The sequence below is a fragment of the Blastomyces gilchristii genome, assembly GCF_000003855.2.
Source record: "Blastomyces gilchristii SLH14081 genomic scaffold supercont1.1, whole genome shotgun sequence".
NCBI lineage: Eukaryota > Fungi > Ascomycota > Eurotiomycetes > Onygenales > Ajellomycetaceae > Blastomyces > Blastomyces gilchristii.
This window is the reverse complement of record NW_003101682.1, coordinates 1,438,116-1,504,602: the sequence shown is the minus strand read 5'-3', so window position 1 is coordinate 1,504,602 and position 66,487 is coordinate 1,438,116. Positions and strand designations below refer to the sequence as shown.

At 43.5% G+C, this 66,487-nt stretch overlaps 13 protein-coding genes and 1 non-coding gene across 16 annotated transcripts in view; 6 read left to right on the top strand and 8 right to left on the bottom strand.

Annotated features, from left to right (window-relative positions):
• Positions 1–3,401, bottom strand: part of BDBG_00237 (Ca2+-transporting ATPase) — a 6,947-nt gene extending 3,546 nt beyond the window's left edge. The window contains exons 1-2 of the mRNA XM_002628945.2: positions 3,017–3,401; positions 1–2,816 (exon numbers count right to left, since the gene is read on the bottom strand). The exon at positions 1–2,816 is cut by the window's left edge and continues 435 nt beyond it. Of these exons, the coding sequence (XP_002628991.1) occupies positions 1–2,586 (2,586 nt within the window). The 5' untranslated portion in view covers positions 2,587–2,816; positions 3,017–3,401. The remainder of the gene's footprint in view (positions 2,817–3,016) is intronic.
• A 14,378-nt stretch (positions 3,402–17,779) lies between these two features.
• Positions 17,780–18,549, bottom strand: BDBG_16071 (uncharacterized protein; the record flags this gene model as incomplete). The annotated part of the gene is made up of 2 exons (XM_031724097.1): positions 18,407–18,549; positions 17,780–18,187 (listed from the first exon to the last, which is right to left on the bottom strand). The coding sequence occupies exons 1-2, from the start codon at positions 18,542–18,544 to the stop codon at positions 17,780–17,782; spliced, it is 546 nt and encodes a 181-aa protein (XP_031575691.1). The 5' UTR covers positions 18,545–18,549.
• Positions 18,550–23,491: 4,942 nt separating this feature from the next.
• BDBG_00235 (nuclear pore complex protein Nup107) lies at positions 23,492–29,944 on the bottom strand. Its single transcript, XM_002628943.2, has 6 exons — positions 29,762–29,944; positions 29,455–29,701; positions 27,309–29,375; positions 26,899–27,223; positions 26,705–26,820; positions 23,492–26,609 (listed from the first exon to the last, which is right to left on the bottom strand). The coding sequence occupies exons 1-6, from the start codon at positions 29,819–29,821 to the stop codon at positions 26,278–26,280; spliced, it is 3,147 nt and encodes a 1,048-aa protein (XP_002628989.1). The 5' UTR covers positions 29,822–29,944; the 3' UTR covers positions 23,492–26,277.
• A 1,502-nt stretch (positions 29,945–31,446) lies between these two features.
• On the top strand, positions 31,447–31,844 carry BDBG_00234 (SMT3 protein; the record flags this gene model as incomplete). The annotated part of the gene is made up of 2 exons (XM_031719802.1): positions 31,447–31,674; positions 31,788–31,844. The coding sequence occupies 2 exons, from the start codon at positions 31,447–31,449 to the stop codon at positions 31,842–31,844; spliced, it is 285 nt and encodes a 94-aa protein (XP_031575690.1).
• Positions 31,845–32,931: 1,087 nt separating this feature from the next.
• Positions 32,932–34,342, bottom strand: BDBG_00233 (uncharacterized protein). The gene is made up of 2 exons (XM_031719801.1): positions 34,083–34,342; positions 32,932–33,987 (listed from the first exon to the last, which is right to left on the bottom strand). The coding sequence occupies exons 1-2, from the start codon at positions 34,102–34,104 to the stop codon at positions 33,359–33,361; spliced, it is 651 nt and encodes a 216-aa protein (XP_031575689.1). The 5' UTR covers positions 34,105–34,342; the 3' UTR covers positions 32,932–33,358.
• On the top strand, positions 34,308–38,680 carry BDBG_00232 (succinyl-CoA synthetase alpha subunit). Its single transcript, XM_002628940.2, has 10 exons — positions 34,308–35,598; positions 35,722–35,729; positions 35,790–35,903; positions 35,973–36,116; positions 36,177–36,559; positions 36,624–36,834; positions 36,900–37,513; positions 37,578–37,609; positions 37,708–38,000; positions 38,115–38,680. Exons 1-10 carry the CDS (start codon positions 35,415–35,417, stop codon positions 38,193–38,195), a joined length of 2,064 nt encoding a protein of 687 aa, XP_002628986.1. The 5' UTR covers positions 34,308–35,414; the 3' UTR covers positions 38,196–38,680.
• Positions 38,681–38,790: 110 nt separating this feature from the next.
• On the top strand, positions 38,791–38,913 carry BDBG_16070. Its single transcript has one exon. It is a non-coding gene; the product is annotated as a tRNA-Arg (tRNA).
• Positions 38,914–38,956: 43 nt separating this feature from the next.
• BDBG_00231 (thioesterase) lies at positions 38,957–41,434 on the top strand. The gene is made up of 5 exons (XM_002628939.2): positions 38,957–39,253; positions 39,302–39,760; positions 39,816–40,164; positions 40,309–41,063; positions 41,188–41,434. The coding sequence occupies exons 3-5, from the start codon at positions 39,969–39,971 to the stop codon at positions 41,215–41,217; spliced, it is 981 nt and encodes a 326-aa protein (XP_002628985.2). The 5' UTR covers positions 38,957–39,253; positions 39,302–39,760; positions 39,816–39,968; the 3' UTR covers positions 41,218–41,434.
• Positions 41,435–41,851: 417 nt separating this feature from the next.
• On the top strand, positions 41,852–43,801 carry BDBG_00230 (V-type H+-transporting ATPase subunit C). Its single transcript, XM_002628938.2, has 5 exons — positions 41,852–42,303; positions 42,408–42,502; positions 42,582–42,673; positions 42,749–43,241; positions 43,519–43,801. The coding sequence occupies exons 1-5, from the start codon at positions 42,003–42,005 to the stop codon at positions 43,717–43,719; spliced, it is 1,182 nt and encodes a 393-aa protein (XP_002628984.1). The 5' UTR covers positions 41,852–42,002; the 3' UTR covers positions 43,720–43,801.
• Positions 43,802–44,401: 600 nt separating this feature from the next.
• BDBG_00229 (adenylyl-sulfate kinase) lies at positions 44,402–45,570 on the bottom strand. The gene is made up of 2 exons (XM_002628937.2): positions 45,210–45,570; positions 44,402–45,120 (listed from the first exon to the last, which is right to left on the bottom strand). The coding sequence occupies exons 1-2, from the start codon at positions 45,215–45,217 to the stop codon at positions 44,472–44,474; spliced, it is 657 nt and encodes a 218-aa protein (XP_002628983.1). The 5' UTR covers positions 45,218–45,570; the 3' UTR covers positions 44,402–44,471.
• Positions 45,571–46,440: 870 nt separating this feature from the next.
• BDBG_00228 (uncharacterized protein) lies at positions 46,441–49,468 on the top strand. Its single transcript, XM_031719800.1, has 4 exons — positions 46,441–46,862; positions 46,932–47,225; positions 47,292–47,318; positions 47,391–49,468. Exons 1-4 carry the CDS (start codon positions 46,766–46,768, stop codon positions 49,205–49,207), a joined length of 2,235 nt encoding a protein of 744 aa, XP_031575688.1. The 5' UTR covers positions 46,441–46,765; the 3' UTR covers positions 49,208–49,468.
• A 1,597-nt stretch (positions 49,469–51,065) lies between these two features.
• On the bottom strand, positions 51,066–59,231 carry BDBG_00227 (myosin class II heavy chain). The gene is made up of 2 exons (XM_031719799.1): positions 59,031–59,231; positions 51,066–58,776 (listed from the first exon to the last, which is right to left on the bottom strand). Exon 2 carries the CDS (start codon positions 57,746–57,748, stop codon positions 51,233–51,235), a length of 6,516 nt encoding a protein of 2,171 aa, XP_031575687.1. The 5' UTR covers positions 57,749–58,776; positions 59,031–59,231; the 3' UTR covers positions 51,066–51,232.
• A 1,548-nt stretch (positions 59,232–60,779) lies between these two features.
• Positions 60,780–63,336, bottom strand: BDBG_00226. 2 transcript variants are annotated; one of them, XM_031719798.1, is made up of 5 exons: positions 62,775–63,336; positions 61,984–62,715; positions 61,625–61,882; positions 61,353–61,513; positions 60,780–61,247 (listed from the first exon to the last, which is right to left on the bottom strand). In XM_031719798.1, exons 2-5 carry the CDS (start codon positions 62,241–62,243, stop codon positions 61,018–61,020), a joined length of 909 nt encoding a protein of 302 aa, XP_031575686.1. In that variant the 5' UTR covers positions 62,244–62,715; positions 62,775–63,336; the 3' UTR covers positions 60,780–61,017. The 2 variants fall into 2 exon arrangements, with proteins under 2 accessions (XP_031575686.1, XP_002628980.1); XM_002628934.2 differs by having other exon boundaries at positions 61,984–63,336.
• A 1,487-nt stretch (positions 63,337–64,823) lies between these two features.
• BDBG_00225 overlaps positions 64,824–66,487 on the bottom strand; it is a 2,119-nt gene continuing 455 nt past the window's right edge. Inside the window, exons 1-3 of one of the 2 annotated variants that reach the window (XM_002628933.2) lie at positions 65,972–66,487; positions 65,217–65,891; positions 64,824–65,054 (exon numbers count right to left, since the gene is read on the bottom strand). The exon at positions 65,972–66,487 is cut by the window's right edge and continues 455 nt beyond it. In XM_002628933.2, coding sequence (XP_002628979.1) covers positions 64,842–65,054; positions 65,217–65,891; positions 65,972–66,076 — 993 coding nt within the window. In that variant the 5' untranslated portion in view covers positions 66,077–66,487 and the 3' untranslated portion in view covers positions 64,824–64,841. Of the gene's footprint in view, positions 65,892–65,971 lie in introns of both variants that reach the window. The other variant, XM_031719797.1, reaches the window with a different exon arrangement.

Below are 66,487 nucleotides of genomic sequence, written 5' to 3'. Positions count from 1 at the left end.
ACACTGAATGACAGACTCCGTAACACCCGGGCGTAGAGGATCTTGAATACCCACTACACCTAGGAAGACCATATCTTTGAAAATTGGTTCGAAAACAGCCATGCTGCGATCGTCCTCTTGTGTAGGGGAGCCGCGAGGGGGCCACTGATCATAATCTCGGTAGACCATACCAATTGTGCGTAGCGACCTTGATGCGTAACTCTCTACAATATCCTCAAGAGTAGTTCTGTTGATGTTCGTAAGGGGCGTTTCTGCTAAATCACCAGCAGGATCGAGAACGATTTTTGCGCATTTAGCAATGAGAATCTCGGAAGCGCCCTTAACAAACATCCTGAATTTCCCATTTGGCAGCTTCATGACGACACCCATGCATTTTCGACCAGAATCGAACGGTATAAGTTGAACGATTGTTGCATTAGATCTTTCTTCGCTAAGCGAACCCAAGGCAAGATAATCTCGAGCAAAGCTGAGGAGTGCTGTTTCGGTTTTCGACCCGATAAATGTTGTAACGCCATCTTCATCACCCTCGAAAGCCGTTGAGTTTAGCACAATGGATTGTTTTAAAAGATCCTTCACCGAAGATGATAATGTGGCGATGCATTCCGTCGGGGTGACGTCGTTTACCTCTGCAGCAGGAGAATTTTGATTACTGCCATTTTGGCCAGAGATTCCCTGGCTAGCTTTGTCGCCAAATCGAGAAGCGGTTCCAATTGTGCCGGCGATAACAGTCATTTTATTCTGGGTCAGTGTACCCGTCTTATCCGAGCAAATTGTGGTCGCATTACCCATGGTCTCGCAAGCTCTTAATAGACGCACCAAGTTGTTGTCCTTTAACATCCTGCTTGTGGCGAACGACAGTGCTAGTGTTACAGCGAGCGGTAATCCTTCTGGGACTGCAACAACAATGATGGTAACGGCGACGATGAAGATCTGAAGGAAATTTTGCCCTCTGGCAGTAGGGCCCGCAATACTTTGCAAACTCGCTAAAAATTTGATGAACAAGACCACGAAGAGCAATAGACCCGCTGCAAGACCGAGTTTCGCAATGTATGTAGCGAGAATGTTAAGCTTCGTCTGTAAAGGCGTTGTCTCTCCCTCATCTTGGAGCGACATCATAGTTTTCCCGTAGCTGGAATTAACACCGGTGGAAGTGACAAGGAACGTGCCAACACCCTCAGAAACTTTAGCTCCTGACAAGATAAACGGGTCTATTTTTGCAAGGCTTTCATGGTTTTCAATGGCTCGATATGCATCCGCCCCGGAGACTTTCCGCAACAGATCAGATTCGCCGGTAGCGGAGGATTCATCACATTTCACGTTGTGCCCTTGAATAAACACGCCATCAACGGGAACCATGTCACCTGGTTCTAGGTGCATCACATCCCCAGCCAGAATATCATAAACAGATATTTCCACGGATTTTCCAGACCGTATAACCTTGACTGACCGGTCCTCCTTTTTCTTGTTGAGCTTCACAAACTGCCGTTCCTTCTGCCAGTCATTGGCAGCACCGACAGCAACCACAACAACAATAGCAACGATGATAGCCACTCCTTCCACCCACTGTATCCTGGGTTCGCCCTCTGCGGCTGTGATGGACTGGTATATTCCGAGGGCAAGAGATATAGCGGCCGCCACCGAGAGTAGTATCAGTACTTTGTCGTTGTAGGCGATCCAGGCGAGTTCCCATATAGATTTAGCCTTCTTTGCTGGCAGTCGATTATCGCTGAAGACACGTTTCCGGTCGATAAATTGGCGCTCCTTGGCATGGTGGTGATGGGTGTCCGCTTTCATGCTCATCACGCGGGGGGGCATCTTCATATCCAGCACGGTAACCCGACTCCTCTGCTTTGTCGCCTCCTCAAAGCTAACCGTCCCTTCCCAAGTTGTTTCATCGAGACTGAGACCTGTCTGGCAATTTGATCGTAGTCCCTTTTCAAGCCCTGCGAGTCCACCGAGAGCGTAGAAGGCGGATAGACTTTTGGGATTCAGCATTTTGTTCAAATGACCCGGGGTAAATGCGAATTTATTATCTTTGACCACAAAATCATCCTCCGTGCCAGGATCCGGCTTCAGCGCATCTGGGTCACTTATAATGTCGTGTACATCACGGTCAACATCTCGTGACCGGCGATCTTGACCTGAAGGCGCGGACGCAACATAGGTGTCACTCTCAACAGAACCAGGAGAATTGCCTGCCTCCTCGGAATCCACAGAGTTTACCCGCGATCGAGTTCCAGGAACGGCTAAGAAGTTCTGGGATTGGCTTTCGGGCCATTTTGTAGTCGGTGATGAAACGTTATGGGGCGAGGTTGGGCGGCTTCCCTTATCCCTTCCCTCAAAGGACTGAACAGAGCGCAGCTCAGTAGGGGATGGGGGTTCGCCGGAGCGTCTGGAGCCTGCATCTGAATCTTCGGGTGGAATCCGCGGGGTGGGTTGTGTTCCATCTAGGGGATCTTGGGGTTGGGATAGCTCGCCGCCTGCGCTCACAGCGGACGTATCTATTGTAATGGTAGGTGCACGCTCGCGCCGTAGAGGAGGGCCCGCAGGAGGAAGGGAGTCATCGTCCCGTGGTGGTTGTGACATGATTGCGATGTGAAACTTTGTGACAGAGTGAAGAGTTTGGCGTAAAAAGGTCTCGTAGAAAAGGTCACGGACATCCAGCCATGAAAATGTTGATTAGATCACCACGAGTGTAGCATGGTCAAGTTGAATGGAGCTCGAGCAAAGTCCAACGCGTGAAAAAAAAAAAAAAAAAAAAAAAAAAAAACCCCAACAGATACACAGGCGGCAAAGAACTTCGAAAACAGTTTCCGCTAGCAAAAAGGAATTATGGTTAGCATTTGCAATTGATAAGGGCTGGGGAGATGGGATGGGGTAAAGGAGCGCGCAGCGGAGCTCTCTCATTTATTGCGGGGAGCGAGTTTTGCAACGGGAATTGGCTCAATATCAAGAAGAACAGGAGAACCAAAAATGGATAAACGTCAGGATATAATGTCATAATTCAATGACCTACAGGAAATTGCCTATCGATAGGCCCAAGTCCGCCTTTGGGGGGGGGGGGGGGAGGAGAGTACTCAAGGCGGTCGTCCACAAGCTATCAATGCGGTGGAAGCCAATAGGTTGGAAGAAAGCAGTGTTGAATATCTGGCCATCAAGCGGTGCTAATCGAATCGAAGATAGATAGATAGGTCAGGGAACCGGCCGGAAAGCAAGAGAGCAGCGCGTGCACAGCGAGGGAAGAAGAAATGGAGCTTCAAATTGAAGCCGGAGGAAGAATGGGCCGGACGTTGAAGTGAGGTGAGGTGAGGAAGTTTGGGGGAAGAAGACCAGGCCAGGAGGAGGAGGCTTCAGTTCAACGAGAGGACTGGCTGGGGCAAAAAAAAAAAAAAAAAAAAAAAAAAACCCGCTTTTACACAACAGAACAGCGCATTCATTATTATTATTATTCATTCTCTGGCCCCTTGGGACGATCTACGGCGAATTGCCAAGTTCAATGGCTCCGTCAACTTCTACGCGTGCGGCTTCTTCCACCACACCACAGACATATCCTGAGACGAGAGACCTTGGTCCTTGGGAAGCTGATAGTTGGCGACCGTCAGACGTGTCAGTCAGTCTTTAGCTCTACAAGTACGGAGGTACTACTAGTTACTCTGTACAATGACCAGCAGGTTGGTCGCATGCATTTAAATACGCCCTAATTGCACTTCGCGCATCCGGAATTTCTCATTTGCGTTATGTTATCTATCATTCTACAGTACGGAGCAAAAACCTGCATGGTTTTATATTCTCGGTCTGACGATCCCTATTATTACGCTGTAGGGAGTAGTAATAATAAGTAATTCTTCCATATCAAAGGATCTTTGCCATCCGCGAGGAAATCATATCATAGGTTGTTTTGTGCTTTTGGTGGGTGTTGCAAGGTTTGAGAAGAAGAAGAAGAATAATCATATAAATAATGGAAGAAGGCGCAGCATGGGTTGAACCTTGGTTTGGGCGGTTGTTGGCCAGGGTCAAAGTTAAGCAAGCAAGCAAGCAAGCAACCCAACCACCACCACCGATCCGATCCGGCTAGCAAATCAGCGGAACAAGCCTAGCCAGGTTTGACTCTGCACTGCCTCACTGTTAGTCCGTACTCCGTAGTTAGTTAAGTCATTTAATAATTGGCCGGAGAAAATGGTGCTGCCCAAGAAACGAGGCCAGTCCTAGGCGGGACAGCCCTTTCCTTGTCCGGGAGAAATATCCAGGCCTGGGGGTTTCAGCAATCGTTGACTTTTTGAACCTACCACTCTACTAACTAAATGCAGTTGCACGTACGTCATGGCAAAATAAAATAAAAATGAAAAAATGAAAAAATGAAAGAAAGTCGCAAAAGCCTGTTTGGGTGCTAGCTAACTAACTAGGGTAGAGAAGCCGCAAGGCAGGGCAGGTATCGATGACTTCACAATGCGAGGTTGGTTTCAGAAGCCAGACTTCGTTGGAGCGGTGCGGTGGGGGGCGCCTGCGCAGGAACGGACATACGCTGTAACATCTGATTTAATATTTTTAAAAAATTATTATTACGTTTGAAACGTCAACTGTCTTGTCTGTCTGTCTGTGGCTCCTCTTCCAAGAAGATGGATGAAGTTTCGTCCAATCAAACAGCCGGATTTGTCAGGTGGCTTCAATTTCGTCTAAAACGGCAAAGACTAACTTAACTACTTACTACGTAACCAGCTACTGCTTGGTTGGTCGCCGCCCCAGCCGCCACCCACGAATAGAAGCCCAGAACCCTGGCAGCTTTCAACCACCGCCTTGATTGAAAACTTTTTTTTTTTTATCATGATGACAGACAGACATCCTGGGAATATTCTGGAACAACCTTCAACACAACAACCCTGATTTTCTCAATTTCTCTCATCATGGTTGTGTCATTTTCATTCCATAGATTTGAAAGAAAGGGGAACAATTTGCGGCTATGGTTTTGGCTCGCATGTTTTCCTTTGATAGCTTGTTGGGCTTCCAGGCGGTGAGCTGCGCTGGTTAATGTACAAGTACATGTTCTCCGTACTCCGTACATGTACATGTATGTACATACATTGATTTCTTATATCCCCAAGGCCCGTATCCAACAAGGCATTCTTATCAAAATCCACATACCCCGAGCCAGCTACTCCGATCTAAACAGCAGCTACGGATGTACGGAGTAGTTACAAGGTCTTTGGCGGCACCAACTATTGGAAAACAATCCTCCCCCACCTGGTCATACACAGCCAAGATATCCAACATTCGAAGTCCTCGCGTTCACTTGCTTGCTGCTTGCTTCAAACTTAACCCAATTAAATGGAATGGATTTTGCAAAGATTTGCAGGCAGCTAGCTCTATTTTTCTTTGGCCGCTGATGCTGGTTATATCCATAGATTTGGATATTGTCATCTTCGCCCTATACTGTAGGCTACTGGGGCAAAAGAGCTCAATCACCACCAGCGCCTGCTGGTAGAAGGGCCGACCAACCATGGGACCCCCAACACCCCCCCTCAGACCAGCTATCACAGAGTATAGTACTTCCTCTCAGTGACTCTCTTCAGTGATCTCCCCACAATGGCTTCTTTTTAATAATGAACTGAATTACTCAGTTCTAGAACTCATAGAACTTCTAGAGTATACTTCTGAAATATCTCTTAACACTATTAAAATATTCAGAGTATTTATTAGAAATTTTTAAGTTCATTCTGAGATTAAATTTATATATATATTGATCACAGCAGAACTCACACTTAACAGTCTTATAATCTGTAGACTACTGAGATAAAAGAGCTTAATTATTATCAGTGTCTACTGATAGAAGAGCTGATTAACTATAGAACTCTTAACACTCTCTCTCAGATTAACTATTACAGAGTATAGTACTTTCTCTTAGTAACTCTCTTCAGTAATCTTCTTATAATAATTTCTTTTTAATAATGAACTGAATTACTTAGTTTTAGAACTCATAGAACTTCTAGAGTATACTTCTAAGATATCTCTTAATACTGTTAAAATATACAGAGTATTTATTAGAAATTTTTAAGTTCATTCTAAGATTAAACTTATATATGTTAATTATAGTAGAACTTATACTTAACAGTCTTATAATCTGTAAACTACTGAGATAAAAGAGCTTAATTATTATCAGTATCTACTAATAGAAGAGTTAATTAACTACAGAATTTTTAACACTCTCTCTCAGATTAATTATTACAGAGTACAGTACTTTCTCTTAGTAACTCTCTTTAATAATCTTCTTATAATAACTTCTTTTTAATAATAAACTGAATTACTCAGTTCTAGAACTTACAGAACTTTTTGTAAGAAATCCCGCTTCTTGCGAATTCTTTACCTCTATTTCTATCTCTCATATAATTAATAGGGCTAGCAGCTCTTGACTACACACAACTATATAGACTGAAGTTTATAAATACTATTCATAACTCAGCTTAAATGCTATTATACATTTAATCTCTACATTTTATCTTTCTACTGTGAATACTTCTAGTAGTTAACAGTATATATTATATCAAGCTGTAAATATCTGAATAATCACCTGTAAGCACTTATTCTTACATTTCAAGCTCAGTCAGTCAGTAACTGTCTGTTATAACTGAAAGAACTAGAAACTTATATACTTCAATCTCTGCAAACTCTACTACAGACACTCAGAAGCAGTTATCTGAATTATGAATAACTCTTATAAAAGAAGTCTCAGAGAACTTATTAATTACTTATAGAATGTTATTTTCTATATCTGTGACAGAGAAACTCTCTGAATTCTTAAATAAATCAATCTCAATGAAGAACATTCTTGAGCATCTCTTATAAAATCAAGCTATTTTTCTATAAGAAATGCTTACTATCTGTAAACACTCTTGAACTGAGTCTCTAAACATGATCTTCAGAGACACTTACAAACTGAAAAGAAACTTTCTTAAGCTGTAATTACTTAAGATTACTTATTAAATCACAATCTATAAAAACTTTTATAAGTTTATATTTGAAATTGACTCACAAGCTCAGCTGTGTGATATAAAAGATGAAGAAGCTGTTATCTATATAATAACAGATCTCTATTACACTGAAGCTAAGAACTGACTGAATTATTTAAAGAATAATTATGAGAGATCTCACTGATCTATTCTTAAGATCTATTTAGAGAATAAGTTGAGAGACTCTGTAAGCTGAACAGAGAACATCTGAGCTGTAATTAATAATATTAGAAAAAGAGATGAGAAATCTGATAAAGACTACTCACAGTACTTTATAAAATTATGATATAAATTAAGATCTGTGAAAACAGAGCTCTGAAATAAGACCTGAATAATAATATTTATAAAGAGACTGAATAAAGATATATAGAATAAGCTCATTGAGTAAGACTCTAAGTTCTTGACTCTGAAGAAACTAATAACTCTCATTCATCACTTACAGATCACTGTAAGAGTCATAGACTTATAGAGAGCAGATTATTAATCAACTCTGCAAGAGCTAAAATAATAGAGAACAGATTTATTAGAAAAAGATAATAAGATATAGAGAAATTCATATCTGACTGCTGAGTAGAGAGAGAGAGCTTTATAAGCTTCTGTGAACAGAGTGTATAATAGAGAGATTAAGAAAAAGAAACTCTGCTTTATCTATTCTAAATTAGAACATCTCTGTATAAACTGTCTGAACAAACTAAAATAGAAATTTAAGAAGTTGTAGACAGAGTCAGCAACAGTCTTCTTAAGAGTCTTAAAGCTGATATCTGAATCTATTACTCTCTTAATAAAAATACTTACTTACAGAGAGAGACTGTACTGCAGTACTGCTACTCTGTAAGTATGAAAAGTATTAGTGAACTCAGAATCTCAGATCACTGTAGTGTCTCTAAAGCTTATAAAGTGAATGAGCTGAAAGATGAAAACTGAAAATCTGCTCTTATAATAAGCAGAATATGAGAACTCAGATCTGAGAGCTGAGAGATTTATAAGAGTTATCTTTAAATTACAAGATCTCTCTGAAATTTGAAGAAGATTTATAGAAACTATAATTATCACAGATATCACAGATGATATGTACTTAAGACTTGTATAACTTTAAAGACATAATTCACACATAGCTGTCTGTGAGTCAGGTTTATACTTCTAATCAGTGTTGACAGACTCACTTATGAAGATAGAATCAGTTAATACTACAAAGTTAATTAGAGAAGATAAGCTCATCTATATAATAATCTTATGAGTGTCTGAGAATCTCACAGTCATGAAAACTGAGCTTCAGATATCAGAGAAATACTGAGATCTTATAGAGATATTCAGCTTAGCAAAGATAGCTGAGCTTCTCTCTCACTATGAGAAGAATCTGATAATAGATTTAATAGAAGAGTAGAAACTCTTCTGAGAATTAATCTATAAGCTCTCTTATTATAAGACAGAGGTTTTATAAGTCTATGTAAAGAAGAATCTGAAGAATAACTTTATTCAATCTTTACAGGTCTCTGTGAGAGTCTCTGTGATATTTGTGAAGAAGAAGAATAAAGATCTCAGATTATGTATAGACTACTGTAATCTGAACTTTAAGATAATAAAGAGTCACTACTTTCTATCTCTGATTAAGAATGTGATCAACTGTCTTATAGAAGCTGTTATATTCATACAACTGAATATAATTAATATATATACACAGCTGTGAATACAGTCTGAGAATAAATGAAAGACTGTCTTTAAAACTGCACTGAGATTATTTGAATATCTAGTGATGTCTTTTAATCTGATTAATATCTCTGTAACATTTCAGTTCTTCATCAATAAAACACTTTATATATATCTGAATGTCTTTGTGATAATATATCTGAATAATGTGATAATGTACTTTATAAAGAAGAAAGAACACACTGAGTATATATGAAGTATATTGAAGATCTTAGATAAGATAGAACTGTATATTAAGCTTACAAAGTGTAACTTCAGTGTCTATCAGATTAATTTTCTAGAATATATAATTATCACAGATAATATTCAGATGAAATCTTCACAGATTGAGATTATTTTATTATAATCAGAGTTAACTAGTATTCATAAGATTTAAATCTTTCTGAGCTTTGTGAATTTCTATAGATGATTTATCTTTGTATTTATAAGAATCTTCTTGACTCTTATAGATATACTGAAGAGTGAAAATAAGAAGAAGTCATTCTATAAATAAAGAATGAAAAGATTATTAAGAAGAGAGAACTGTGAGAACTTTCTTATCTCAGAAGCTTATGAGATCTTTATAAGATTGAAACAGATATTTATAAATACAGTGATACTGTTCTACTTTAATCTCTTGCTCTTAACTAGATTGAAGATAGATATCTTCTTCTTTACAATTTCAGAAATAGTCTTATAACTACAGTTAAATGAGAACTGAGTTTCAGTGATCTTTTTCTCACAGAAGATGTAATCTGTGAAGATTAACTATAGTATTTATAATTAGAAGCTTCTTATAATAGTAAAATTCTTCTGTTACTGATATCACTACTTTGAGAATCTTATAACAGTGATTACTGTTAGAACTGATCATGACAGCTTATAATAGTTTACTTTAATTAAGAAACTCTCACAGTAGTAGATTTACTGAGCTCAGAGACTGAGTGAGTTCTAATTCAAGATAGAATATATCAAGAGAACTAAGAACTCAGTGAATGAACTCTCTCACAGATTAGACTATATTAAGAAGATCAGAGTGATAGACACAGAGAGACTAGAGAAGATAGAAAAGCTTTACAGAATACTCAGACTGAGTGTTATAAAGAGATTGACTGAAGAGTCTCTCAATTTCTTATAAGAGAAGAAAAGAGAGAGAGAGAAGAAGTCTGTACAACTACTTAGACTGGCCGCTGGGACTATGAATTTCATGTTTGATCCCATTTAGTCTGGTCCCATACATTTCTTGGCGTGAATCCCGCTGGGACTGGCTATCAAAAAAACATGTAAAGTGACTATATATCAGATCTTAAAATGGAACCATGACTTGAAAAAAATGAGAAAGTGGTCCCATTTGGTCCCATTTAGTCCCATTCTTGGCATAAAGTTACTATTTTTAGACATTTTAAGGTTTTTTTTAGACTATTTTTAATTTTTTAAAAAGTAACGCTTTTTGGTAACACTCAAATGAGATTTAAAGTCATTTAAAGCAATAAAAATAATTTAAATTGAGAAGTGGAAATCATGGTCCCATTTGGAAAATGTGACAAGAGTAGACAGTAAGTCCCACTGGGACAGTATGAGACTACTATCTAATGTTAAAACCGTGTAATGGGATCAGTCGAATTGGTAATGGGACTATCAAAAAATCTGGTCCTGGTCCCAGACATGGTCACACGGTCAGTCTACAACTACTCTCTATAATATTAAGAGTTAACACTCTGAGAATCTCTGTGAGAATTCTTGAAGAGAGTATCTATAATCTGAAGAGTTTGCAGGCTTTGAGAAGTACTGTAGAAGATCTGATATAAGAAGAAACAGAGTATAAGTCTTTACAAGATCTTCTATTCAGATTGTCTGAACTGTAACTGAAGAATGAATATACTCAGTATATTTAAAAACTACTTATAACAGAAATCAATTCTGCAGAAATAAAGAATTGAAGAGACTTAAATAATCTCTTGTAAAGAGAGAGTCAGATTTATATGCCTGTGAATGAGTTTCTATGTGTAGAACTTATTAAAAGATATCATAACTCTTCTCTAACAGATCATTTTACAGACACTAGAACTTATAAGTTACTTATAAGAAAATACTTCTGACTGAAGATGTGAGAACTTGTGAAGAAGATAGTGAATTCTTATACTGTTTATCAGAGTTCACAGATAGTGTGATTCAGATTATATAAAGAACTTACTTCTCTACTCATTCTGTGAGAATCTTGAGAATAGCTAGAAATGAATGCTCTTATAAGTCTCTCTGAAAGCAAGAACATATATAATACCTGTTTTGACAGTGTACTGATGATAGTGAATTACTTTATTAAGATAACATACTTTATATTCATCTGTAAGAACTTAAAGTCAAAGAATTTAACTCATATTTTTATTTATAATGTGATTCAGTTATATGAATTATCTATGAATATTATCTCAGATAGAGAATTAATCTTTGTAGAAGAGTTCTGATCTGATCTGATAACTATACTGAAGATCTTATAAGATCTAAGTATGACTTTTTATTAACAGATAGATGATTAGATAGAACATTTGATGAGTATATTAAAATAGTATCTGCAGTGCTTTATTAATTATAATCAGAATAACTGAGTGTATTGATTATTACTTATGAAGTTTATATACAATAACTTAAAACATGTCAGCACAGATAAAACCCTCTTTGAGATGCTCACTGAGACTTATTCACAGATAATCTTGATAAATCTGTAAGAGTACACTATAGAGTGTGATAATATCTGTGAACAAGTTGAGAGAATTCAGAAGATTCAGAAGAAAGCTTACAAATTCTTGAGAAAGACTTAAGAGTATCAGAAGAGATACTATGACTTTAAGTATATTATAAAGAGTTTTAAGAAAGATGATAGAGTCTGACTGAGTCTAGAAAATATTATCACACAGAGATCTAGTAAGAAGCTGAATCTCTTATAAACAGAGTCTTATAAGATTATAAAGAAAGTTAGCTTGTAATTCTACAGATTAAAACTGCTATCTAAGTTACAGATATATAATATTTTTCATGTCTTCTTACTCTGTGAATATAAGAAATTCTTAGAAGAGAACTCTGTGACTTATCACTCTGTTCATAAAGTACTAGAGAGTGAAAGAGAATATCAGATTAAAGAAATTATTAACTCAGAGAAGTAAGATTATAAGCTCTGATTCAAGATTCAGTGATAAGAGTATTCTGACAAGATAAATGAGTTCACTTGAGAATTATTCAAGTAGATAAGATATCTGCAGAAGCTGAGACATGACTTTCATACTGTAAATTCTGATAAGTCAGAATGATGCAGTCTTCACTAAGAACCTGATTATAATAAAGATATTAATACTATTATTTATAAATTCTAGTCTATAAGATAATGAGTTTCTACTGAGATAAACAGTCTGCAGTGTATATAAGAGAAGAAGAAATCATATTCTTATTAAAGCTAAAAAATAAGAAAATAAACAGAACTGTGAACACAATTTAGAGATTAATAAAGAAAAAATAAAGAAAACTCATACTTATATTCTCAACATTCTTAATATCTGTAACACTCAACTCTCTTATAACTACTAATTTCTCTCTTTAAAGAAGCAGAAAGCATTATATCTGCAGTACAGACAATTATTATATTTGATATAAAGACTGTCAGAAATGCACAGACTTTAGAGAAGCTGAATATCAGAGTATATACAGTTGTAACAGAGTCTTAAGAGCTGACTATCTGTGTATATAATCAGATATCTCTTATAAAGCTGTGTCTGCTTTCTCAGTTATACTGAAGTATTCAGCTCAGAAATAATTAAGACACAGAGAGAGAACTCATCTATTCAGATCAACTCTTATCATGAATTCATGATATTTATATTATCTTATTATTATTATTATTATTCTTCAATTATAGATGTATACAGTCAGAGACTATGACATCTACCTGAGAACTTTAGTTCTCAGGGTTTTTTCTATGTCTGTAAAGTTAACTATTATACATTCATCAATTTCAGATATGCAAAATCAGAAAATTCCAGCCCAGAATACAAAAACTGTTTACAAATTGCAGTGTTTTAACATCTTTTGATACTTTGAAACCATTTGACAATATCATGACAAAAGAAAAGAGAAAAAGAACACAGTCTCAAAGATAGACACATTAAACAGATAGATAGAAAGAAATTGAAAGAAAAAGATAAAGAAAAAGATAAAGTAAAGAGAGACTATAACAAAACAAATTATTAAAAGAGAGTGTATAGCTGTTTTAACAGACTATATCTGATTGATTTCCTCCTCTTCATATTCAGATAATTCTGAATTTAGCCATTTTCTTGTAGCTGCTTGAGTTTCTGATAGAAAGTCTATTAAGTATTTAATTCCTGTCTCAGTTGAGAATAAGAATCTCATATTTAATTGATTTAGATCATACTTCTCTTTCAATCTGGCTCTGAGACTATTGTATAATGCACAGTGCATTACAATATACTCAGGATTCTCATTTGTATTGCAGAATGAGCATTCTATTGAGTCAAATCTATCATCAAATCTTTGTATATAAGATTTGAAATAGCCATGTCCTAGTTTCAGCTGTATTATAGATGAGAATATTTTCTTTTTACATTTAATTGAACAAGATTTCCACTTGGGTTTTGTTTCAAATCTTGAATAATGTATACTCTTCTTTTGTTTCTGCCAGCTTTCATTCCACTTGTCTAAACAAGATTCTTTTATTTTTCTTCTTATAAAAGACCAGGACACAATTTTTTGAATAGATCTGCTTAATTCTGCACTCTTTTTTGCAGCTGAATCAGCCAATTCATTGCCATGAATATTCATATGAGCAGGAACCCAGTGCAGATGAATTATCAGCTTTGATGTTCTTCTCTTTTGAATTTTCAAAACAGAGTTTAAGATCAGTTCAAGATTCATTTGATCATTATAAATCTGACTATTTCTAAGTCTTTTTAAAGCAGCTTGACTATCAGAGAATATTCATGCCTCTTTCAAATAATTTCCTCTTTTATAAGATTTTATTTCAATGAGTTTGAAAGCTTTCACTATTGTAAATAGTTCAGCATCAAAGACTTCACATTCAGAGCCTAGATTTCAGAAATCTGAGATAAAATTAATATTATCTTCAGTATAAGCAATGCCTGCGCCTAATCTATTCAAGTTCTCATTTTTTGAGCCATCTGAATAAATCAGAATAGAGTCTTTTATATTGATTGTAGAAATTCTCTTCAAATGCTGTTCATATTCTTTCTCTTTTGATAGTTCACTTATTTGTAAGTCTATAAGAGATTCAAGCTTTTCTCTCCAGAGAGATAACTTCTCATGATCAACTTTTTCAACATTTAAAGAGAAAAATTGATTTTTAATCAGAGAGCATAGTCTGTACAGTTGAGAAGACATTTTCTTTGAAGAATTATTTTCATTTCAATCAAGAAATCTATTCCAATCCAGTTCATTTCCAGAGTTAATTAATGGAAATGAAGAAGAGACTCTTTCTCTGATTATATGATTTGAGCTCATCTTTACAACTCTCAGAGCATAGTTCATACAGGCCTTTTCAAATCTAATAGCAGAAGGAGGAATTGAAGCTTCAATTTTCATTGCTTTAATAGAAGATGATTTGAATGCTCTCAGAATTCTTCTCAAGGCTCTGTTTTGCAGACTTTGAAAGAGTTCAGTGAAATTCCCTTGATTATTTCATCAAACTTGAACTCCATAATCAGCTACTGATGTAATACAGGCTATATATAACTGTCTCATAGTCTGGAAGAATAGACCTCTCTCTGTATTTGATAGTCTGATTATGTTGTTCAATAGTCTTTCTGCCTTGACAGTTCTTTGTTGAATGTGATATTTAAAATTCAACTTGGAGTTTAATCATACTCCTAATCATTTGACATTTACACTGGGTTTAATCTCTCTATTCAAAAGAGTTAGAGATAGTTCTTTCTCATTGAATCTAGAAAAGAAATGAATTAACTCAGTTTTATTCATATTAAATTAAATTTGATTGATATCTGCTCTAACAAAGATTTCCTTTGCAGCTTCTTTAATTACTTTCAAATTCTCTTTGATAGTTTTTGAGCTGTAGACTAGATCAATATCATTCACATAACTCAGAGATCACACTATTCTCATATTTCTATTTTTGAATAGATATGCAGTGTATATTGCAAATAAAATGGGTAAGATTGAAGATCTCTGTGATACTTCTATTTTTATCTCAGTCTTGTCTTGTTTCATTCCATCAAAGAAGAGTTGTATAATTCTTTTAGATATAAAACAGTTAACTCATTTTATTAGAGAAAGTGACAGTTTTAATATCTTCAATGTCTGAATTAACTTTGACTTTGAAACATGATCAAATGCTTCTTTTATATCAATAAAAACTGCAGTTGAGACCAGACTCTCATGCTTTGCTATTTGAATATTATAAACAACTGAGAGAACAGTGTCAATTGCAGAACACTGTTTTCTATCTCTCATTTGTTCACTGAATAAAAGAGAATCACCTATAGAGCTTATAAAAGATAGTTGAGTAGCTATTATCTTTTCTAAAACCTTTTCTAGACAGTTCAAAAGAGATATTACTCTATATGACTTAGAAATTGAAGTTTTTCTATTAGGTTTTGTAAGAATCACTCCAGTGACTTCTCTCCAGCATTCAGAATGATATCCATTTTTCAAGAGATTGAAAAAGAGCTCAAAATATTCATTCTTTAAGTAGGAATATGTATTTTGAATAATCAAGTGATTAATTGAATCAGGATCTGCAGCAGTTTTAACAGAACTTGAGAAGATAGCTGACTCTAATTCATCTTATGTAAGATCGGGCCATTCCCAGTCATTTTCATCAATGTAGTTGAGAAGTGATATATTCTCTTCCTCTGAATCTGAATCTGAATCTGGTGAGTTCTGAAAGAGAATTCTCATGAAAGCTTGACATTTTTTCTCAAAAGAGTTTGCTGTATATGATTCATTCTGAAACTCATATTCTAAGGCTGGAAGTTTTGCTACACTTCTTGTTTTAGTATAGTTAAAAGCTTTAAAAACTTTCTTTTCTTATGCTTCTTCAAGAAATTTATTCCAGCAGTCTGTTTTAGCTCTTTTAATATCTGAAAAATATTCATTTCTGACAGCTTTGAACTCTTTATCAGATATTACATCATTCTTCCAATCTCTTCTAGCAGTAGCTAATTCTTTTCTTTTAGATAAGATATTCTCATTTCATCAAGGTTTTGAATACTCAGAAGATTTTCTTTTTGAAATATTATCTCTAACACTTGTTAGAATAATAGATGTAATAAGCTTCACTCTATTCTCAAGCATTTCATTTGAGATATCTTGACCAGAATTCCAATATAGCTCATTCTGTCTTTCAGATTTTAACAGTTTTATGCTTTCTTCAACTGCTTTTCAATCAGCTTTTTCAAAGTTATACTGATTAGAGAGAAGAGGATTTTCACTCATTTATTTTTCACTCAGTTCAATATCAAATTGAATAATCTCATGACCTGATTCTGATGTCTCATTTGAATTAATAAACCAGTTTACAAGTCTTCTTTTCATTAGATTTTGTGACATGAAGATTAGATCTATAATAGACTTCTATTTCATGCCTTTTCTAAAGAATGTTTATTGATCAGACTTATTAATCAAATCTATTGAATGCTCAAAGATTCATTCAATCAGATTATCAGCTCTCACTGCTCTCTTACATTCTGAATTTCATCAGAGATGATGTGCATTGAAATCTCCTGCAATTATAGAGTTTCTTGATGAAGTTATGTTCAGAAATCCTCTATCAATTGTTCAGATATTGTTATTTTTCTTCAATGACTTTTCATTATAGATATTTATGAGCTGTATAGTATTAAACTCATTTTCTTTATCTATAATATCACCCACCAGAATATCAGGGTTAGACATGATATCAAATCTTAGATTAAATTGATATCTTGATCTCTTTCTTCCATAGATCACTACTCTTGACTTTATCTCAGACTTTTGAGGTAAAAAGCAGTAGTAGCTTGAATGAGAAATGACATATTTTTGCTCAGTATCAAAATTCGGCTTCTGAAGCAGTATAAAATCAACTTTTTGTTCAAATGCAATTTGAAGACAAGAATAAATACAATTTGAGTTTCTATTCACATTATTTTGAATAAATGTGATTTTTGAAGAGTTTTTAAACTTTTTTTGTTGTTTTTGTTGTATATTCATACTAAAAGAGAGTAGAGTAGAATCTAATCACTATCATCAGATAGTAGATTATAACTGTTCTGAAAAGTAGAAATCTCAACTGCTTGCATTATATCTAGTTTATCATCAGAGTCATTTCTCAATTCTCTAATCTTAACAGGAGTTTGAGGATTCAAATTCTGTTTACATTTAGCTGGAGAATTAGAGTTTGAAGACTTAGATAGTTGAGAGTTTCTTCTTTTTGAGCTTGCAGTTGTAAGTCTACTGGCTTGACTCTTCTCTTCAGTTCTAGATTGACTTTGAGCTTCATCTTTTCTTCAGTTCTTTTGAGTTCTAGAAGCAAACATACATTCTTTTGAGCTAGATGCATGTTTTTCTTTGCAATTAGAGCACTTAAGCAGAGTATATTGACAAATTTCATCTCTTTTTGAGCATGTTTCACATTTATGCTCACTAGTTTTGTGATCTCTGGCACAGAATGCATATTTTGAGTCTCTAAAACATGAGATTGCAAAGTATTCATATCTTTGACAGTTTGAACACTGTGTTTGAGCTTTGAGATTCATTCTTGAGTCTTTGTATTCATGAACTCTCATTTTCAAACCTGCTACTCTTACTTCAGAGATCTTTGACTGTTCAAGTGTTTTTGTATATACTAGAACAGAGGCATTTCTCCTGCTTTGTCTGAACTCAATTGAATTTAGTCATACAGGCTTCTTTCTCAGTTGAATAGAGTTGTATTCTTCTAATTCATTTTTGAGAAGTAGCATTTCTTCTTCACAGTCAAAAATTTCAACTGGAATATCATGAAGAATGAATTTGTCTCACTTTTCATCTCTTTCAGATAGAATTGTTGTGTTTAGCAAAGATTCTACTACTGACTTTCAGAGATTCTCATTCTGAATAAGGAATTCAGCACTGAATTCAGGCATTGTAGTCAGAATGATGGAGTTTTCAAAGAATGATGGCTCAATTGAAGCTATAACTGGTTTTTGAACTTCAATATCAGTCATCAACTGAGAAAAGAACTGCTGATTAATTTCATTTCTGATTCTGAAAATGAGATTTGAGTTTAGCTTGTTTCTTTGCAGAATGTCCTGGTTTGAGACTTTGAGAATGAGTCTTCTATTTCTGGAGATTTGAAAGTTTTTCTCTTTTTGCATTTTCTTTTCCACTTTTCTATGAATAGAGGCATGAGCAGTATTCTTCTCAGTTTTCTCAGGATTTTGAGCAGGTTTTGAGACAGCAGGTTTAGAGACAGCAGATTCAGCTGCTTGAGCATATATTTTCTTCTGATTCAAAGAAGAAGAAGAAGTAGGAAAAAAGAAAGAAGAAGGACAAGATGAAGAGTCAGTGATTGTACTAGGAATTTTCAAGGTTTTTTGAACTGTGTTTGAGATTCCAAGTTTGAACTTGATCATCTCCTATAGTTGTCTAGCCTGAGCATGAAGAATTAACAGAACTTCTTCATTCATCTCACTCAGACACTGCTTTTCAAGAATCTTACTTACTTTTTCAAGTTCCTGTATTTCAAGAACTTGTTGTTTCTCTATTTCTTCTTTCTTTCTTCTCTTCAGAATTTCAATCTCAGAAATAGCATTTGAGAAAGCATCTTTTTCCACATCAACTAAGTGTATTTTTGAACTCATTGTTTTCACTCAATGAAAAGTTGGTCAGACTATTTCAATTGAGATATTTCTAAGTCTGTTTTCAATTGAAAAGTTGGTCAGACTGTTTCAAAAGAAGAATAAAAGACTTTTGTGTATAAAACATCTGATTTTTTTCACACTAGTTCAGTAACTAGGTTAGATTTTTGAAGAGAATCTAATAAACTAAAATTGATTTTTAAGATAAATCAATAAAATCTTTACAATCTCTTTCTTGAGATACAGTGAGAAAAAGTATGATATCAATTGATAATAAATCAGATGATATGACAGTTTTTGAGAGAAAAACTGATAAAAAATAAATCAATTTTTTGCAGAGAAATTGATTAAAACTATTCAATTTTATTCTAAATCATTCAATTCTTCTCACACAACAAGTGTGCAACTCAAATCAGTTAATAAAGAGTGTAAAAAAGAATTAAGTATTAATAAAAGCTCTTCAGCCACTGAAAAAGTAATTCTTACTTAAAAGAATATGAAATTATGACAGAAAACAACTCTGTTTTTAATTCTTTGTAAGAATATTGTGTAAAACCCAGAGAAAAACACCTTACTTTTTCAAGAGAAGTAAAAAACTATTTCTAAGATCTTTTTTTTTGCATTAACTGCTGCAGAAGAATGAGATAGAAACTGCTAAGATATGCACTACTGTATATTCTCTATCAAGACTTTCCCTCTTCAGAGTCTTGATATTATAGAGAATATAAGTCTATTTCTATATGATAATATAAATATTGTCAGCGGGATGTAGAGGAACTGGTTATTTATATCTCAAAATAGAAGACTTTGTCAATGATTATATCAATATAGAGTTAATTCTCAAATTCAATAGAAACCTAGTGTTGCTGTTCTCAATCCCTTGCAGAATCTATTGAATATTGAGGTATTAAAACTAGATTTAATATATCTCACTGTGCAGGGATCAAAGGCTCAGTCAGACCTTGGGGTATACTGATTTTATAGTTGTTGATGTGCTGTTGACTCGTTGTCTGTTGATTATGTGCTTGATATTATCGCCGAGGTATCTTTTTGTATTTTTCTGCCGGGGATGGGCCAGATTGGGAAGGGCGGTACGAGGGTGGGACTTGGCGTTGGTGTTTTGGAAAATCAAAGATGGACAGGGTTTTCGCGGAGGTCGCTCCTCAGATATCTCCACAACTACAGATCGGGGATCTTCCAAAATTGAGAAGATTGGTGCATACGGCTAGGTCTCTTCACCTAACAATTTGTATGGCAATTTGGCCCGGGGTTGTGGTGTGGTAGGGGAGAATGGGGGATAATCCCACGCAGGAGTTCCGAACGACGTCTGGTTCACGTTTGGCTGGATAACTCCACCACCACACGGGGTATGCGGTCGGCGATGGGGTCAAAATGCTCGTGTGATCGAGGGCTTTTCGATGGATCTATCGGCGGGTTCTTATTCGAAAAATCGAGCGAGTTCGTGGTGGAGCGGTTGTTGTATGTGCTTGATGTTTATATTATCTTAATTACTTAGATTTTACAGGTACTCAGAAACTCATCTCTTATTAATAATAAGATTGTGAAAATATGCTGCAGCGTGAGAATCATTGATAGAAAACCTAGGCATATTCACATATATCTGGTCAGAGATTGTGTGAACAGAGAGAGAGTAATTATAGGCCTGTAGAACTGCAGAAGACACTGGCATCACTGAGAGCTTTATAAGAACTGTTAGCTAGAGTCTGTAAGAAATTACTTATAAGAAGACTTACAGTAAAGAAGAGAATTATACTACTTAAAGTCAGAGACTGATCTGAAGAAGATATGAGATTAACTGCTGATCTGAAGATCAGATGCAGTGACAGAGCTAAGAAGAGTGAAGACACAGTTATAAGCAGCAGTGTCTCTGCTTCATTAGTCAGTAAAAAGTGATCAGAGAAGTTGCAGAGATACTTATAAGAAGCTCAGCAGTGATCAAATATTATTTATAAAGATATTAAAATTGAAAAATTTTTTATTCTTAAGAAGTTCTTGAATTAATATATAGACATTGTCAGAAACACTCTCTCTCTATTATCTGAGTAAAAATACTTCACAGATAAATGAGAATACTCACAGTTTATAAAAATGAAAGCTGTTATAGAAAAAGAAAAAAGAAGATGAGATTCTACAGACAGATCTGAGATATTTATACTACTTTAGAGAGATTTATTTACACTGTGAGTGATCTCACAGAACAGTCAGATCACTCTAGTAAATAAAAGTGATTATAAATTATAGATCTGAATCTTTCTATATAACTATAAAGAGTAATTACAGACTGTAGATATCTTGATTCTACAATTCTACAGAGTTAATAAAAGAATGAAAAATTCCTTACAATTTTACAGTGTTAAAGAATAATAATTTATAAGAATAAGTGAAAGATTAACTTGTAAATACTTCTCTTTAATAAGAATAATCTTATAGAGAGTGATTCATCTATAAGATGAATTTATATAATGATTACATAAGAATCTTGTGAAAATAATTAAGAGTCAATCAGAACTCTTCTATATAAAAGATATGAGATGAATCTGTATAATAGTCAGAGAAGAATCTGTAAACTATAAAGAATCTTATAGAATAAGAAACTGAGTGACAGACTCTTTTCTCTTTATAATAACAAGAGATTTTTTCTCACTGAGGTTTTTTTATAGATATGAAGAGTTTTTAGTAAGTATCACTGCAGTACTGAGCTGACTCTATGAAGTCACTCAGTGAAAGACTTTGTAGACAAAGTCTTAGAGAGAGAAAGATATATAAGAAATCTCACTTCTCACAGATTCTTTATTTCTATTTCTATCTCTTATATAATTAATAGAGCTAGCAGCTCTTGACTACACATAACTATATAGACTGAAGTTCATGAATACTATTCATAACTCAGCTTGAATGCTATTATATATTTAATCTCTACATTTTATCTTTCTACTGTAAATACTTCTAGTAGTTAATAGTACATATCACATCAAGCTGCAAATACCCGAATAATTGCCTGCGAGCACTTATTCTTACACTTTTAGAGTATACTTCTAAAATATCTCTTAATACTGTTAAAATATTCAGAGTATTTATTAGAAATTTTTAAGTTTATTCTGAAATTGAACTTATATATATTAATTACAGTAGAACTTATACTTAACAGTCTTATAATCTGTAGACTACTGAGATAAAAGAGCTTAATTATCATTAGTATCTACTGATAGAAGAGCTGATTAACTGTAGAACTCTTAATACTCTCTCTCAGATTAACTATCACAGAGTACAGTACTTTCTCTCAGTGACTCTTTTCAGTGATCTTCTCACAATGACTTCTTTTTAATAATGAACTGAATTACTCAGTTCTAGAGTTTACAGAACTTCTAAAGTATACTTCTGAGATATCTCTTAATACTGTTAAAATATTCAGAATATTTGTTAGAAATTTTTAAGTTTATTCTGAGATTGAACTCATGCATGTTGATCACAGCAGGGCTCACACTTAACAGTCTCATAATCTGTAGACTACTGGGGCAAAAGAGCTCAATCATCACCAGCGCCTGCTGGTAGAAGGGCCGACCAACCGCGGGACCCCCAACATATACATAACTATTAGTAAGCTGAGAGAATAGCAAGATCCGGAGATAACAATTCACGCTCATACATGACAGCGTTTCTTTTTTCTTGCCAGAGAAAGTTCCAATGTCAGATCACATCCAAATGCTTGATAATGAACAAAGCCTATTCGACCAACGAAAACGCAGCATTTACAAACTTTCCGCTAGTTTTTTGTTTTTAAAATGCCTGATTTGGCTCCATGATTCTCAACTGATTCAACTGATGACACTACGGAGCATGTATGTACGTATCGCATGCTCTATTTACGCGGTTATACAAATATACTTCTCGCCGTGTGTAAATAGCCACCCATCATTCAAGAATAAGGATGCACATGCATAGGAACAAATGCAGGGACAAATAACTTTGCCGGATCTGGAGCAAAGCATGCTCCTCCCCCCCCCCTCACGTCAATCCATAGTCCTTCCTCCCCCTTCCAACCTCATACCCTTTGTTGGCCCACAACACACGCGGACACACAGATACTGCGGATAAGGTGGGAATGAATGGATTGCACAGCTCTATTTCATTATTGGCTTTCCCGTTTCACCGCATCCAATAATGTGCAAATTTAATGCAATAACCTCCGGGTGAACTGCGTATGGAAAGCTGAATCTCTAACTAACTAACTAACTACGGAGTAACTAAGCTAGGCTGACGGATAGATCCTTCTGTTTTTCTCTTCCTTTATTCCTTTTTTTTTTTCACGCGGCTTTGTTGCCTTCCCTTCTGTTTGAGGAAGAAGGGTGTGCTTTTGGTTACGACATCTTCAGATGGGCACGGCAGAGTGGGGAATTCGGGAAGGGGGAGAGGGGGGGGGGGAGGGGTGTTCGTCGAGAAATTTTCAACTAGAGAAATCTACCGGATTGCTTCGAGGCTAGAGGTCAAGTGCCAGTCATGGTGACTGTGTATATATCAAGAAGCACAGCCCATTTAGTAATGGGGTCCGAAATTCAATACTTTGTCGTTAAGCTGTGCTACTAGCTCCGAAGGGATTCATATGTCTGTCTGTCTGTTGGTGCGTTGCATATATAATATATAGTTATCAGAGAAAAAACCCTTTCGGGTAATTCCGCACACGCATATTTTTTACGTGAGACTTTTTTCAGCCGGAGAAGTTTTGTCAGGGAAACAAACGTAATCCTATTTATGAGAAAATGGAGGGGGTCTGAGGAGAGTTCACCGCGCAGAATCCCTTACGACAGACAACCCCAGCTGACACCGTTTCGCTACGTCTCATACGCACTTGCTTCTTCTTCAGTTTATCACCGGAGAATGGAAGCTCTTTGCATGCATGCCCCCCAGCAAAATATCAGGTGCTGACGCGCAGCTATATTATCCACGGAAAATTACCGTTTCACGAGCGGAGATAATAAAGGAGTTTGCGTGTCGTTGCACCACTCCCATGCGTGGATTCAGACGCGCGCCCATACAATGGTGGAGATCGAGTCTTTCCGCCATGCCTTCACATGGGATACTGAGGGTACCATCTTGTCCCAGAAATACTTGGTAGGCAGTGGGTGGATGGTGAGCGAAGAAGCACGATATCTCTGCAGTAAATGGAGCTTGTGAAGGGGTATTCTTGATGGCAAGGAGAGGAGGGACGAGTGCAAGCCTAGACTTGAATGCCACATGGAAACCAGCAGTTACTTTGATGAAATTTGCTCTTACTGGACAACAATTACAAAATGGGTATATTTGCCCATCTTTCAAACTTCTCCCAATTGGTATATTCATCGTTGTCTTTTCTTTATTGGCTTCAGGGAGACCTTTCTGCCTTGATCCGGAGATGTTCCATCTCATCGAATCTCCGAGTTGAGCCCAACCCAGGCCATACTACCTGCCGTTTGCCGCCGGGATAGGCACTCGATACACCATTGGATGGCTCATGGTTACACAAGGTAACAGAGCAGAGCACCCCCTGCCATCACCAGTTATATGTTGGCTGGATCTTAAGGGAGGGAGGGGGTGGTGGGAAGATAACAACCATTGCATTGCCCATTGGTATGTATACTGACAAGTATTCCGGAGTCCGACATTCACCTGTTCGACATGAGAAAGGATAGCCCGCGGGCCAGACTACCTATCCTAGGCAGACGAGCGGCCGCCATCGCATCTTGTCTTAAACGGTCTCCTATGTTCATATTATTACATATTGCTATAGCTGGGAGCGCTTCGAATATTGCCAGGGTAGTAAATCGTATCCATTCATTTCCGGAAGACGCTCGTCGGCTTTCATACGTTGGAGTCTGATATAGATATAAAAATCCCTGGTCTTATCACTAGTAACGTAGCTAGTTAATCAGCACCCTTACAGAGTTCTGTATCAGTCTAGGAAGGCCTTGGAGAAAGGCCTTGGAGAGATTATTCAGACCCCAAGATATGTCTTGTCATTGATCGATCGTATTTTCCTAGCGCCAGTGCCTTTGGTTCTCTTATGAGCAATGACTTCCTCTCGAAATGCGATGACGTCGGCGCGCACAAGTGTAAAATTTTGATAATGATCTCATCACGCAGACAATAATAAGATAATGAAAAGCTTCATTTGTCTAAATGAATTTCCATTTCCCCCCACTCAAGGTTATGTAATTTAATTCTCCCCTCAAACCACGAAAAGCCCCCCAAAAGGTAAACAAAACAGAGATGTCCAACCCCTCCGACGATCCAGTAACAACCCACGGCTTCACAGCCGTCCCCGCCTCCGTCCCCCGCCCTCCTCACTAGCACTCCCGAATACCCCGCGCCCACCACTCCCGCCCCGCCCCTCTCCATCTCCGATACCCCGACCCCCCGAAGACTCCTCTAGCCAGCCGTATCCAAGCATACGCCTCCGAGCACCTCCCCACCCCAACCTACAACCACAGCAGGCGCGTCTACCACTTCGGCCTAGCCATAAAGCGCCATCGGTTTCCCAGCTGGTCATTTAGTGACGAGACGTATTTCTTGGCCTGCATGCTGCATGATATTGGGACGACGGACGAGGACTTGCGGAGGACAAGGTTGAGCTTTGAGTTTTATGGGGGGGATGCTGGCGGTGGAGGTGTTGAGGGATATGAAGCGGGGAGGAGGGGGAGGAGGAGGAGGAGGAGGAGGTGGTGGTGGTGGTGGAGAGTTGGCTGTGGCGCCGGCTGAGCAGGCGGAGAGTGTAGTGTGGCGGAGGCGATTATTCGACATCAGGATCTATGTGAGGTTGGGAAGATTACGGCGGTGGGACAGTTGCTGCAGTTAGCGACGATTTTCGGTATCGTGGATCTACCATTTCTTATTTCCCCCCCTCTGATATATATCTCGGTGCTTGGTTTGGGTTGGTTGGTTTCTCTCTCTGCGGGATGACTTTGCTTAAACCGCCGCACTTTTCTAAACTCAACCCCCCCCACACTCCCCACCCCTGACTGACATTCTCCGAAAAATAGACAACACTGGCACTTACGAGGACCTCGTCCATCCATCTACGATCGAAAATGCAAATGCAGCTTTTCCCGGGTTGAAATGGGCAGATTGCTTCGCGGCTACCATTCGGCAAGAGAATGTTTGAAGCCATGGGCGCATACGACGGCGCTGGGGGAAGAGGAGTTTCCGGCTAAGGTGCTGGGGAATAAGCTTATGGAGAAATATGAATGAAGTGAGTGGGTTTGGCTGAGGGTTTTTTTTTTTTTTTTTTTTTTTTTTTTTTTTTTTTTTTTTGATTGTCTAGAGCGAGATGTGAACATTTTGATTTCATATTCTGTAACTGGGGGAGTGTAATTAAGGGGTATAGGCTAAACTTATGACGCAGTACGAAATGCACATAATTTCTTTTCTTTTCAAAGGGATGAATGGACGCGTCCATGTAGATATCGACTATATGAAACGGTTGCATTGGAACTGTCGAGTGAGAATGTTTGTACATACATGTACAACGACCCCCATCTCACGCGTAGAATATGCACAGCTGTTCGTTATAAGAGCTTGTTTCCGGACCCGACGAAATTGAAAACCATATCAAAACCAACCCAACCGACGCTAGCACTAGATGAAGAACACATATGCGGGAAAACCCAGCTTGCTGCGGAGAGTCTCGACCGTCCCTAAGCTTCCCAGCTCAGCCTTCTTGGGTACTTACCCATTGCACTAGGCTAAACTAACTCCCCATCCTGCTGCGGTTTAATCTTCCAGATATCAAGCGACGCCCCATCCTCCAGCTTCTTCCCCAACTTCGACTCCTTCGCACTCATCATCGCAATGCTCGACAGTGCCAGTGCGTCTACCAATTCGCACATACGCCCAGATGCAATAAAACTGTTCGTGAGCGATGGCGATGAGGCTACGACGGAGGAAAGCATCATGCACTGAGTGAGGACCTCGCGCCCAATCGTGTGGCCTGCGAAGAAAAGTGCGCTGTGGTATGCCAGGATGACTTCTGGCAGATATGTTGATTTTATGAATTCGAGCTCGGTTGCTTCCAGGTCTAAATATTACCAAGGTCAAAAATGGTTAGTATCGAGTTAAGTTTAAAATGATGAGGTTAATTGGAAGTAAAAGTGGGCATTCATTTTTACTTACCATCTGTTGGGTAAGATAGCCAATCACCGCAGAGGGGTTCGATACGTTCTGTGATCGTGTCTATCGTTGCCTGTAACGTTTTCCGGAACTCTTTTGTTTGCTGCTTATCAGAGAGACTATAGTGGAAAAGTTAGAATGGAGGAAAGATATAAAACAGATAAATGGGGGTTTTGTGGTGTGCATTAGATCCTTACTGTTCATATTGATCCATCTGTCCGGCCCACGTCTCCAAAGCATCGAATGCCGCGATGAGGCATTCCAAATCACGCATTGTATGCGATTGCAGATATAGCTCTGCTCTGAGATTGCTCGATAATGGGCGTCGTCTCGGGATGCCTGATTTCAGAGGGCTCTTCGTCGGGCTTGATTTCATTGGGCTGGTAGGTTCATCGAATCCATTTTCGGAGCCATTTGCCAAAATTTGAAAAGGTGAGTGGCCTAATCCCGTAATGTCGCCCGGGACCATGTCGACGCGAACACGATTAAAAAGCTCGCGAGCTGCAGCAAGACGCCCAGCACCTTTTTTTTAAAAAAAATTCGTTCTACATTAGCTTTGAATTCCTTTTTTTAAAGAACCCGGAGACTTCTAACGAGGATGTCTTACCCATAAATCTTTTGTATAAATGTGTACCTCTCGGGCAGATGTTTGGCAATTGATCATCCGCATAGCGATGCCATTCCAAACAGCGAATCAGATATTCGTCTTCGTGCGAAATGCGGCGGCCAATGAGATTCTTCTTTATAGGCCCGATTCTGCCTGGCCCCTTTGCTTGATGAATAACACTCCTCTTCAATCGAATAGTAGTCGTTTTATCTTCCTTTGCATCGGCTTGGGAAGTTACTAATTGCCACTGGCACTCGATGATGGCTGAAAGGTTGATATTTAGCCTCCTCATTATCGTTACCTGCCTCTCCCGGTCCTCAGGCTCAACAATATCAATCAACACGTTTCCAAGTACCATGTGTGCGGTATTCTCCGGAAGTAGCGACGCATAGAGCGGGATGAGCTCGAGTTTGCCCGCTTTGCGGAGGAGGTTGATGTAGCCAATAACATTGACTGTTGCAGTTTGAACAAAATGTGAGTCAGAACGGACATATCCAAGGGATTGTAAAACGAGAAACAAGTGGCTGATGATACGAATAGCATCCTCATCTCGAGCTGCAATCAGGGAAGCATCATCAACATTGGCAATGACAGTTTTCGGAACGAGAGTTGCTTTGTTGGATAGACTAGCAGCCTTTGAGACAGCGTTCGCTTGGTGGAAAAAGAATGAGTTGTAATTTTTGCTCAGGATGGCTGCTTGGATAGTACGGTATGGGTTCCTAGCCTCAACGGCAGTTCTGTCGTTCCGCCTAACATTATCCAGAAAGGTGAGAATGTTGTCGTATGCTGGAGGATCAAGGGACAAAACCATATCTGTTGTGGGAGAGAAGCTCAATTTCCGATGAAATTGCTTGCAAAATTCTCTGTACCGCGCGAGGATTGAGCGATTAAAAAACACATAGATGTAGTCACCCCAACCCTGGCAAATAGCGTAAGCTGGCTCAGCTTCACCACAGATAAGCGCGTATACAGCCTTCTCAAAGTTGCTAGTTACAGGATTGTTAGCAAGGGCTAGGCACGCGCTTCTCCATGCCTCCTGGGATCGGCAGCTCATCAGTCGAGTGAGACCAGAATCTGCAGCATTATTTTCATCCTCAGCAGGGGTGCCGCAAACACTGATCGCCCTCCAGTTCTCTAATCGTTCATGAGACCACTCTTGAATCTTTTTCCAGCTTTGGCCCTGCCTCAGCATCTTCCAACATGTTAACCAAGCCGCTTGCTCATAGAACTGATCTTGTTTCTGAAGTCCATGCTGTTGCCGGGTGACAGCATCAGGATCCAACTGAGTGACAAGGGGTTCTTGTTTCTCTACACTCAGCAGTGACATCGTCAGCCCTGGATCATCAGGCTCTAGCGGCTGTGGCCACGATCGTAGTCGTTTTGCGCCTTTGATTGCTTCTTTCGTGTAGAGCCAGCCATGGGCCCACAGCCCCTGACCTCTTTCAGCTTGGGTTTCCAATTCCGAAATCAACCCATCGATATCTTGGGGCGATGATCTTGCTGTTTTCTCTAGCCATTTTAATACAACGACGTTCTCTAATGAAAAGCGGTCCGCTTCGAGGAACTTATCCCAAACATCCTTGTCGGAAGAGTATCGATGGAGCGATTGTAAGACAGTTTGTTGAGCTCTTTGTGCTCGGGTGCGTGACTCAGGGTCGTCAATGGAGAGCATATGAAAAAATAACTCCCAAGTTTCAGCTTCCAACTCCCAACGCCTGAGTTGCTCATCCAGTTTCCCACGATTGGGGCCTTGACTAGCTCCCGTGCCTCGATTAATTGCTGATTGTTTTACTTTTCGAAGGTTATTGTTCCTTGAAATCTCCTTTGCGGCTGTCTCCGCAATCTTTTGATATTTCTGGACCAATCTGCAAGCTTCACGAAATGTCTCTGGGTCGCCTGGACGCGCGCCGCGAGCATGCTGTTTGAACTGGTTTAAGCTCTGGGCAAAGGCTTCGATTTGGCTTGTCACGCGGTCTGCTGTGTTTCGAAGTGGGTTGAGAACTTGTTGTATATCGGAAGTTGTTAGTAGGCCCGGGGAAGCTGGGCCGGAGGAAATCGTTATGGCATCTAGTTGTCATAGATTAGCACAGAATACATGTATCCAACTGTTTTTTGTCAGACCTTTAAATTAAAGGAGTACACGAACCTTGATCACTCTCTTCAAAATCAGAACTTCTCTCTTCCATAGAATCCGTCCCAGTCATTTCTTCGTCCTCTTCTCCGTCCTCGTCATCTTCTTCATCCTCTTCTTCATCCTCTTCTTCATCCTCCTCTTCCTCGTCCTCATCCTCCAATTCATCTTCTAAGCTGTCTTCCTCCTCTTCCTCTTCATCGTCATCATCGATTTCTATTATTTCCACATCATGGAGGCGGCTAGTTGGAGCTTGGGTAGTCTGGGTGTGTTAGCCAACATCAATATGGGATCGCAAGTGCATAGGCAGTACTGTACTCACAGCAGCAGATCCATTGTGCTGGCTCAGAGGGAATCCGGACGAATACGTCAACGGCGCCATGGCCTCGTTGACAAACCGCTGGGTTCAATAGAGCGTAGGCAGCAGAACAAGCGTGGAGCTCAATTGTCCTGGTAAACAAATAACAGGATCTTGAAGGTTAGCTTCAAGTCGCTCATAAACCTTTTTCCTTTCTGCGACCGCAAAGCGAAAATAACTAGTCCTAAATGGGACTAGCCGCCCTCCGACCTCACATAAAAACTCTGTCGCATGGTTGCCCTTTTTTTTCCTTTCTCTTTTCTTCAATAAATGTCAATAGGCGTTCATTAGAGTCTCGGATCAGACGAACTTCTTCATGGAAGCTCATTCGGTGTTTGTTCAGGTCCCTTGGGTCCTCTTGCGTGCTCACGAGCGTCTTAGATTGAATTCGACAATCCTATACATATTCTGGTTGGATCCAATTTATTGGCAAGCATGAAGACTTAGAAGAGTGATTGTTACAGATTTTTAATAGTTACTTATTATCAACTGACTATGAAAGCTTAGTTCCCTGCCCTTTTCGCATGCTTCAAAATACAGACTACTTCTATTCTAATTTCCACCAGAATCATCCTGAAAAAATCTTCACTTCGCGTTCCTCGCCTGCTCCCGTTGCTTCATCTTCAATCTCAGAAGCTCGGGTTTTGGACAACTTGGGGTTCGTGCGTTTTTGCCCCGTGCCTCATAAAATGCGCTGCAACATTGATATAGCGCGTCTATCTGTTTCTGACATCTTTCTTCCTTATATGAGTTCCTGGTGAGACATGCTATCAACAGTTTAGTCAACGCCGCGAGCTAGTATGAATTATGTGTGAGAAGGAAAAGTTTCTACCTTGGATCGCACACTTATTAGGGACAGAATAGTTAGCATAACCAACACATAAGGAATGAAAGGCATTTTTTCACAAGTGAACAATTCTACATACTGCTCTTGGGTGGCAAGGTGGATCGTATGCAACGTCTTCTTTCAGTCCCTAACCGTGATATCAGCCGCATTCTTTCAAAAACCATAAAATCAACACGTTGAAATAGAGGGCTTCTCTAACCATCTTAGGACCCTCGCTGATGAATCCGAACAACCCCTTCGTTCACTTGAAGTTGGCGTCTTGGGTTGCGCAGATTGATATCTTAAACTATCACATGTTCCAACTGTTGCGCTTGTTTTGCACTGGAGGTTTGACTGATCCAGCGGCAACAGCGCAGGCTCCGGGCGGCAAAATAGATTTTCCTGTTCGCCGAAGGGCAGCCGCGCATTTATCACCACCCACTCATCCCATACTCACCCTTTCGCCCACCCGAAGCTACAACACACCCGCCAACCCAGGCCTCCCAGGATCCTTTATAGGTTCTTTTGATTTCCGCTAACTTGTGCACCTCTGGAATGTTCCATATATTTTGCCATATCTATTGTATTAAACCTTCAACTTCCCCTTCACAGCTACTACAGGCTCATCAAGTCTAGCCCGCACCATAACAACAACAACGCCTCACAGGATCTTCTGTAAGTTCTTTCTTTTGATTGTCACCACTATCTTGTACGCCTCTGGTTTGCGATAGCTAATGTATTGGTCTTCTCACAGGCACAGCACAGCAGACATATCAGGTCCCGCCTACCACTCTCTTGACGCAAATCTCTTGAATACCAAGCCATGGATCAGCCACCACAAGATAATCAGGCCACAACGGCGCCCCCTCCAACAGAACACCTGAATATCAAAGTGACCGACAACAACAATGAGGTTTTCTTTAAGATCAAGCGCACGACACAACTCAAAAAACTAATGGAAGCGTTCTGCACGCGACAAGGCAAAGATATCTCGGCAGTGCGCTTTCTGTTTGATGGAACTCGGGTCCGACAGGATGACACACCAGATACTGTGAGTTTCTCACATACAAAAAACCCTCCGCATGGGTTGGCGCATTCACCCAGCGAGGTTTTGGAACTTTCTTTTTTTCCCGGTTACCTGTTGCTAATTGATTTTATCTGCAGCTCGATATGGCCGATGGCGATACCCTAGAGGTACACCAAGAACAAGTTGGTGGCTAACTAGACTTATCTGCTTATCTGCCCATCTACCCGATGCAACGAAGTGAGTAAAGAGATAAATGCACAGTCCCTTGCGCCCTAAACAAAACCAGAGCAAAACACAAGCACCTCGTAACTGACCACTTTTCTTCCCTCTCTCACAGTTCTCTTTCTCGTTTTTTATGACATATCCTAATCTAAGCCCAAAATTTTCTGGAATGGCACACTTAGAAGGCCATATCCCTGCTGTGAACCGACCCCCCTCCCCCCCCCCCCCCCCCTTTTTTTTTTTTTTTTTTTTTCCCTGTATCAGGTTTTTTATAACCAAAAGCTGTTGATGAGCCATTGTAGCTCTTCCGCATCTCGTCCTTTTTATGAAACTCTCTACATACTCGTGATTTTTTATGTTTCCTGTATCTGAATCAGCCGCAGCACATACGACTGAAAAATGTCTTAGCTTAGTGGGCAAAAAATATCGTCAATGCAAGACATACTTCTCTGCAGGTGCCAAAAGTTAACAGGGCCCATGCTTTGTGTAACGACTGTGATATTCCTCACCGACGTTATTCACCACTTGTTGGCCCCGTTTCTCACGTTTTCTCTAAGACACTTTGCTTTGTTCTTGGTTAGACAGTTTTATTCCGTGCAGCGAACCTCCGCCTTCCCTCTCTACTCTCGTTTTTTTTTTAGCGTTTGTGTTGCGACCCAAAACAAGAAAACGAAAAAAAAGGGGCCCAGCCATGGGGAGAAGATAGATACTATGAGAGACATGCTCTGTGCCTGAGCTTTCACATCTGTCCCGTTTCTGTGATCTGAGCTGTGTCTGAACGTGCTGCTTGTGCCCATCCTTCCCCGCTCTGCTTTTCTGCGCATGTTCCTGTGATTTAGCGCTTTCTAATTAAATTCTTTTCCGCTGGTCCCGGCTGGTGACGTCGTATTCGAACTGCAGTGGAGGGAGGATAATTCGATCTTAGGGAGGAGACATTTGGGAATTTCTCATGGAATGAAAAGGAAATGTAATTAGTGGCGAGAGATAATAAACCGCCGGTACACATATTTGCTTATCTAATTTACTTTCTGTGCCTTTAGCATCCTATTTCATCCATTCTTGCGGTCCAGTTAAGATCATACAACCTTGGTGCCCATATCCATACACTAGGAGAACTATGCTAAGTGAAGTCTTTTTTTTTTAAGGAAAAAATATACCGGTTACCAACAGAACTTTCCCGTAAACACAAGATAAAATTTATATGTAACTACAGTTACAAAAACTAGGGAATGGTTGGTAATGTTAGAATAAATCGTGAGTTAATTAGATTAACAGTTATTATTACCGCCACAAACCATGACAAAGGCAATAAGATGGATATATCTATCCAATCATATATCAAAAGAACCATAACTATCCAAGACTAAACTCCCCCGCAAAATGTAAAAAAGAAAAAGATGAGACATAAATGCCAGGATCCCCGAAAAAAAATAAAAATACAAGCATACACGGATAGTTTATATATATGTATATAAATCCTTCCAGATTACTCCTCCCAAACCGCCGCCTTCGCCCTCTCCTCTTCCATCCGCCTCATATTCGCCAATTCCCTCTCCCTCTCCCTCCGCTTCGCCTCCTTCTCCCTCATGGCCCGATCATACGCCCTCTGCTCCTCCGTGCGTTTGGGAGCCCGTATCCCCAGTGCGCCGGCGATCATACGACTCGCGACGGCAGTCTGTTTTTCCGGTCTCCTTTCCATACCGGAGGGTGGAGAGGGAGTGGAAGCGGCATGGCGTGGGGGCGGGATACTGTTACAGGCGGACGGAAGGTCGGGGACCCAGCGTGGTAGGGAGCTGTTTTGTGGGGAGATAGGGGTTGGAGGGGGAGCATGCGTGCCGGCCTGTACCTGGGAGGAAGGGGTGCTGCTGCCAGTTGAGGAGGAGGTGGTGGTTGTGGTGATTGGGGATCTTAGGGTTGCGGAGGCCGGAGGGGTTATGCCGTCTTCATGTTCATCTGAGGAGGACGATGGGGAGGAGAGGGGCTCGTCTTCCCATGATTCTGTGACGGGAGAGGATTTTTTCCTGGGTGGGGTTTTCTTAGTGGTGGGGTCAGTGTTTATGGAGAGGTTTTTGAAGGAGGCGTGGAGGAGGGCTTTGGCATCTGCTTCATTTCTTTCTGTTTTGCATTTGTTGGTTAGAATCTTTCCAAAATTTGGTTTCAAGAAAGACTCCGCTGCCTTGCTGGTTTTGACTTGCGAGTGTTATACATGCCTTTAGAATGGGATTCAGCCATTGTAAGCAGCACTGACCAGCCTCACCCGCATCAACCGGTGTACGCTGTATACAGATGTATGAATGTACACACTATATAGTAGGTCGCCGGTGAACATTCGCCACTCCTCGCTCCCCGCTAGTTTGCTCCCCCCCTTTGTTCGTCACATTACATAATCTCATGCCAAGACCTTTAATCACGTGTAATCCATCACGTGTAGTCTAGCCGTTTTTGTCAATCATGCTTAGGTAAACAGCGAGCCAGGACTCTGTTGTGTGAAGGAGAAAGACACAGCCCTATACATAAGAGACGGAGACTTTGCCTGTCCCTTGTGGAAGATCTACAAACTCCTTGGTTTCTTCATGGTCGCGCATAAATCGGCTGTCCACGTATTCTGAGCTCATGTCGTTCGAGTGGAACGTTTCGTTGCTTGTCTCAAACCTCCAACCACAGCTGGGCTACATGTCTGTAGCCCATCATCCATTTCCCCTCTTTGCCTGGGAATTGCTACGGCGGGAGTCCGATCTGACCCAGAACTTAGGGCTCAGGGTAGGGTCCGTATGAATGGCTTTCGGCTCAATCCCGAGGCTATTAAAATAGCGTGGAAAGTTCATGTTCCAAACAGCCTCTGCCACCAAGCACATGGGCAAAATAGCTCGGTAGTCTCTCAGCATCAACCTTTTATACCAGAGCATAGCTACAGGCGCGAAACTTGGGGCGAGCTGCATAGTAATGTACATAGACCCCCATTTAGCACGAGTGAACGCTCAAAGATTTTTGGTTTGCGCTACCGGGTTCAACGCAAGCCTGGCCGGAACTTTATGAATGCACTTCTAACATCATCCGGCACCACTTATTATTATTTGCTCTTTTCTGCGGACTCTTCTCGACCATTCCCGAGCATCGGCTAACATAGTACCCACTCTCGGAGCTTGACCTCCACCTCGCACAAATCACGGCGAGGTGCGGTCCTAGCATGCGTTTCGCTTGACAACTTGTGTGGAGAAGCCGCCTCCACTTGTATATATGCATCTGGTAATTTATCATACCTTGCATTATCATACCTTGATTCCCCCCCAGTTTGTTCAGTTCACTCGCTTTCTTTCTTTCTTTTTTTTTCTTTTTTCTTTTTTTTTTTGATAAATTCCCCTGTCCCAAATAAATAGAGGCTCCTCTCATTTCATTTTTGCCTCTTGGGTTGCAACTACCGGAAATCCAGCTGTTTTTCCTGTTCGTTCCTCCTCTTGTCGCAAAAAGCCCCGGATTTCGAACTTTGAGAGCGCATCCAGTGACAAACGTGGACCATTGGCGAATCTCGGCTGTTATGAGCCATGCTTCTCAACTCCATAACCGCTTCACTGGCATCGTGCCGCCTCCATCTACCATCTATTGCTCGAATTGGCCAATGTCTAAATTCCCAATTCTCAACGTCATTACGGACTGGGAGCTATGCTGATACTCTTCCTAACCTGAAAATTGGAGCACATACCAGGGTCCTTTTCCAGGGGTTTACAGGTATGTTTGATGTTGTATATACATCTTTTGCCTTGGTTATAGAATTTTGGGCTCTATTCTATATTTTATTGGGCTCTAGCCTATGTGTTGTACATAAACAGCAGCTGAGATTTTGAATAATAGGCAGACAGGTAATTACTATTTGCAATAACGACTCTTCTTGAGATTACGCCGGCTAAAGTGTGCTGCAGGCGACCGCGAATGTGAAAGAGTCTTTGACATGGGGCACCAAGATCGTTGGCGGCGTAAAGCCAGGAGTGGAAGGTGAACACCTCGGGCTACCTATTTTCCCATCAGTACAAGTGGTATGTGGTTATTCTATGTTGGAAATTTGGTGCGTGGGAAATGCCACTGACTCGCGTAACCAATATTAGGCACAAGAAAAAACAAAACCAGATGCGACTGCCATCTACGTACCAGGCCCACAAACGGCACAGGCTATCGAAGAGGCTATCGCGGCAGAGATTCCTCTCATCGTGGCGGTAGCAGAGCATGTTCCCGTTCATGATATGCTTCGAGTGGGGATTACCCGGCCACTGACCCATTTATTTTCGGATTTTCTGACCGGGCACCACTAGGTACATGCAATGCTTCAAACGCAATCGAAATCCCGCCTGGTTGGCGCCAACTGTCCTGGTATAATTTCCGCTATTGGTAAATGTCGAATCGGATTCCAGCCTCTTCCCTGTTTCTCGCCCGGTAATATCGGGATTGTCGCCAAGTCCGGAACCCTTGGCTATGAAACCGTTGCATCAACGACACGTGCTGGATTGGGTCAGAGCCTTTGCATAAGCGTTGGAGGAGATGTTCTAGCTGGTACGGACTTCGTTGATGCGCTGAAGATTTTAGAGCATGACGAGGACACGCACGGTATCATCATTGTTGGAGAAATTGGAGGAGCAGCTGAAATTGATGCTGCAGAGTGGATTCTAGACTACCGCAGACGCACTGTAGACCCAAAGTATGGAAACCCACGCGCTCCCCCGTCAAAATGTTACCTTTACTAATAAATAATGAGTATTTAGACCTATTATGGCTGTGGTTGGCGGAATTCATGCGCCTCCAGGCCGAGTCATGGGTCATGCAGGCGCTTGGGCCGCTCCGGGAGACCCTGATCCACAAACCAAGATCAGAGCGCTACGAGATGCCGGCGCCGTCATGGTAAACCATCCAGAGAATTTTGGCGAGGGAATGAAAATGTTGTTAGGCAACATGAGCGCACGGCCTGCACTTCAGGTACCTGACCAACGTCTGAAAATATTAGTCATGCATAATTGCTCCCACTAACAGTTAAGGCATAGGCCGCTTCCGCCGCTGTTTCAAGACAGCAAAGGGGGTTCCACACTTTACGTCGGCCGACCATTCAAAGGCAGCATATGATGTCACAACGGAGAAACCTTTATCTTAAGCAATCCCAGTCATTCGATCTATTAAAAGAAAAGGGTGTTGCGATTGGCGAGTCGAATGAAGCTTCTGATTTCTTATTTGGAATTGTGATAGATCGGAAGTCACGCTCACCGTGTATTTTGGCTTCTCCGACCACTAATCCGGCAACTCAGGTCTCTCTTTCTAGAAAATTCTCTTTTACATATGGTCGCACGCAATTCACTCCCGACCAGGCTAATATCCGTGCGGTAGCAAGCCATCTCAACCTTGGAGAGTCATCTCTAGAGCCTCTTGCGAAGCTCGCACAAAATCTGCTTGATATTTTTATGAACAAGGAGGCTTTTGTGCTGGAAACAATGGTCTCTGTGGGTAGTGATGGTAGTTTTCAAATTAATGGAGCCCGATTCGGCTTCGATGATGCCGCATTCAAAAGTTCTAAGAGGCAGGAAGATATTCATAAGCTGCGAAACAAAGCGGAGGAGGTCCCGGAGGAAGTCGAAGCTGAGAATGAGGGTATTGTATATGTCAAGTACGACCCCTCTAAGCCCACAAATATCTTTGTCCGAGCAGACCTCTAACAACAGCCATCACAGGCTTGCTGGGGAAGGAAGCATCGGTACACTTGGTAAGGCTAACCCACTTTCTCCGTATAACCCATTGACCTAGAGCGCAAGTAAAGTAAAGGAAAAAAAGAAAAATCCTAATCCCTTACCTCTTTTACAGTCAACGGTGCCGGCCTCGCCATGAACACAGTCGATGCTTTGACCCATCACGGTGGCCACTGTGCCAACTTCCTCGACACGGGCGGGAAAGCAACGTCCGAGACCATAAAGTCGTCATTCCGCATCATCCTCTCCGACCCGCGCGTGAAAACCATCTTCGTCAACATTTTCGGCGGCCTGACGCTCGGCGATATGATCGCCAACGGAATCATCATGGCCTTCCGCGACCTGGATATGAAAGTGCCTGTCGTCGTCCGCCTACGTGGCACTAATGAGGAACTTGGGCAGAAAATGGTGTGTCACGGCGCCCTTTTTATTTACCATTTCCTTCCTTCTCGTGTCGGTATTTATTATGGTGGATGTAAACCAGGACTAACCGGCGGAATTTTTTTTCGTGGATAAATTTAGATTGCCGACAGCGGACTGCCTTTGCATGCATTCGACTCGTTTGAGGAAGCGGCAAAGAAGGTTATTAGCCTCAGTCGCTAACTAACGGAACCGCCGGGTTTCCAAGTCCTTGGCTAGAAAAAGGTGAGGCTAAGTACAGTGGTAGGTAGTCGCGCCCGAATTTATATTTCTATACTCCGTATCTTTCCCTCATTTCTCGCTTGTTTGTTTCTTTCTTATACATACCCCGACTAATATATACTTGATATGTTCACCCATTGTTTCTTTTTCTATGATTTGGTCTAGATACACGCTTTTTGGATTTTATCCAAACGATTTACGTATGTTCTTTATTCTATTTATATATTTCTATTTATTTTATTTGTTCGTCTGATTTCTGCCCTTGCATCTGGCATTTGCTTTTGGAGGGCTCTGGTTGGGAACCTGGCGAGCGAGATGCATATATAATATAGAGCGCGTAGACCAACGTATATACATAATATATATATATCAGAATAAAAAAAAGGGTAGATGACTGATTATGCACATGATAATTTTATTATTTAGAAGTTTACTTTGGATTGCAGTTGGTGATAGAGAGGTTGTCGTCGACAGGGGTGACCCTTTGTAGGTCGCGAGGTGTCAGTTCCGGCAACTCTTACCTAGCCCTAGTGGCGTAGCGGTAAAGCCAAGCCTTGAGGGACTGGCAGAAGGGTAATGCGTAGCTCTCCTATGATTGGACAATGGTTTTCCCCTTGTCAAAGAGGAAGTCCGGGACCAAGCTAAGCTAAGATTGTGGGTTCGAGTCCCACGTTCCTCGTTTTCTTTTTCTTTTTCTTTTTTTTTTCTTGTCCCTTTTGTACCCCCTTTCCCTTTCTTTGTAAGTGTTATTTCTAATGAATAACCTCTATCTATCCCGCTTTGAGTACTGCGTACCTGTCTGCAGAGCTTTTAGTTCTTCTATGCAAGATCTCCAGCGTTCCCTGTATGCAAGTTCCAGGAACTACAAAGAAAGGAGCAAGCCATAACTGGTGTTTACTACTCAGTTCACCGTCTGTACAGTAGTGCTTAAGGTAGATGAGGAAGAAGAAGAAGAAGAGGAGGAGAGACCTGGTTGTCTGTCTGTTCTCCTATTTCAGCTGTTCCAATAGGGTGCGTAGGTATATGTAGAGTCTTTGCCGTGAAGATACGGACGTTAACACAAAAAGTATACTTTGGGCGGAATAATAAATCGGCTACTTCGGACAGTATTGCGTTTCATCTATCGTATATCGTACATTCGCCCAGTGAAAACAGTTTAATAAAGCCAGGAAGCCAGGAATCTAATCTCCCTGTGGTTTGAAATGACTTCTTGATTATTGATACTCCGTATAGTTTCTGCCAAAGCGCGGCGTGTTTTAGCTCCGAGCTTCTTCCGCCAAAAATTGGACCTCGGCACAACAAACAACCTTGACCTGACCTTGCGCCCAACAAAAAAAACCCGGCGGTTCCTGGGATCGTGAACCCTGCCCGCCCTTGTTCGCCCGCCGCTGCGAAAGACACCGGAGCTGGCGCTTGATTGCTGTCTGCAAAGCTGAATTCATACCGGCCGGCGCTGCATGCTGGATAGATTAGTACTGGGTAACTAGTACTGTACTGGAACTACTCCGTACTGTTGACAATAATCAGTCAGTGGAACTCATAGCCCCCCTTCCTTCCTACTACCTATTTACTTGTCTTTAGGCTCGCCGCCCGCGCTGCTGCATCCGGTCCGCCTGGGTTGTTGTTTTCTTTCAGCTTGTTGAGCCCATCTAGTTATATCTAGGGGTTGGGTGCTGAAAGGGAAACCGGTCTGGTCTTTGCCCCGCCGGCCTCTGGGGAGTTCTTTGCCCGTTTATGCTGCCAAATATGGTTCCGTCCCGCTCTCGTCCTGTTTTTTCTTCAGGCAACCTCATTTTCCTTATCTCTCCGTCAAAGCAGCACGTGTCCTTCCCTGTCTCTCTTTATTCTTCTTCTTCTTCCGGGGCTTCCTTGTTCCGCTCGCTTTTTGTAGCCCGGCTGTCCCATCCGTCATCATATAGACCGTATTCAGGTATGTCGAGATTAAAAATAATGTAAACTTTCTATTTAGTCCATTGCCCTCTTCCCATTTGTTATCACCGAGGAGAGACAATGAACTCAATCAATTCAGTAAATAAACCATAGACTGACGCTGTCTGCGGATGCATATATATAGTCCAGACAACCGGCCCACTTTCTCCCCAGCCGCCGCATCCTCCTTTTCCTTCCCCTCCTTCATTCAAAAAGCCCTCGATACTCCGCCGTCTCCTAGGCTTTACCGCAATCGCCGTATTCTCCTTCACCGTTGGAATTTCACTTAGCCCCGGCGTATCCAACATGGTCCAGATCGCTACCCAAATCCGCACCGACGACGAATCCATCTACATAGCCCCCGATGATATCCTGCGAGATATCGATGCCTTCATCCACAACCACCCTCTAGCCCACTCCCTGCGAACGGATGAGCGCTTCACCGAGTCGCGACCCCACCTCAAGATTCCAGCGGAATTGCGCGCCCATAACCTCACCGCGGGAACTCTGGCAGGGGCCAAGAAAATCGCTGTACCCCCTTACGCCTGGACAGAGGCGGGCGGCAAAAGCCTTGTCTCCATCTTATATCTGGGTTCGGACGTCTCTGGTCACCCGGGTATTGTGCACGGCGGACTACTTGCTACTATTCTCGACGAATCTCTTGCCAGGTGCTGTTTCCCCGCTCTGCCCAATGGCATTGGCGTCACCGCGAATTTGAACATAGACTACCGCAGCCCGGCGCCGGCGGGGTCGTTTTTCGTTGTCCGCGCTGAGACGGTGAAGGTTGAAGGGCGCAAGGCGTGGGTTGAGGGGCGGATTGAGACGCTGCCTGATGAAGGGCGGGAACCTGTTGTCGTAGCCGAGGCGAAGGCGTTGTTTATTGAGCCGAAGAATGCTGCTGTATGTGATCCTGTTCTATTTCTCGTTTCTGTCCCTCTCCTTTTTTCCTTTTTTTTTTTTTTTTGGGGGGGGGGGGGTGTCACAACTGCTTGTCTTGGATCGTTTTACTAACTTAATGTTACAGTCTCTTCCACGACTTTATAAAGCAACATAAACACTGATGGTTGCTTTTTTTGTGCATTTCCTTTCCACCATGATAGATTTTGTTGATCTGTCTGTCTTGATATACGGAAGGCTTTTCAAAAGATTGCAGTTAGATATAGCCGCCACATTTTTTGCTGCCTTGTTTTCTCCCCCCTGAAAGAGGGCGTTGATATGCATTAGACTACTGTTTTGTCATCGTTGCTTTCTACTTCCTACTTTTTTTTTTTTTTTTTTTTTTTTTTTTAACACCATTTTTATTTAGATATGGGCATGCTAATTATTTGATTTTTTTTGTATTACATGATTCTTTTTCCCATTTTTTTGCTCCCTTCTTTTGGAAAAGGAATTTAATCCCCAAAAAGGACCACTTCTGGTGGTCCTGTTGCGGTTTATTACACATAATGCTACATTTAATGGAAAAACTATGAGTAACTTAGAGGCTCTACAATAGCTTGAAATATGCTTCATCGAAGATAGAATCCCCTAGAATTTTATCAAAGCGCATTTAAGTGGCATAAATAAATTGTTCTTGTTGTAGGCTTATGATATAGATCTCTCCCTGAGAATGTACTCCGTACTCCATCTGCACCTGACCGCCTTGCAACGTGATTGGCCCACACGCTGGCCATTGACCGCACCTAAACATCTATGCCGATAACATCGGAAAACAACAACCTTGGAACTCCGCTCACCAAGGACGAAAAGGAAGATAGCCTACCACCCCTACATCCCATGCCCGCCTCCTAGAAAAAAACCCAAAGAAGCGCGGCTACGGATTTCTCATAACTATAGATAATGTCCAAGGAACCCAAATACATCCTCCTTTCCCTCCCCAGCTCCATCACCCCGTCCCACCATCGCGACGATGCCCTCGAAGCTATCAGCAAGACCGTCACCTCAGATAACGGCGCGGTGATTCCCTTTGCGATCCCGGAGTTCAAAATCGGGACGCTAGATGCGTTGGTGCAGCAGGCGGATGAACTGGCGAGGCTGGAAGCACTGTGCCAGGGTGTGGTGGGCAAGGTGGGAGAGGCACTGAAGAATGTGCTGGAGGGCGATGAGGAACGGATTTCGAATATGAAGATGGTTAATGATAGTATGGTGGTGGATATTTCTTTCTCTCCCCGTTCTTTTTTGTTTTGCGCTGTATTATTATTACCCCGTGGCTTACCCGACTTCTTGTCTATTTTAATTCGCTAGTACCCGTTGAGCAGTATCTAAGGACGTTTGAATGGAACAAGGTCAAATATCGGGCGGAGAAGTCATTGGCGGAATTGATAGATTTGCTACAGAAGGTATGGAAATAGTCGGCCTTTTGCTTGATTGTTCTTCAGACCCGTTTTCTTTCTGATGAACGTTCTCCCTCATGCTTAGGAAGCTGCAAGCATCGACCATGACGTTCGGGCCAAGTTCTCACAATACAACCAAGGCAAAACAACACTGGCTGCGCTACAACGGAAACAAACGTATGAAAACAAAATCTACCTTAGGTAACAACCTGCACACTTTGTTTTAACTGTATCCTGATACTCTGCTGCTAGGGGCACATTATCCACCAAATCACTTGCATCTATTGTCGACCCCCGCGTCCTCGTCCAAGACTCCGAATACCTCGAAACCCATCTAATCGCCGTCCCCTCACGGAGCACAAAGGAATTCCTACGAACATACGAAACCATCTCGCCCATGGTCGTCCCGCGCTCTTCAACCTTGGTTGCCTCAGATGACGAATCGACCCTCTACGCTGTTACGACGTTCAAAAAGCATAGCGCTGAATTCATCCATAAGTGCCGGGAGCACAGGTGGACACCTCGAGATTACAAGTATGTGGAGGGCGACGAGGAGAAGGAGCGGAGAGATCTAGACCAGGCCAATGCAGATGCGCGGAGGCTGTGGGGGGAGACACTGCGGCTTGCGACGACAGGGTGGAGCGAGGCCGTGATGGTCTGGGTGCATGTCCTTGTTCTGAGGGTGTTTGTGGAGACGGTGTTGAGATATGGGCTGCCGCTGGACTTTGTCTGTGCGTTGATAAAGGTTGGTTGCTTTATCTCTTTTTTTTTCTTGCTGCACCCTCCCTCAACCTGCTCAATGCGGGCAGCGGGCCGCTCTGCCCCTCCCGTTTTGTGATCAATTCCTGGAACCTCCTCTCCCGGAACCTCTTTCATGCACCATTCTTATCTCCTTGTAACCTTCCGATCGCAAGCAACATGCTCTTTACCCGCGCTCTTCTCCCTCCCGCTCCCCGCGGAGATTATTACGCATGAAACGCTAACAAAGACCAAAACAAATAAATTAAAAAACAATCCATCAGACCACAAATAAACAAGCACGAAAAGTGAAGAGACTCCTTGACAACTCATATTCATACCTAGCGGGCAACGCCTTTGGACGTGATAAGAAAGGTCGTGTCCGAAAGGATGATCCGTTGGACATGCAGCATGTCAGTGGTGCGGGCGAGAGCGGAGCAGGCGAGTATACTGCCTATGTATATTACGAGATGGAGTTTGAATGAAACCCCCCCCCCCCCCCTCTTCCCTCTGCGGGTGGCATATCTCTTTCTACTTTTTTTTTTTTTTTAACTCTGTCCATTTTTTGAAATCTTCAGCGTATGATTGATTCAGAAGAGAAGAGGACGAATGATATGTTGCTGGCCTGCCCTATATATCGCATGCGATTTGTTTGTTTCCTGTTTTTTAACATCTGCTGTAATTTTCACCATAGTGCCTTGCACACTCCTGTTTTGTTTTCCCTTTTTTCAATTTTTTTTGTCATAGTATACTCCGTATGGGAGATGCGATACTCGTATGAAGTCATCAGAGTGTTCAACTAATACATTTACAACCTGAGCTTCTATTTTGTTTCTTCTCACATACAAGTGATCTAATATTTTGGAAGCCCTCTCTAAGTCAGAATCCCCTTTTCATTGATTTTCACTCGAGTTGCTCTTTGGATATTTTTTGCTCTTGTTAGTTTTGCTCGTGAGCAGGTGTATCTCTTCATGAAAAGATTCTACTCTACTATATGATTTTATGGAGTCGTTTTCTCCTTTTTTTCTTCTCCCTGTTCTCTTATACAATATCCTTGCATATCATTCACCACATGATAAATTCATGATTCTCTATAGTTGGTATATAATTTTTCATGCCAGCTCCATGCATTGCATGTCACCCGTGCCGTAAACCCGAAAATAGAACCATCTAGCAAAAAAAAAAAAGGAGAGAGAGAGAGAGAGAGAGAGAGAGAGAGATTAGAACAATAACAACCCTAATTCTGCACGGCTCGTTCGGGCAAATACCCTTTCGCCTCCAAATACTCAATAATCACCGCAACTGCCTCCTTGATCCCAACCTCATGACTCTTGATATGAATCTCAGGCTTCTCCGGCGCCTCATACGGCGCACTAATCCCCGTAAACTCCTTGATTATCCCCTCGCGCGCCTTCTTATACAACCCCTTCGGATCCCTCTGCTCCGCCACCTCAACGGGTACATCGATATAGACCTCTACAAACGGCAAACCAGAGGACCCCTGGCCGCCTTCCTCGCCATGTATCGCCGCCGCATGCAACTGGCGCGCGGTCTCCCGATCCTTGCGGTACGGCGAGATGAACGAGGTGATGGCGATGGTGTTGCTGTCGGCGAACAGCTTCGCGACCTCTGCGATGCGGCGGATGTTCTCGTTGCGGTCTGCCTCGCTGAAGCCGAGGTCCTTGTTGAGGCCGAAGCGGATGTTGTCGCCGTCGAGGCGGTAGGCGGCGACGTTGTAGTGGGTTAGCAGCTGGTGTTCGAGCTCGACGGCGATGGTGGATTTGCCGGAGGCAGAGAGGCCGGTTAGCCAGATTGTGAGGCCTTGTTGTTTGCGGAGGGCGGTGCGCTCGGCGCGGGTTAGGTGCGGGGGGTGGTAGGTTATGTTGCTGTTTTTTTTTTTTTTTTTGGGTGTGGGTTAGGGGGGGATGGGTATGTATGGGGTGGTTAAAGCATTGGGAGAGTAAGGGATGCATACGTGGCCATGCTTATGATTTGGGGTTTGATATCAATTGAGGGTTTGAGGTTGTTGGTATGAGTTCCCTTCTTCTATAAGCGTCATCGAGATGAATTATTGGAGGGGTTGGCTGCCCGCCGCGGGGTAGAAGATGGTGATCCGTTCCGACAAACTTGAACCGGAAGAAGGAGAATAGAAGGGATATGGATATGTCCTTGGCTAGGATATAGAATACGGGTATCTTATAGAGAGAGAGAAATGAGGTGTTTTACAATGGAGGGGAAAAAGGGGAAATGTAATAGATATTTATTTAATATAGATCGAGAAAACAGTGCTGAAATGACGTGATTGTTGGTGGAAAGAAGGCGATGGCTTGGCGCTGACGAACTTTATCCCAACGTCATCAGATAGAACATCAACATCAACATCAACATCAACATCAGCATCAACATCAGCATCAACAGGATGCTAGAGCGGACAATTGGTGAGAGGAGATAGAGAAAGATTAATGGTGCATGTGTAGGTGACACGTAACATCTCTATTTCCTTTGTGTTCACTTTTATTCTTGTAGCAAGCACAACGGGGGAAAATGAAGACAGCTATAAGTCAAAAGAAGGGCCTCAATCCGCAAGAGATATTCTCTGAAGGTCTATCTATTATAGCCTTTATTTCTACATGTTTAATATTGTGCCTCATTGGCCGAATGGGCGGGCGCATTGGAATATCTATCTACCCCTTTGTGGCAGCATCGTCCGTCCGCTGCTTTGGGGGTCATGGCCAGGTATCGATACTCTCTGTATCGAAGGGACTCTACTAAATCTAGCAGTCAACTGGTATGCAATGGATGACATTGTTTTTTTCTAATATTATTTAAACATTGTCTCCATTTGCATATGGTCACTAAATTGTGATCCTGTGATTGTTGATATCAAACATCTCTCTCCCTTTATCAGAAACTCGGTGAATAGACTGAGGGGAAACTATGGCCCTCTTAAAAAGAGATGGCGTGTGAATACTACAGCAACACATATACTCTTTCTGAGAGACTATCTCAAGGACAGTCCATTATTCTAAGGCCTCCTCCTGATCTCGATGCTGGCCAACCGCATCAAGCCCTTTTTTCTATATAACCTTAGTTGTGCTGATTCTATTTCTTATACTTCTACATCTTCTACAGGTATTCAGATATATAGTAGACCTTTAGTCATTTCTACTATATATACAAACCTGTTGTTTTCTCTCTCCTTTAAACGTATATCCCTTTCATGCACATGTTTTCTTGCATGGCCTAGCTGTTTCCCAGCCCCGAGCCTCCTGAACACAGACAGTCCGGACTTTATCACTGGGCGACATAAACCCTTTACCTACATCTAGCTAGCTCCTGTGCAGTTTTTGACCTCTATTGTGCTCACCCTTTGGATGTCTTCCTTTCCTTCATTTCAAATTCTTCCTCCTTTCAGTTGATTAGACAGTTCCGTTCCTGGCTTTGTTTCTGAAAAGAATGGCATTATTCTCTATATAACAATCTCTTTTCAGTTTGTTATCATACACATGTAGTGCTGCTAATGCTACTGAGATGTCATCTCTAACCCTGGAAGGCGCATTTGAGCGCTACACGTCGGTGATCAGAAGCAGTGTGTGGGATAAACTGCTGGACAAGTGTGTTGGGAGAGGTACGTGCCCCCGTCTCCCTGACTTCTTCATTTACATATACCGCGACGACTAGCTTACCGTGCGTGGAGGCCTTGCCGAGAGGTTGCATATGTCGCGACTTGAGAAAGCACATGCGCTTTCCGCGCGGGCATGGGAGGAGGCGATGGCAGAGATTTCTAGTAGTCCAACAACTGGCATTGACGATGATATCCAGTCATCCAATGTACCGACGCGACGCAACAGCAGTACAGTTTGCACGTCCGTTGAAGAAGAGTGGGATATGTTCTTCAGGGAGCTAGAGGAGAATGGGTCGCTTAATGATAGGCCGTCGGACGATGAAGAGGAAGAGGGAGCTGGGAATGGAGCTGGGAAACTGCGTAACGGTGAGTAAAATACCTTGATAGCTCTATTGGGCGCGCAAATTTGGATACTGACACCAATTTAATCAGGCGATGCAAGACGAAGTAGACAAAAATGTTTGCCTATACCCCCAACCCCACCAATACTGCGATGAGCGAGTTCCTAACCTAACCATTCGTATTACACAGCTCGCTCTGGTCCCTCCTATGCGATGGCTGGAATTGGCCGATATCATCATGCAAAAGACGCCCCAAAAGAGTGGACTGAGGAACTCATTCTTCAGAGTTTATCATTCCTAGCTCCCTTTGCCAAGTCCAATGTTGACAAGTTAGCTGGTTATCCGGGCTGGCATAGCCTATATTCAAGACCTGACAATGATCGATTGTTGGATAAGAAACCAGAACGTTGCCGTGGATTTATCGTGGGTAAGGCAGAGGGGATTCCTGCGAGAGGATTCTCCAATTCGAGCACTGTGAAGTCTTCTCTAAGTTTCGCGGTTGATATGTATAGGGCCACTGGTGTTGTGGCGCGACTGTCTCCTGTCTTCAATGAAGACGAAGAACTATGCGTTCCTGGGCCAGTTGGTTCTCCCATACGGAAGCTGCCAGTGATTTTTGTGGATGATAGTGATGAATGTGCCCTTGAGTCTTGCGATCCCTCTTCTGTAGTGCAAAGGACGAATTGTCAGGACGTGGTCTGTGATAACGATTTGGAACAGTCAACAGAACTTGATACTAAGGGCAAAGAAAAACAAGATGGCATCTCGCACCACGGTGATGATGTGCCACCATCATTCCTTTTGACGCATGAGGCGGATAGCGGACAACCAACCCCGACAGCACATAGGTCAGTCTGCGCAATCAACGGGCAACGCAAGCCAATCAAATTCGATGGGGACAAGGCGATAAGACTTAGGCCCTGGAAGATGCACTGGAAAATACGCTGCTATTTTGAAGAGAAGGAAGAAAAGAGGAAAGACACACTCGGAGACCAGATCGTGGCCGCAAAGTATGCAGCGGTCCGCCGCCGCGAGCAATATGAGGCATGGATGAGACGGGTAAATTGCCGTAGCCGACCGCGCCTTGGGTGTAGAGCCGAACGTGAATTTCCAAAGCAGCCAACGACGACTGACCAACTCGAATGCGGAGGTGCACATGATACATCCATTGACGCAGAGCCACTCCTACTTCCATGCTCCCAAGCCAACCCATTTGACCAACTAACGAGGAGAGCAGGCATGCGACCCGCTTCCAAAGCTTTCTTCCCCATCTTGAAGCCACTCCTCCCCCACACGACATTGCCAGAAACAATGAAGAAAACCCGGGAGAAGATAGCCCGCGGGCTAACGACTCTGAGATCCTTCTTGGATGGCAAGAGCTCCACGCCCCCAATATCTACCATCCGAGTACAGGCCCAGAAGCTCGAAGTTAAGCATATAAAAATGTACCGGAGGGAAGTTCTCGGCCTTTCTGCTCTAACAGGGTGCTGCGCTCTCCTTACAGCGGGCGACTGGGCGGGATACTACAAGAAACGAGACGAGGAGTACATGCTGCGCAGCCAGGGCCGTCTAACTGAAGAAGAGGAAGCTGCAACAGAAGCGATCATCGAAGACTCAGACGACGAAGATGATGACCAAAACCACGATTTCCAGCACCTCCTGCAGAAGAAACTTGCCCGACAGAAGAAAAACACATGGCCACAACCACCCATGTACGCAGGCCATACGGGGCCCACAAAGATGGACCAGTCACTGGACCCCTTCGTGCCCAAGCCAATCGAATTGCTAGACGATATCGACCCCGTCATTCTCACCAATATGGACGCGGAGTGCGGCAAGACTATGCACCCCATCAGGATGAAGGATGTCGAGGAGGTTTTGGATATGGAGCACTATGCTGCTGTTGCTGCGGGTGTGCTTTTGGCGGAGGTGCATAAGCATCCCGTCGAGGGGTTGAAGTACTGGGCGCTTCGGGAGATTTTTACGTTTGCTGGGGATAATGGGTGAAGTGGGAAGAAAGGGTGGTGGGATGGGAGGGTGGAAAGGGTTGGGTTTTTGTGGAAAGATCGTTTCTTGGCTTCTTTCCTCCTTTTAACTTTCTTTCTTCTTCACTTTTGCTTTCCTATTTCCCTTTTTCTTTTCTTTTCTTTTCTTTCTTTCTTTCTTCTTTCTTCTTTTTTTTCTCAGAAGAGATTCACCCACCTCCGTAATCCTGAAACTGGAGATTGACTTGGTCCACCAGTCTCCATATACCACAACAGCCAGCAAAAACAGGCACACACACGACATTTAACTTTGGCAATATACCTACCTATTTAGATTGGCACCGGCGAAACTTCTGCATTGATTTCGATGGGATTGGTTTCTTCAACTTTCTGGATTTTTTTTTTTTCTTTTTATGATACCCCCCTTTCTCATAGAAGAAATAGAGCAAGCGTGCGTTGGTTGGTTGGTTGATTGGTTAATTGATTGATTGATTGATTTATTGAAGAATTCCTAGCTCCAAAGGAGACGCCAAGGTATTGCATAGTCTACTCCATGCTTTGGTGCGGCCAACTAAATAAACCGTTGTTGATAATAGCCAGATAGCCAGCCATAATAATCCATTTTTTTCTAAGCATGGCTCCCTCCATGCCAAATGTTTTTTTTACTAATTAATTCTCACCTCGCCGGGCCATCATTTCCGCAAAGAAAAAAATGGCTTGGCTGAGTTGTGGCAAATATGGCGAGCACCCGCTTTCCTCTCCCTTTCAGCAACGGTTCAACCCCCCATCCCATACCATACCCCTATCACTCGACTGATTCCTTTCTGCCTCGCGATCCTTTTTCATGTCAAAAGTCATATGAAGTCGAGGGGTTGGGTTGTGTGTATATAGCTTCGTTCTACGAACACAGACACACATCCAGAGACGCGCAGAAATAGAGATCAAGCGACAAAAGTTCAATGGGGTTTTTATCAAGTGTTAGATTATTGTTAGCTCTGTGGTTCTCGTTTCTGTTGGAAGGTTATAAGAAATATATATGTATGTGTATATGGATAAATCTAATAGGAAACGAAGGTAAAAACTCTCATTCATTTATACTATGAGTTAACTCATCCAAGGGAGGAAAGAAAAAAAAAATCAAAATCATCGAGAAAAAAATCACGGAGCAAAAAGGGGGAGAATATGGCAATTTGATTTTCGAAGCGCAGATACTGAGAAAGAGAAGGAGAAGTTCCAAAAATTCAAGATAGTGTTGTGGTATCTAGAAAAAGAAAAAAAAAGGTTTAGAAAAAAGCCAAAGAGCCAAAAAAGTAAAATATTCAAATGAAAGATGGGGGGTATAAAGAAGTAGGGAAGAGCTTCAGGTGTGCGTTGTCCTGAGCCAACCAATCACAAGCGCAAAAGTGGCATGGACCATATATAGAATATTATATGCAAAGACTTTTCAACATGGTCTGTCTGGCAAGGTAACAAAAGGAGAACGAGGAAGATAAATTAAGGAAAGACAAAGACGGCAGATCTGCTTGCTAAAAGTGAGTGACTGGGTTAAGTAGGTGTGTTGCCGCATGGGCGCGGAAAAAAGAAAATCCACGGGATTAAAATAAAGAGGTGGGTTAGAAGAGAAAAACGATTAGAAATGAGAGGAAGAACGGAAATCGGGGGATATTAATGTACAATATAAATAGAGGCAGAGTAGCCAGTGCTCCGTAGGAGCAAAAAGCGAATGGAATCGTAAAGAGAAGAAGAGGTATCGATCGCTATGCAAGAAGAAGAAAAAAAAATGTAAATGTAAAAAACGAAATAATAAGATAAATGTCAAAAAATATAAAACCAAAAAAAAAAAAAAAAAAAAAAAAAAAAAAAAAAAAAAAAAAAAAAAAAAAGAAATTACACAATCTGGTCTGTAGAGATGCAGGAACATGTTGGAGGATAGAGATGAAAGATCTAGAAGAAACGAAAGACAAAAAAAGAGGGGGGCCATACTCTCACGCCAAACCCTCTTACCATCTTCGTTTTTAAAATTTCCACCCAATCAACAACAAATCGATCATATAGACGGCCCAAACGGCCCATCCTCATCCCCATCATCCCCAACATCCCCGCTACCATCTCTTCCCCCATCCCTCGCCGCCGAAATAACCCCTCCAATCACACTATCGCCATCATCGCCATAGGCACCACCATACGAACCGTACCCGTCGCCATTATAGCTCCTCGCCTCGGCGTCCTGGTCGTAGCTCGACTGGCGCAGGAGCGGCGGCGTCGTCGGCGGCTCCCGCTCCAACTCTAGCTGCTGGGGCAGTTTCTCCCGTTGGCGCGTGGAGGGCCTGCGTGGGCCACCGGTGCTGCTACTGCTGCCGCCGACGCTGTTATGGTTGTAGTGTCTTAGTGGTCGGCTTTCTGAGTAGGTGCGGCGGCTGCCGGAACCCATTGGCAGGGGGGCAGGGGCGCTGTATGCTGCTGGTGATTGGCGGACATTTGAGCTGGGTGGGGTCAGGAGACCGGAGAGGAAGCTGGGTGGGTTATTGCTCGAGACCTTGGAAGGGGTGCGGTGGTCATTGGCGGGGACATTGGCGTTGGTTTTCGCGGATGGTGGGTCGGAGACGACGGAGTTCTCGCGCGCTTTGCGCCAGTTGCCCCAGGCCGCTGCGGCGGCTAAGGGTAAGGAGCGCGGGGAGGCAGCGAGGTTGGAGAGAGTGGATAGCGATGAGAATTGCTGGCTGCCATTGCCATTCCCGCCAGACATGGCGCGTTCCTTCTCTTGTTGTTCCATCTGCAGGTTAGCTTTCAGGCGGATGGCAGCATCGCGGACGGCTTGTTGGTTGAAACTTGGCTGGGAGAGGGTGTTGATGATATCCTGCAGATCATCCAGGCGGACGCCAAGGAGTTCGCGGAGCCAGTTGATTTCCGTCTCGCGCTCTTTTACCTTCGCAGGTGCATCTTTGTCAATGGCTGCGAGGTCCTGTTCCAACTCCTCAATACGTCCTTCGCGCTGCTGCAATTGATCCTGCAGAACCATGATAGACTCCCGTAGCGCCTGCGGGGAGATCTTCTCGGGAATCTCAGATCCTCTGCGGAACGTCATGGACGGCGACGTTGGTTGGCTGGGTGTCTGGCGTTGCCGGGACGGAGCACCCTTGGCACTTTGTGCCGCCTGTGCCGCCGCGCGCGCTGCTGATTTCGCAATCTCAAGCTTCTCTTCGACGAGGACAAGTTTGTCTTCCAGATGCTCAATCTTCTCATCGCGCAGCGCCAGCAGTTCCATCAAGTGAGACTCGCCGCGCTGCCGATCCTCAGAAGCATTGTGTAATGCCCGGGCATGGCGTTCGCGGAGGTCATTGAGGCCGCGCTCGTGCAGGAGCCGCTGCTCCTGAAGCGCATTCTCTTTCGACTCAGCAGCTTCTGCGAGAGCCAGCCGCTTCGCATCCGTGGCTTCTTCAAGTTGTAGCTCGTGTCTCGCCTTGGCTGTATCGGCATCCAGCCTGACACTATCCAGCTGGTTCTGGAGATTGTTGATTTGCGACTCCAGCTCGGCACGAACGTAGTTAACTTGGTTATTAGCCGCGTCGAGATCGCTCTCCATAGACTTCCTCGCCCTCTTAATTTCCGCATGGCTACTCTCGCGCGCCTCATTAAACTCACGCTCGAACCGCGCTGCCTTGTTTTGCAGATCGTGATTTTCTTGTCGCAGAGTCATCAGCAGCTCCTCAAGTCGTGCATTTTCCTGCTGCGATTGTCCGAAGATGAAACGCAGCTTGGTTGCCTCCTTCTCCTGCTGCTGGAGGTCGCCAACCTCCATCTCCAATTTTTCTCTCAACTTAACTTCACGCTCGTAATTTGCGCGAAGAGCATTGTTCTTGCCCAGTAGGTCCGCTTCCTTTTTCCGCCAGGTAGCCTCGTAGAAACTAAGGTTCCCAGACGCACTGGCCATGTCCTCCTGGAGCCGTTCAAACTTCTTGCGAAGTCCCTGTCTCGCAGCCATGCTATCCTCGATCTGCCTCTTCATATGGTTGATTGTAAGTTTAAGGTCCTTATTCTCGCTTTTAACCTGCTCAACCTGCGACCGCCAGTGTTCTCCAGAGACCCTGTACTCATCCAGAGTTTCTTCGAGGGTAATATTTTTCACAGACAGCTCCGAGAGAGTGAGTTGCAAACTCTCCTGTTGTTCCTGAAGCAGCTTAGCCTGTTTCTCAATCCGCTCTGTTTCAGGAAGTTTCCGCTCCTTTAGGTCCTTGAGGGCTTCTTCAGCCTTCATAGCCGATTCGCGGTGAAGGGCTGCGTCTTCCTCGGCAATTCTAAGAAGCCGTTGACATTGTGCAAGTGAATCCTGTGCATCTTTGCGTGTTTGATACTCCTTCTCGGCCCGCTCTTCAGCAACCCGTAGCATGGTCTGCATTCCCTCAACTTGGAACTTAAGCGCCTCCATGTTATCGATGTGCGAAACAGATTGAACAGGTGCATTAAGTTTGGGGTGTTCTGAAATGGCATCGACAATGACCTGTCTGACATCAATTGGTGGCTCTGGAGCTGGCTCAACCGGTTTGGACGCAGCAAGCGTCTTCAGCTCAGCCAGCGCATTTTGAATTTCCGTAAGATCAACGACGGGAGCTGGGACTGGAGGCGGGAGAGGTGAAGCAATAGTTTCAATACGAGGAACCTGGCTAGCCAGCGCTTCAGTGACAGCTTGCTTGATTTTATCAACACGTCTGTCCCTCCTGTTTAAGGGAGATCTGGACCGGTATTTCATGAATGTCTGGTCTTCGTCATCATCTTCATCTTCGTCATCTGCATCACTATGCTCCACAACTTCAGCCGAAGCGCTCCTGCGCTGACTGCCGGATCGCGAAGCAAGAACGTCGAGAGATTGTTGGATGATGCATAACGTCCGCTCAAGCGGATCCAGACGGTTCTCTAGGATACCACCAACAATCTCATTCACGTGTCTGTCGAAGAAACGGCTTCTCTCTCGGAGCTTCGCATCCTCGGCCACAGAAACAACATCATCCCAATCACTCACATGCTCGATCTCAGGGTTATTGAGATGTCGTATTGGGGATTGGCTACTGCCGCTAAGAGCACTTCGCTGAGGCGAGAGCAGGTGCTGAGACTGCCCATCAAACTCTGAGTGTATCTTGGACAGGTTGCCGAGGCCGCGCTGGCCGCCTCGTAGACTTGGACTGGGAGCGTTGCTACGGACTGCATGGCTAGGAACAAGTCGTGGCCTAGTAAACTGGTGTCCAAACGTTTCTTGGTTGGGAGGCTGTGGGGTGTTGAATCGCTCAATGCCGAGATCCGAGTTATTGTCGTTCAGCTGCCTCATGACGGCATCAATCTCTGCCTCGTCGATGGAATCGTGCTCAGCATCTTCTTCGGAACCAGACATCACTCCGCTCAGTGGCAACGTCTCTTCTTCCTCCTCTTCTAGATCTCCGGAAGCTTCAACTTGAGGAGGTGGTTGAGCAATGGTATTTGTGAGGTACTTGGCGGGCGGTGGTGAGGAAGGAGTTGTAGACACAGCGTATCGGGAGCCCTCGAGACCGACGTTATTCTTTTGGCTGGATGGTGGTTGGGCCTGTTTAACAGTGGCGGGCGCCGGAGCCGGAGCGTTGGTAAGAGCGGGAGCTGGCGCTGGGGTAACGAACGGAGCGGCAGGTTTGAATTCAAAGGCCGCCGCGGTGGGTTTTAGCACCGATGACGATAGCTTGGATGGACCAGCAACAACCTCATTATTCACGGTATTCGAGTCTTGTTCGTTAAAGGATATTTCAGCACGTTCCACAGTGACAGCAGCAGTATCATCCGTCACTCGTTCACTCTGATCCTGTCCCTTGGAGTCTGTCTTCCTCTCGAGACCATGACGCCCAGGACCTGAAGGGAACGCATCATTAAATGCAGCAGCCTCGAATCCGTTCTTGAATTCAAACGGCCGCCACTCCGCAGTTTGGCTAATAGGCGTGTCTTTCGAGATGGGAGTAAGGTCCTCAGCAGTCGGCGTGGTGGTATCGACAGTAGTAGGAGGAGCGGCAGGAGCAATGTCCTTGGGACCAGAGCTGATCTCCTCGTGCCCCTTTGCCTCCTCCACAACCAACTCGGGCTCCGGAGTCGCGGTCTCCTTCCAATCCGCAGGCGCGACTATATCATTAAGCGGTGCCACATCATCCCCCTTTCCACCACCACGTGGACTCTGACTCGGGAGCGTAAACTCAACCTCCCTATCCCCATCACTCCCCGCTCGCCTAGCACGCTTCTCCCGACCAAGCGGCCCAGATCTCCCCGCTGCGTCCGCAGGTTTCTTATTATTATTATTTACATTAGTCTTATTAGTATTAGTGTCATCAGGTCGAATTATCGGAATGGCCTTTGATCGCTTGGCCGGCTTGATGATTAGGGAGGACGCGTCGAAGTCGCCGAATATCTTGCCACCTGTGAATGATGGTGCCGTTGTGGAGGCCCCACCGCCAGCCTCGGAGCCGGACACGGGCGTTGTACCAGCGACATCCGCTGTGGTGTCTGAGGCGAAACTGCGGCCCGGGTTAAAGACAGGTGCATCTATGTTAAAGGACGCGGTGGAGAAGTTGAAGTTGGTATTTGAGGAGAGTGAAGGGGTTGTGGTAGTATTACTGCCCCCGATCGGCGCGAATGATGGGGCAGTCACATTGAAGGCGTTGGAGGATGTAGCGCTATGCTGCGACACCCGCGGGCTGAATATGGATGGTGATGGGTGGAAGATATTATTCGTATTTGAATAATGTGGTTGTTGCGGTGGCTGGAAGGTAGACCCCGTGAAAGAAAAGGTATTGGACGCGAAGGAGCCAGATGGGTCGAATTCCTTCGCTTCGACATTGAGTGTTGAGACAGACGTGCGCGACCTGTGTCGTTGTTTGAAAGAGGTTACGCTGGCTTGCGCTTGGTGATGGGAGCTGGAGTCAAAGCTGTTCTGCTGGTTGCCAAACTGGCCGTGGAAGGAGCCTGAGAGGCTAGGGTTTGTATCGATGTCGGACGCATCGAGCGGGAGATCTTCCTCATCCTCCTTACCATCGTTCCGTTCACCGAAGAGGCGCTGCTGCGGTAGCACCTTCGCCTGTTGGACGTTGGACAGGTTCGACACCGGCTCCTCAGCAACAGCCCATCGAGACTTCATCAAGTCATCAGCGGGGTCGCGCTCATGCTCACCCTCATTCTTATCATCTTCCTCCAACTGACGCCGAATCGCATCTTCCAGGTGATACTCAGCCTGCTCTACGCCCTTCTGTAGCGTCTCACTCACGTTATGGCGATGTCCGCGCGGGGTTGGATGTGCGATTTCCGGACCCGATGATGGGGATTGTACCGTATCCGAATCCGCCAAAGGCGGGGAAATGAGTTCAGTGGAATCTACCTCCTGCTGTTGCTGTTGCTCTTGCTGTCGTTGCTGCTGAGATAAAATGGGCAGCGGCCCCTGCAACTGCGATAGCAAACCAGATGTCCCGGTAAACTGCAACTGCATTTGTTTCGCATCATCAGACGCCATCGGCGAAACAGGCGGCAGCATGGAATTCATATTATTCATGGTCGCCAGGTTATTCGCGCCAGAGCCAACAGGAGAAACACCACTCTGGTGCCCAACGAAGAAATTCGGAGACGCAAAAGCACTCTGAGCAGGGGGGGTTGGTTGGAAGGGCATGAAAGGGAACCCTTGACTGTTAAACGAATGATCTACCCCGATGAGGCCAGGCTGGGTCGGGAAGGAGGAGCTGGTCGGTAAGCCAAATGGTGATGCGGCAGGGGGCGCGAATGCACCAGGTGTTGAGGCTGCCAGGGTAGCTTGGCTGAATGGTGCAGAGAAGGCGCTCGAGGGTAGCCCAAATGGATTACTCGCCGCGGAGGATGTTGGGATTGGCGGAGAAAACGGATGGTTGTTAGTAGGGAACTGCGACGAGGCCTGGCTCATCGGCAATGATCCTCCTGGGGAAATACCGGCGGCTGAAGCGGGTGGATCGGGGTCAAGGAAGACACCCAGTGCACGCAGCTTTTCCTCCTTGAGGAAATTGACATACGCTTCCCACTCGGATTGATCGGGGAAGCTGATGGTATATTTGTTCTCCCGCCATTCCCTCAGAGATTCGTATGGGTCCGGGAATGCTGGTCGACTTTGTGAGCTGGCATCTGAACCTCCAAACCGAGACCCGTCGTCAAAGCCACGAATATCATACCCCTGTTGCTTCCACTCCTTCAACCGGTTGTCGACATCATCTGGAGTAAGCAGGGAGAAGCCCCCATGGCTGGAACCGCGACGGTCGTCAAGGGGTAATGCAATAAAACATTGCCTCTTTCCCCACAAAACTTTCTTCCTCGGCCGTTGAAAAGCAGGCGTTGACGTCCTCGATTGTTTGGGGGCAACGCGTGGACTGTCGGGGAGAGGTGGTGGGTGATTGACACCGCCATTCTCTTCATTTGGTGGTGGTGGTGGTGGAGGGAGTGGTTTATCAATGGGCGATATCGGAAGACTCGAATCACCCGCTGATGACGAGCCGTTTGGGTGCGGGCTCAGGGCCGCCTTGGATTGAGCCTCTTTGTCGGACATGGTAGCTGCTGTAGCAGGAACACCGTCCAGTTCGTGTCCGATATCCCAAAAGTCAGACTGTTTCAAAGTATCCGTGCTTTTCTTCGGGATGTGTCTTGGTCGGATTCTAGATAGAGGCTGACGGCGGGTGTCCCGAGGAACAAGCAAGTCCTTCGATATGCTTCGACCAAAGGTACGCGATGTCGGAGTCTTGAGGAGATCCTCGTCCTGGGAATCGTACTCTAGACCAAGCCAACCCTCCGATTGATCCTCGCTCAGGTGATTTCTGGCCGTCAGGAATGAACCCGTGCCGCTATCCGCCGAGTCGTCACTCAACCAGTTTGTACGCTCCGTTCTCTGCTGTCCTGACAGATACTGGTTGATCCACTCTGCGGTGAAATCCTTGATAGGATTCCCGTGTCGGCCCCTTGCCGCACCTCGACTGATAGAGCCGTAGAAACGCCTCGAGACGCGCGAGGAGGATGGCTTTCGGGAACCGTTGTTTTTATTCTTACTCTTATCACCACTAGCCTTTCTTGCTTCGGGATGGGTACTCTTCGTGGACGAAGGAGAATCTTCCCCGCTGTTATTAGTATTGCTGTAGTCTCCTTCTCCTTCTTCGTCTTCGTCTTCTTCTTCCCGCCGATGATATCTCAACGAAGACGAGGGATATCGCTTAGGACTCGGAGTCGCATACGGGGAGCCCCAGACCGTAGTGTAATAGACGCTACTATCAGTCTTCCGGTGTTCGGGAGACGAGGAGAGCGAATCTGACTCAGTGTGGTACTTGGGTAACGAGGGCAGAGAGACCACGCCGCCGGCACCGTTTTTGTTGTTATTGTTGTTGTTGCTGGAAGCCGGGGAAGGGATTCGGGGCAGCAATCCGAGCGAGGGAGCAGCCTGGAGGCCTGAAGCCCCTGGAGTCACCGAACGCCTCAGAGATGGTATTGTCGCGATGGGGAGGTCTTCCGCTGGAGCCGTCTCGCTCTGTCCGCTAACAGACGTTAGACGGAACACCGGGTTGGCCGAATCCGCGGACAAAGGTGAGCCTGGAAATTGATGGAGACGATGGATTAGAGGTTTAGTCCATTGGGGTGAGGAATGGCAGGGATAGGTTTAGTTTCATCCCATTGTAAAACTGAATTAGAGGAGGAAGGGGAGTATTTGGAATTTTGCCTGAATAAGGAGTGGATTGGACACATGTTTTTCTTTTTTCTTTTTTTTTTTCCTCTCTGTTTCAAGGAAACCAAGGGGGAAAAAAAAAGAAAGAAAAAAAAAAGAAAATAGAAATAAGATCACGTACTTTCCGTGTCGTCTGTAGCAGCAGCAAGCACCCGCTTGCCGCTCTGAATATGTTCCGGAATCTTGAAGAAGCATGGAAATCAATGCGGATGGGAGGAAAGGGATAAGATGCAGGCCGGTTGTTCCTCTTACGGCGCGGATGGTCCTCGTTCAACCTGAGAAGAAAGAGAAAAGAGAAGAAAAAAAAAAAAAAAAAAGAGGACTGGCCGCTGAGGGGTTGACTGGGCAGGTTATTTATTTATTTATTATTGGTTTGCCCTCTCACTCCCACACAGTTTCTCTCTGTTTGGACCCCCCCCCCGGGTTTTCTTTTTTTTTTTCTATTATTTTTTTTCTTTGGTTGCTGTTGCTTGCTCGTGGCGTGGACACGTTGAACACGTTGACAGGATTGACGCGACAAGCGGTGGACGGAACGAGTTGGGCAGCGAGTCCAAGTCCAAGTCCAGTCCAGTCCAGTCCGGTCGTGGGTCTGGTCTAGTAGGCGGAGGATGGGGATGGAGGGTCGGTCGGTCGGTCGGGCTCGGGACGGGACGGGGGACACGCAAGGCAAGGGGAGAAGGGGGAGCCAGAGTAGAAGTAAAAAGAAAAACAGAAACGGAAAAGAATATATAAGAATCGGAGATGAGGATAACAGTAACTTAGTAGTAGTAGTAGTAGTAGTAGTAGTAGTAGTAGTAATAGTATGACGGGAAGGTAAACAAGTGGTCAAGGGCAAGATGTGGATAGACAGGCGATGGAACCATGGCGCTGCTGAGCCGCCGAGGATAATCTCTAACTAAGCGTTGGCTGTGCCTGTCCTGTGCCTGTCCTTGTGCCTTGTCCATATTATTATTAAGTTATTAATGGAGTTAATAAATAACAGATAGAGAGATATAAAACAGTAACAGTTCTCAACATATATCACCAGTCATCTTTCTCTCTCTCTCTCTCTCTCTCTCTCTCTCTCTCTTACTCTCTTACTCTCTTACCTCGTCCCCTTTATTTTTATTTTATTTTATTTTATTTTCCTTTTCCCCCTTAAGCCAAAAAGGGAATGGGCGCAAACTCAAGCGAGATTAAGCGGTATTGGTATTTACCGCTCCATACCCGCCCGCCATTTGCATGATTGGTCGGTCGTGTGGCTCGATACGCCCTCCTTACAATACAGGATACGTTAGCCTCCCGGGGGGACTGCGAATTTTTATTTATTTAATTATTATTATTGGGAACGGAATATGATAACAAACGGGTTGAAGGTACACGTACTGTACAGTACATGTACTTGTGATTACTAGCGATTTTGCTGGGAGGAGATGTACCAGTACCTGTACCTGTGAGCGTCATAGTTATGCCTTGTCGGTGTTGATCCTTGAATTATTATCATATACGGTGTATGTACGGAGTACTCCGTATATTATTATTAATTTAATTTTTCTCGACGCGTCTCTCCGCAGAAATGTGCGACTGTACTGTTATTACCCCAGTCATTGGTCTGATATCTAACCCAAACATGGTAAAGGGGGAAGATTATGTGCGAAATGAATGGGATAATTTACAGTTTACAAGCAGAAAAGCTAGATTCGTTTTTTATAGAAAATGCCATGGTGTAGAGGTTTACAAAAAAAACCACGTCTATTGTATCACAACACCAGATTGACCAGATGTTCTTCTTCAGGTTGAGTTTGAGAGAGTACAGGAGAATCACCACCACCACCACCACCACCACCACCAACCATACACCCACAAAAGCAAATGCGAGGGAGAAGAAAAAAAAAAAAAAAAAAGAAAAAGAAAAAAAACTAGAACAGCAGTAAAAGGAAAGAAAAGATATTGCCCGGTGCACCGATGCCCCCTATCTAATCTACCCATCTACATACATACCCCGTATGGAATTAATTACCCACTACAACACAAATTCTAACGAACAAAAATTACCAACAAAAAAAGGAAAATCAAAAATCAAAAATCAATCCACAAGTTCCCGATCTACATTTCTACATCCCACCCCCTTAGCACTGCACCTCATACTTCGGCCGGCGATCCGCCGTGTACATGCCCCAATGCTTCTCGCTGGCAGCATTGCCGTTATCACCGACGCTGTCGGGCTTCCAGGGCTCGTCGAAGGCCTCGAAGAAGAACACATCCACGTCCCACGCCAGCAGCGCGCAGACGCCCTTGTCGTGGAAGATCTTGGCGTTGGCAGTGCCTGCTTTGGCCTTGCCGTAGTTGGAGCCGCCATCTGTTTTTTGTAAAAAAAAAATTTTTGTATCGTCAGTTATGGTTATAAGGGAGAGAAGGGGGGGGTGAGGGCAAGGGGAGAAAGGGAAAGGGAAGGGAAGTGTACCGCTTGGCCAGCCGGTTTCACCAGTAGCGATGTAGATGTCCTTTGCACGGGCACCGGCGAGCTTCTGGATGCGCATCATGGCGCGGGCCATGTCATCGAAGAGGGTGGCGGTGGCATTCTGGACGTCCTGGCCTTGCCAGAAGGCAAACGCATTTACGAGGCTAGAATGGAAAAAAGAGAGGAGAAGAAGCCCACACCACACACGGTTAGCACAGCCCCCCATCTGTCCATTTTGAAAACAGGGGGGAAAAGAAAAGAGAAAAGCATAGTACAAGTAATCCACATTGCCAAGGACTAGAGCATCAGCGGTACCATCGTCATATTTATTCCAGCTGTCCGCAGTGCCTACCCGCACCCCGGGGATCTTCTTCTTGACTTCATTGATCTTCTCTAAGAGTTCTGGGCCGGTGAAGTTGCCGCGGTAGAGCGTCTCCGAGCCGACGGTGATTGCAGAGATGACGTCCTTATGTCCCTTGACTGCCTTCTGCAGCACCCGTACATCGGCGTTGAAGGATTCCGGTACATCGGGCCTATATAGATATATATATATACATATATACATATGAATTAGTCTTCTGTTAATCATATAACGTAGATAGTTATATATATATATATATGATGTATTACGCACCAAATCCCAAGAACAACTTTAAACCCTTTTTTCGCGGCGGCGGGGAGGATAAACAAGGCATTATCACAATCACTCGCCGAATAGGTACGAACGAGCTTCGTATGAGCCTGGAGGACATCAAAGTCGTCCTCGAAATCCTTTTGCGACTTGCAGGTTCCATCGGGGTTCTTGACGCCCAGGGCGAAACCGAAGGTGCCGGCGGCGGAAACCACGGCGGGACCCGCTGCCAGGGTGAGCGGGAGGAGATGGGAGAGACGCATCGTTTTTTTTTTTTTTTAATTTTGTATTTTGTAATTCCGAAAAGTGAGGGACGAGTGAGGTTTTGGTATTAATCGAGTTCGACCGAGGGAATGATTTTTTTTGTTCAAATGAACTGATTGATGGGTGTTTCAGGAGTGAAAAAGGGAAGGAAAGAAAGAAAGAAAGAAAGAAAGAAAGAAATATAAAGAAATAAGGGAATGAACCTGAATGAATGGATACGATATTCGGGAGAGGCAAAAAGCAGAGAACGAAAGGTAATAAAGAAGTTTATAAAATGAATGACAGACAGACAGACAGACAGACAGACAGACAGACAGACCGATAATAACGATGACAAGGAGCAAGAAGAAGAAACCCAGCAGAAGCGACAGATATTGAGCAGTGGCGCCGAGGCCACCAACCACCACCACCACCACCCTCACCTGGGCGCGTGTCCGTCCCGTCCCGTCCGTCTGTCTTGTCTTGTCTTGTCTGTCATCTGTCAGTCAGTCTGGCTTTCCACGGGTCGGTCGGGGTCGGATTCTTCGGACCCTTTCGTTGTCTGCCATTTATTTCTCCCCCCAATTCATCAAAATTGGCTGAATATTTACGGAGTTGTTACCTCCTATTATTATTGTTTTAAAAATAATGGAGCTGTGGAACATCTTATCTTACTCCATACAGCACAAACAGAATAATAATGATAAGTAGTAATGATTCATTCTCCAATTACCTGCCCATCGTCTGTCTGCTGCCCAAGCAAGAAAATTAAAATAAAATTAAAATAAAAAATAAAATTCTCCCTCTCGCCATCCCATCCCGTCCCTTGAAGTCCCAAGATTCCCTAGGGTGCAATCCATCCATAGATCCCCGACCCAGGTAATGGAAGGACCGGACCCTAACCCTTGGTTTCATCCGGTCTGGGAGTCTGGGACACAACACGGCAGTCAGTCCAGTCCGTCCGGCGGGCCCTTGGACTAGTTACTACTAGTAGGACTCCATCAGTTTTCGCAGGGTAGCAGCCCGACTCTGTAACCACTAGCCACAGTCGCCGGACGACACAAGGTTCGAGGAGAATAATACAATACTATACGGTGGGAGATTTTATATCGGTTTGGTTTCGGTTCGGTGGGGCGGCTTCATTTTCTTAGCCTCTGCTTAACTTATCATAACTACTAGCGGAAGCTTCATCATGGTGGTGATTAATAAGATATTACTAATCCGAATCCAAGATCTACTGCGTACTAGTTTACTACAAAGTGGGCTTTTATAACCACTCACTACGTAATTAGTAATAAATTGCAACTTATCTGAAGGCCTTGTGAAATCAAGATCTCTTATTCTTGAGACTCGTATAGAAGCTATGTATGTTGTACTGTAGTTACATAGTACGGAGTAGCATGAAAGTGAGAGGAAATGAAGGGAAGGGAAGGGAATGGCCCAAGCGTCAGGTAACTTGCTAACCAAGATAGATAGATAGGGTAAGGTAGGTAGGTAATTTTGCGTGCGGCGAAGGCGAGGCCTTGCACAATCTAATAAGAAGCTCCCGGACTGAAGTTTTTCCAGCATCTACGCAAGTAACTTAGTTGCAGAATTCAACCTTCCAATAATAATCTTCCATATGGGGGAGGGCGGGCCCCAACAACCGAACCAAACTGATAAAGTTGGTTCCCCTGAACCTGAACTGGAACCTCCGTACGGAGTACTTAAAACTCTGTACGGTACGTACTACCGTGGTTACTAACCAGGGCTATCCGTCCCCTTTGAAGTTGCCGGGTGGTAACCACTAAACTTATAACTACTAGTTAACTCCCAAGCGCTATGTGTGGAATTAGCATAGTGTGGTTCTTCTAGTGGGCTCAACGATTGGTAGGGGCCCGTTGCTGGAGCTGGCTGGGGGAATTTCAGGGGGGACATTCGGAACGATTGGATTTTGCCGCCTGGATGCTAGGTGGGGGATGCTTTGAGATAGATTATTGGAGTGTTGGAGTTCTTGAGTAACTTAATAAATCTGAGAAATAAAAATAAAAGTAAAAAACATGAAAGAATCAACCAACGAATCACTGCTTAACAAAGGCAGAATCTGAGAATCTGAATAGTTACAGATGCAATTGACACACTGACACTGTGCAACTATGCTGTACACAGTAGTACGGAGTAAGTAGTTCGCTAACAATTGATAACCTACTCAATTTATTATTAGGAAGGAAAAGTCAGAGAAGAAAATAAAAAAGAGAATGCCAAAGTACGGAATACCCACATTCTACCCTCGAACATGCCAGGAAAAAAAAAAAAAAAAAAAAAAAAAAAAAGCCTGGAATATGGAACCCCAAGTAGTTAAACTAATCGTAACCTCTACCTACCCACGCTACCTCGCCACACCTGGCCTTTCCGTGTCATTGCATCGACGTCTTTGCTTATGTATGCGTCGGCTAACGATGCTGTACTCCCTCCCCTTGCTCCCACGTGGTGTTGATCATGTACAAGTTACTGCGTATGTATGGATATATTTAGCATGTACTGACTCCGTAAGTACCATCAAAACAAAGAAACAAGGGAGCAGAAAAACGGAAAAAAAAAAAAAAAAAAAAAAAAAAAAAGACAAATGCCCCAAACCTCTACCCCCTCTGCACATGCTCCCTCGCCTCCTGTGGCGTAAGTCGCTTGCCCGTCTTATCATAGAACCGCGAACTGATCCGCAGCCACTTCTCCTCCTCGTACTGCACCGCCAGCTTATTCAGGAGCAGGATCTCCTCGAGGCTGAAATTCTCGTCGACGTAGAGGATTTTCTTCTTCGGGGCGCGCGGGTAGGTGATCGAGGTGGTGTCGTTCTACAATAATAGTTTGATTGTTTCCAGTTGCATTGTTAGACGGGATATTTGGATGTGTGGTTGGAGTGGAGACGGTGGTCGGGGAAGAGGGGCGATGCAGGATATAAGGAAAGGGATTTATAATAAATTTGATTTTGACATGATAGTGGCTTTACTAGTTACCTTCCCGTTCATGATAAGCGGCTCGGCGAATGAGACTCGCCGCTCATGTCTCCTTTGTGTCTCTGCCTGCTGCTGTTGTGATCTTGAGCTAGTCTCACACTGGGCGCTGGTGTGTGGTCGTTGGATCTGATATTCCACCGCGGGCCGCACTATGCCCCATCGAGTCTTCAGTGCCTGTACAGGTCTGTCCATGGAGGTTGATATTGCCTTCCAGGTCATGCCCTCCGCCTTCAATCGCCGTAGTGTATCGTCATCGTCCGTTGTCCACTCCTGTTGTGGTAGTTGCGGTGGTGGTTGTGGTGGTTGCTGATGTTGCTGCTGTTGTTGTTGCTGTTGTTGCTGATGTTGCTGCTGTTGTTGTTGCTGTTGTTGCTGTTGCTGCTGCACTTGTTGTTGTTGAAGGGTAGGACTGGCACTGGCACCCGTGTTGGTTTGGCTTGTCTGCACCTGATCGGCTGATATTTGTGGAATGGCATGGTACTGTGTAGGGGACTGGCTCCAATTCATTTGGGCGGCATCTCTGCGCGGAACGGAGACGTAGACTAGCGGAGGATAGCCGGGGGATATGACCGGGGCGGATGCGTTGTGGAAGCCCCCTGGGTATCCTCCAGCCTTTGTGGTGCGAGCAGCCAATTCCGCTGTTGCTTTCTTAGCCTTGGCTGCTACTGCGGCTTTCTAGAATAGGCTCTGACTGTTAGAAAAACGGTGGATATATTCGCCCCCCGGGGCCTTGCTGCCAAAGTTATTGTTCTCACCTTATAAGCTGCCGCAGCCATCTCCTCCCGGATCGTCTTCGAGCTCTTGAAGACATCTGAAAAAGAGATTTTGAGTCCGCCCCTGCCATCAGTGTAGGAAGGCATATTGTTTCTGTTTATTTCCTATGTGTACACCTCAGGGCCTCAGTTGCTTCCAAAATCGATGGACGGGTGGCAGAGGAGAAGGGGATGGGCTGAAAGAATTGATATATATTATGTATGTGGGTGTGTTTGTGTTTGTGTGTGTATGAGACGGAGAGAGAGAGTATGGGAAGAGGCACAGTGAGTCTTTTCAATGAGGAGGAAAACAAACAGGAAGTCACATAGCAACAGAGAGTCCACAAGCAAGACACACGGAGTGAGTTCCTTAATGGTTGGTATCAATTAACCTTGAAAATTCAATTATTTGCTAGTTTAGAGCTTCACTGAGCAAAAGAAAAGATGGATAGTCATGGAAAGGGAAGAAAGAAATATAGAGGAATCTCTTCTCAGTCAATATCAATCACCAGATTATTC

Excerpts from the sequence above, each read along its gene's own strand:
- BDBG_00227 (XM_031719799.1), bottom strand. The coding sequence starts at position 57,748 with ATGTCCGACAAAGAGGCTCAATCCAAGGCGGCCCTGAGCCCGCACCCA.
- BDBG_00231 (XM_002628939.2), top strand. The coding sequence starts at position 39,969 with ATGCTGCCAAATATGGTTCCGTCCCGCTCTCGTCCTGTTTTTTCTTCA. Across the intron at positions 40,165-40,308 it reads ATCATATAGACCGTATTCAG|TCCAGACAACCGGCCCACTT; the intron begins GTATGTCGAGAT and ends GCATATATATAG. Across the intron at positions 41,064-41,187 it reads TTGAGCCGAAGAATGCTGCT|TCTCTTCCACGACTTTATAA; the intron begins GTATGTGATCCT and ends TTAATGTTACAG.
- BDBG_00233 (XM_031719801.1), bottom strand. The coding sequence starts at position 34,104 with ATGGCTGAATCCCATTCTAAAG. Across the intron at positions 33,988-34,082 it reads GGCTGAATCCCATTCTAAAG|AAAGAAATGAAGCAGATGCC; the intron begins GCATGTATAACA and ends AATGCAAAACAG.
- BDBG_00232 (XM_002628940.2), top strand. The coding sequence starts at position 35,415 with ATGCTTCTCAACTCCATAACCGCTTCACTGGCATCGTGCCGCCTCCAT. Across the intron at positions 37,514-37,577 it reads GAGGGTATTGTATATGTCAA|GCTTGCTGGGGAAGGAAGCA; the intron begins GTACGACCCCTC and ends CAGCCATCACAG. Across the intron at positions 38,001-38,114 it reads AGGAACTTGGGCAGAAAATG|ATTGCCGACAGCGGACTGCC; the intron begins GTGTGTCACGGC and ends GGATAAATTTAG.
- BDBG_00235 (XM_002628943.2), bottom strand. The coding sequence starts at position 29,821 with ATGGCGCCGTTGACGTATTCGTCCGGATTCCCTCTGAGCCAGCACAAT. Across the intron at positions 29,376-29,454 it reads TTTTGAAGAGAGTGATCAAG|ATGCCATAACGATTTCCTCC; the intron begins GTTCGTGTACTC and ends TATGACAACTAG. Across the intron at positions 26,821-26,898 it reads CAGATGGATCAATATGAACA|TCTCTCTGATAAGCAGCAAA; the intron begins GTAAGGATCTAA and ends TTTCCACTATAG.
- BDBG_00228 (XM_031719800.1), top strand. The coding sequence starts at position 46,766 with ATGTCATCTCTAACCCTGGAAGGCGCATTTGAGCGCTACACGTCGGTG. Across the intron at positions 46,863-46,931 it reads GGACAAGTGTGTTGGGAGAG|GCCTTGCCGAGAGGTTGCAT; the intron begins GTACGTGCCCCC and ends CCGTGCGTGGAG. Across the intron at positions 47,319-47,390 it reads AAGACGAAGTAGACAAAAAT|CTCGCTCTGGTCCCTCCTAT; the intron begins GTTTGCCTATAC and ends CGTATTACACAG.
- BDBG_00226 (XM_002628934.2), bottom strand. The coding sequence starts at position 62,243 with ATGCGTCTCTCCCATCTCCTCCCGCTCACCCTGGCAGCGGGTCCCGCC. Across the intron at positions 61,883-61,983 it reads AAAGTTGTTCTTGGGATTTG|GCCCGATGTACCGGAATCCT; the intron begins GTGCGTAATACA and ends ATATCTATATAG. Across the intron at positions 61,514-61,624 it reads CTTGGCAATGTGGATTACTT|CCTCGTAAATGCGTTTGCCT; the intron begins GTACTATGCTTT and ends TTTCCATTCTAG.
- BDBG_00230 (XM_002628938.2), top strand. The coding sequence starts at position 42,003 with ATGTCCAAGGAACCCAAATACATCCTCCTTTCCCTCCCCAGCTCCATC. Across the intron at positions 42,304-42,407 it reads TATGAAGATGGTTAATGATA|TACCCGTTGAGCAGTATCTA; the intron begins GTATGGTGGTGG and ends TTAATTCGCTAG. Across the intron at positions 42,674-42,748 it reads GCGCTACAACGGAAACAAAC|GGGCACATTATCCACCAAAT; the intron begins GTATGAAAACAA and ends CTCTGCTGCTAG.